We start from the raw sequence: 60,968 nt of genomic DNA, 5'->3' as shown, positions 1-60,968 counted from the left end.
TGTATATATTGAAGCAAATTCCCTACTGTTCAATATAGACATACATTTTTCTAGTGTGTAGAGACCATTAAGGAAATCCAAGAAAATTTACTTTGGCGTTATTTGTCAATTATCATATACAAAAATCACAAAAAAAAAATATCTGTTAAAAAAGAGATTTCTGAGTGCAGTAGACTCTCGCTCAATCGGTTCTTTTTCAATCGGGTGCAAAGTTTTGTTGACGATTTTCACTTTTGATTTTAAAGCAAATTTGTTCAAATTTGTTTAAATTTGCTGTATTCCCCTTGTTTTATCGTGATTCTTTAAATTTGAGTGCTTTTTGTGGAGTTTATAATGATTTTGATGCTCAAATCTCTCGATAATTTCGATGACATTTTGCCACATGTCATTAATGCTGATTTAACTGACGATATGCCCGATTAAGAGAGCGTTGTAGTAGAATTGCATTGTTTACAGCGAATGTAGATAAAAACATATAAATCTAATTTCTTGACTAATCCAACCGACGAATTAATTTTTTTTATTGAGGAAAATATCTCAAACTGATAATTTTATACATTTTATATGCCACATTAGTCTTTACTTTACATTATTTTTTATTTCAGATTTTTAAAAGTTACATATAAAATAGAGACAAACCAGAAAAACGATTTTGACGGCAGTCCTTTTTGTGTTAAAACTTTTCATAGAATATTTTAAGGCTGATTGAACAGAGTGAGATTACCGAGATTACTCATCCGGATTGCAATAGCTGTGACCGGGTGAAAATTGCAACCCTCTCGTGGGAAAAAGGCTGCTGAAGTCTTTGTTGAAAAGCTTTACAAAATTGTCGGCACTCCGAAAAATTTCGGATTAGTCACTTTTTGTAAAGGAACTCGATGGTGGTGGAATTCAGGTTGGTACGGATTCATTGTGTGCTCGGTTGGATTCGCTTGAATTTGCTGAAATTTCCTGGCCAAAAAATTGGCTAAAATCGCAGTATCGGGAATTGTGAATTGTTCAAAAATTGTCCGGGTGTGACAGAGAAGTGGCAGAGTGTGGAAAATTGATGAAAAATCGTGGGGAAGTGGTGGAAAAGTGCGTGTGAAAAAGTTGGTGAAAGAGCTGCAGTAGGCAGACATATTGGATCATCGGAATATCTTTGTGCCTGTCACTCTTCCCTTGGTCAATCGTTTTGGTGATGTAGTTTAGGGGTTTTTCTCGGGCGGAAAATCAACGTGAGCGCTAGAGAAAGAATCGGATTAGCTGGATATTGTGGTAAGGATGATCAAAATTATCATGATTATGTTTTAGATGGGATTCCTAGTTGAGAATTCACGCACATTATTCTGCTTTCTTGAAGAAGAGACTGTGAGAAAAAATGAACGGAACTCTTTTGGGTTTTGGGATAACTTTCACACAGGGGGCTTTTTGTACCTTTTGCCCATGATGTTGAAGTAGTTTTGGGAATGGAAGTAGTTTTTTTTGTCCCATGTAGAAACAAATGAGGGTCAGAGATTCCCAGATTCTTGATTTGTAGTCCCCTAGATTCGGTTAGAACTCCCATTTTTTGCTAGACCCTGGGGGAAATAGGTTAAAAATGCGTTCTCAGGATTGGGGCGTTTTTTCCATGTGAATCAAACTCCCCTCAGTGGCCTGGACAGGCCTTTTAAATATGACGAAATTCCATGGAAATTTGCCATCTTTAGGTGAATCATGGACGTGGCCACGAAGGATGTGTACAAAAACACAAGCGACTTTATCGGTGGGAAGTACCGTTTGTTGCGAAAGATCGGCAGTGGATCTTTCGGTGACATTTACCTGGGCATCAACATTGTAAATGGGGAAGAGGTGGCCATCAAGATGGAGAGCAAGAGTGCTCGCCATCCACAGCTCCTCTATGAGTACAAACTGTACAAGGTGCTGGCCGGTGGTGTGGGAATTCCCCATATCCGGTACTATGGTGAAGATAGGAATCATGTGGTGCTGGTGATGGATCTCTTGGGGCCATCGCTGGAGGATTTGTTCAATTTCTGCAGTCGTCATTTCACCATAAAGACCGTCCTTATGCTGGTGGACCAGATGATTGGACGTCTGGAGTATCTGCACTGCAAGAGCTTCATTCATCGTGACATAAAACCCGATAACTTCCTCATGGGTATTGGACGTCACTGCAACAAGCTCTTCCTCATTGATTTTGGCCTGGCGAAAAAGTACCGGGATGTTCGTTCACGCACACACATTATGTATCGCGAGGATAAAAATCTTACAGGCACTGCCCGTTATGCCTCCATCAATGCCCATTTGGGCATCGAACAGTCCCGACGTGATGACATGGAATCCCTCGGTTACGTCATGATGTACTTCAATAGAGGCTCATTGCCCTGGCAGGGCCTTAAGGCCACTAACAAAAAACAGAAGTACGAAAAGATCTCCGAGAAGAAGATGTCAACGCCCATTGAGGTGCTCTGCAAGGGATGTCCAGCAGAGTTTTCAATGTATTTAAATTACTGTCGCAGTCTACGCTTCGACGAGGCTCCCGACTACATGTATCTTAGACAACTATTTCGGTGAGTACCCCATTACATTTCCTTCTTTTCCCTAGGGATGCCTCCCTGATAATTACTAAAAGAAAATTTCACAAAAACGGGACTCTCAGTTAAAGGTGCACTGAGAGAAATCCGGAAGTTACAATAACATTTCGGATGTATTAATTTTACTTTACGGTACTGATCCGAACACTAAGAAAAAAACGGGGGTGCGATTAACTTCTTTCCTCATAATTTTAACATTTTTTAGGTGTAAAAAAATATCAACATTTTTTAATGTTAATTTTACACCTTTTTAAGGGTAAAATTAACATGAAGAAGTGTAACTTTAACCCCTAATACACCTAAAAAGTATAATATTTACACCGATTTCGGATCAATACTGCAGGGTTAAATAAACATTTCCGGAATATTATTTTAACTTTTTCGGATTTCTCTCAGTGAAATCGATGTAAATATTACACTTTTTAGGTAATTAGGGGTTAAAGCCACCCCCTTTCGTGTTAATTTTACCCTTAAAAAGTGTTACTGTTATTACAAAAAAGGTTAATCGTACCAGGCTTCGGACACTACAATAATTACAATATTTTCAGACTCCTTACAAAATTAAAAAAAAATAATAGGGTAAGTGTGCCAAATTCCGGCCAGCTTGCAATTTCGGCCACATTTTTGTTCTTCGAATATCCATGATTTTTGCATACTCTGGAGAATATAGGGTAATTGTGCCAAATTCCGGCCAGCTTGCAATTTCGGCCACCTTTTTTGTTCCTCGAATTTCCATGAACTTTTAGATTTTACGTACTCTAGAGATTATACAATGCAAAAGAATAACAAAAAATGTAGCTTTGACAAACGAGATGACGTGAAAATGATATTGGAAAAATTCCCGAAGGGCAAGGAACTATGAGAATGAAGGTGGCCGAAATAGGGCACCAAAGTTATGTCTATATTTTTATTCGTTTTAAAATGTATTAAGAATGATTTTAGAGTAAATAAAGACGGTAAACTCTTTACAAGGTTCCAAGCAACACTCTTTCAGAAGAAAGAATAAAAAAAAATCAATTTGTATTTAAAATATTACATTTCAAACTTAAGACTTTGACGCTTGCATGCAACTATGCCGAAATTTGGCACACTTACCCTACAAAAAAATGGCGCTTCGACGAGCAAGATGATCTGAAAAAGACATTGGAAGAATTCCGGGAGGGCACGGAACTATGAGAATGAAGGTGGCCGAAATAGGGCACCAAAGTTATGTTTATATTTTTATTCCCTTTAAAAATGATTAGGAATGAATTTAGAGAAAATAAAGACGATAAACTGTCTACAAGGTTCCAAGAAACACTTTTTATTAAAAAGTAACAAAAAAAATCAATTTCTATTAAAGATATTACATTTCAAACTTGAGAATTTGGCGGTTGCGTGCAACTATGCCGAAATTTGGCACACTTACCCTAATATCATTTCTTGTTTGAAAGCCGAATCTTTTGACATCTTGAGTAGGGGATGGTGGGGCAGTTTCACACAGCTGAACCTTTTTTTTTAACTCTTTCCGGACCACAACATATCCAGCGAACGAATTTCAGTAAAACTCACTTTATTGTAAGTCTTAGTGGTCAAATATGATACTTTTGTAGAGAAAGAATTTTCTCCGCCTCTGGGAAATTGGAAAACTCATGGGAACTCTCGTCCCCTAAAGAACGCAAAGGATACAAACTTGGACAAACTTCAATTTTCCAAAAGCCAATAATATCAATTTTGTGAATTATTTTTGCATGTCAAATGACTCCTTTGCAATGTTGATCACTAAAACAAGAAGAATTATTGACCAGTATCTTGTGGGATGTCCAGGAAGTGCTAAAAAGGACACCTAGCTCCTGCTTGCCAACAGATTCCTCAAAATATTTCACACAATAACACTTTAACACACATTTCTCTCAACACGATGTTATTGTAGACACATTAAGCTTTCTCAAAAGCATAAAAGACACTTTCTGGACAATCAGAATTCACCAAAATCAGGAAGAATAGGAAAAACTTCCCTGAAAACAATCTCCTGCGCTGCCAAATGTCAAAATTATCGACCATATTGGCAAAAATATCGCTCCCGCTTGGAATTTTCTTACAAGGTTGGTGTCAAAAAGCAAATGGCGGGCATTGGCGGGATAACCTTACATTTGACCTCTAGATTTTTGCGGATGAGAGTACCCATAAAGTTTGAACAAGTTTTTTGAAAATTTAAGAAAAAATTATTTTTCGAATTTATGCAATCTGTAATTGTTAGTTATCATACTTATTGGCCCCGAGAGGTTTTTCCTTATTCTGGTCTAGAAATATCAAAAAAGTCACAATATCTGCAAGGAAGCAGAAAATCGAAAATTCACGATTTTTGATCAAAAATATCTTAGCTCAGGAGTTAATTGGGATCCTGCAAAAAATATCCTAGATTTGGACATCCTTATAGTTTGTACTTATCCAGAAGAATCGGATTTTTATCGATTCTAGATAGTCTAAAAAAATTGTTGTTTCCAGGGGTACCCAGTGTCCCAAAGGAGACGAAAGAGTTAAAGGGTAAAGACAGGGAAAAAGTTCAAAAAGGGAACTTAATTCAAAAGTGCTTCAATTTTCCCTAATGGAACTCTCGCCTCAAAACAGATACTTACAGCTATGGGGGGTTCGAGGGCGCAAGAGGTGGGTGTGTCCCTTGCTATTTAAGAGGCAAATTCGCCACAATAGGGCAAGAACTCATAATTTTAGACAGTTTCTAAATTCAGACGCTTTGATGGTAAAATTGGACACTAAAATTAAATTGATTAAAGTTATTGAATTTTCTTCGAATATTTGATGTATAATGATTCTATCTAAATATTTGTTCTTTTTGGAAGATTTTAATACTAAATACGTTGAATTTTGAATATGATTTGAGTTGAAATTGCTTTGTTGAAAATTCAGTGTGAGCAATTGCTTACGAGAAATATGACAGAAATTCGTGTTTACTTCAGTCTTATTTAGCTGTGATGAAGTACTAACAATGTTTCTTCGCTCTTTTTTGAGTGATATTAATCAATATTCTTTAAAAATTGTCTTGATTCATGTTAATAGTGATTTGCTTATTTGAACTGAAGTGAGATTTGTCTCGTGAAATACGTTTTTCGTGTAAAAGATAGGCTATTTTCCAAGAGATTCACAAGTGGGGTGATACTTGTTACTTTAGATAGGTGTGTTGCTTCTGTAATTTTGTAAAGTTTTAGCTTTTGTGAGGTTGTATAAATGCCTATACAAACAAACACTGAGAGAAATCCGAAAGAGTTAAAATAACATTCCGAAAATGTTAATTTTACCCTGCAGTATTGATCCGAAATCGGTGTTAATATTATGCTATTTAGGTGTATTGAGGGTTAAAGTTACACTTTTAATGATAATTTTACCCTTAAAATGGTGAAAAAAATCGCACTCCAGTTTTTTTCTCAGTGAAGGTGCATCATTTCTAAGAACGAGATGTAGAGAGAAAAGTTTTAAAAAGCTCCCAAAAAGGGCAGGAAATGGGCGAATCCGCGTGTACTTGGTGTATCGAAGTCAACTCACTTTCATGAATGGTATAGAAAGTTTCCAGGCTTCTTGTGACATTCTTACAAAAAAAACAGGTTCCCTTACAAAAAACGAACAGGACTGGATAAGAATGGTTCTTGAAATAGAGAACAATAAGCATCCTTATTGAGTTGGATTAGCTGTCCGAAATTGCAATCAAAGTGTCCAAATTTACAACCAAGTTGTTCAAAATTTGATTCAAATTCACCTCTGCATATCAATTCATTTTTAAACGTATTAAGACTAATTTTAGTAAAAACAAAGACAATAAACAGCTTGCCAAGTTTCTAAACAACCCTTCTGAAAAGAGAGTAACAAAAAAAAAACAATTATTATAAAATTATTACACTTCAAACTTAGAAAAATGATGTTTATAAGCACTCTGTCCAAAATTATCAGCCTTTCCCCTATATGCAATTTTTTAGTCAAGCCAGATATTTTGTAGAGTGAAAGAAAGAGATATAACATCATTGTTATTATCTATCTATTCATTTGAATCATTTATGTCCTAATTTTTAACTAGAGCGGTTTGAAATCGCAGTCAGGTTTTATATAATTGAATAGCCTTCCGTAAACTTTGATGAAATAAACTTGATAGTGATACCAAATTTTTCGCTATCGACTATAAGTTTTGACCAATTTTTTGGAACAGTTTTTACAGAGAATTCGTTGATCTGTAAGGCCCGTCCTCTTATTTGATTTTTTTTTCTAAAGCAAATACCGCGTTTCACACAATTTTTCTGTCGATTATTTTCAATTCTAAAACCATTTTGAAACATTTTAATCCTCATTCCGGATAAAAATTGCAGCAACATCAGACCCTGAATGTGTATGCATAAAAAAATCTATTTTTAGCTCACACTTTCCCACTATTATGCTTTTATTTTCATGTTTGTATTAACTGCAAAGAAATATTCTTGTCACTTTGTGAAACTATGGAAATTTCTGTCTAAAAAAACATCCAAACATTTTGCAAATAATATCAATAGTCACACATTGTACACCTCTATAATGTATATTAAAATTCCACAGTGAAATTATGCAATTTTGTTACGCGCAAAATAACAGATAACAAAAATATCGCAGCGAATTTTCCGCATAAAAATAGAAAAAAAAATAAATAAAAATTTCGATGCAAAAATAAATCGTAATCCGATGTGACCTTTAGCCACCACAAAGCTCTTACGTATTTTTTTTTTGTTAATAACACCATCGCAAGCAAATTCAACCACGAATGCGGTAAATTGAATTAAAATTGTGTTAATTCTTGCAGCAAGAGTTGTCTAAAATTTTTCTTGCATTGCCTTTTTGCAATTTTTATTTTGGCTGAAGCAATAATAACTTTATGCTTCACTCTTTCTTTTCAAATCTCTTTATTTTCTTAATTGCTCTTTACCTTTTTTTTCAACATAAGACAAATATATATTATAAAATAAAATGTTTCTTATCGTGGGCGCTACATTACAATACCTCTAACCATTAAACAATGTAATATAATATTTCTCTTTCTCAATATTCTTTTTATTTTCGAGAAATAAAAATTTGATGGCAATGGCAAGAAAGAGAAGGAGAAAATAAAAAAGAGATCTGTGATCGAGAGAAACACTTTCGCCCATCGAAATCCTCCATCAATTGAGGCTTCTGGTGAATAAAGAAACTCTTTTTTTCTTCTTCTTCTTTTGCTTTTCTCTCTCACACAAAACTCCCTCTCTTTCATTTAAATATTTCAACTCGTTTTGCTGGGAAAGTGGATTGTTCGTCTTTTGCAAAGTCAAAATTTGCTAATACCCCAACAAGTAACTTTTAGTTCAAAATCAACGCATTTTCACTTGAGCATTAAATGAGTCTCTTCTCCCTTTTTTTCTCTCATCGTAAGCTTTTCTTTATGTTTCTTGTTGAAAAGTTTTGAGCTCTTTTTACTCAGTGATTTGCAAATGTGAACCCTTTACAACACACTTGAAATACTAATGTAAAGGAAGCATAAAACGATAATACTGAGAGAAATTGTAAAAGATCTTCGAATTCTAAGGCTCTTCCACTGTATTCTTTTTTTTACATTAGGGGAGGGTAGGGTCACACTGCTGATTTTTTTTCAAAACTCATTTGCTAAACGAGTGTGAATCATATTCAAACTGACTATCTGAAAACACGAAGAAAATTTGCAAAATAATTATTTTCGTCTTAAAAATATTTATTTTCGAAAGTAATTCATGCGCGAATCTACCCCACCCTTCCCTAATGAAAAATAACACTGTAGAATGGTGGGGGAGTTAGAGAATATTCTAATAACCAAAAAACGAATAAAACATTATCCTCATTTTCAGATAAATATTTAAGCGATAAATCTCTAAATTAGGGTAAAGTGGTACAAGTCGGACAGGGCTTTTTTCTTGATAAAGTACTTCATTTTTATTTGTATATTTTTAATGCTTTAGTTTTATAATTTGTTTCCTTGTGCTTAAAAAAATTAAGTACTGTATTTATCAAGAAAAAATCCCTGTCCAACTTGTATCACTTTACCCTACAGCTCTGACACACCTTTTAGATCATAAAGTCTCCGGAATATCTTTTAGATCAGGAAAATTTCATGAAATTGAAATTCGAATCCCTGTTTCACACCCTTTGTAAATGTCTATCTCATTCTTTCGTACTCTTCTTCTTCTTTTAAATGTCACAACAAATTCAATTTAGCTCAATCGAAATTTACACCTCCTTCTTTGTCAAATGTTTTTCATTCTATCCCACTCTTTCGGACTCTTCTTCTTCTTTAAATAAAAACTACCCGTCAAATCATTGCTCTACCTGCCGATTTTACTCGGATTTTATTTTGAATTTTAACGGTATATTCTAGTACATTCAGAGAAATTCTGTAGATGTGTAGATTTTCAGCAGAATTTCTGCGTAGAAAATCTACAGATTCTCGGCAGAATTTCTCCCTAGAAAATCTGCATAACCTCCATTACTTCACAAAAATATTGTTGATTTATGAAGAAACTGTAGAAGTTATAAAGAAAATGGTATGCTCTGCTTAACAAGCATTACCGAGTACACATTTTATAGATAAGTAAAAAGTTGCGAGCAAAAATAATAATTTCTTAAAAATCGCCAATTGAATGATACAAAAACACGAAATTTAGGTTGACACTCTGCTTGAAGTTTTCACTTCACTACTCCACTTATAACACGGCGTCGCAGAATTCTTTATTTTATATAAACACTGTGATATCACTAAGAATAACTCTATTGAATTTTGCAAACTTCAGTGAAAAATATTCCATCTTTTCTGACACATCTGTCTGGAAAGTCTGGAATGTAGAAAAATCTACAGAAAATCGGCAAAATATCTACAAGAATTCGTCAGAGTATGCACCAGGATTCGTCAGAAAATCTGCAAAAATTTCTGACGAATTTTGTCCCAAGCCCAAATAAAATTCGTAGGAATATCTACAGATTTCTCGGCAGATTTTCGGCAGAGGTGTAGATATTTTCTGCAGAAAACTTAAAGATATCTGACGAAATTATTTGACGGGTAGTTTTAGGACTATTTAGAGGATAAAATAACTTTCAATAGCCAAAAAATTTGTTTTTGTTTTGTGGGACACCGGTGTCCCACTCGTCCTTAAAGGATTAGACCAAATTAAATGGGTTTCAATGCAATTTTCAGTGCAAAAAAATGAGATAAACATATGCAAAACGCGTGAGAAAGAAAGGGATATTAATTTTAATTTCATTTTTTCTTGATCTAAATGTGTTCTAGACGCATTAGGTTTTAAAAATGGATTTACATTCTCCAATAAAGATTTTTAAATTTAAATAATCAAATGTCCTTAGGTTTTTAACCTATTAGTGAAAATGGTAGACATAGGGTTAAGTTTGGAAAGTCGTCCACTTCAAAAACGTTAAAATTTAAATACATCTCAGAGTTGAAAAATAAGTATTTCGTAAAATTGTTCGTAAATGTTTGTAAGTTCCTACTGGGGACTTATGAAATACTTGTAGGTCGTCTAACCCACGAAAAAGTTTGAAAATTTAGTAATTTTTTTCATAAACATTTGTCATCTGTTCGTGGAGTTTTTCCAAACAAACAAAAATGTGCAAATAAATGTTTGTAAAAGAACAAAAAAATGCTCGTCAACTGATCATGCTGCAAACAATTTTTATGTAAAAAGTACAAACATACGGTGCGTTTTGAGCAAATTTTCATCAATTTGCTTTGTTTTCAAGTGGAATTTTCCACATTTTATTTTAAATTTGGTCAATTGCAGTATCAGTGATATTCAAAAGATATTATGTAAGACAAATTGAAGGCGTTAGAGAAAATTCGAGGATTACAATACATGTGATTAGTGCTTTCTGATTTGTGCAGTAATGAAACTAGACTGCTTATGGTATATGTGATTCTTTAATTGCCATTTCGATGTATTTTGAGTAGTTCTCATTTAATATTCCTTGTTTTAAAGTGAAATTCCCCCCTTTCAATTTAAATTGATGGCTGGTCATTTTCGAAATCAGTTATGTCTAAAATATGGTCTGTAACTGTAAGACCATTTGGAAATGTTAGAGAAAATCCGAGGATTACAATAGGTCTAATTATGAGAGAATCACGCCTAACAAAGCACTTTATTGACTGTCAGAATGCAGTGCAAAAATGGTTTTCCAAGTGTCACAAAAACATGTGTTAGAAAAATTGCGTAAAATTGATTTTTTAACGCATGATGCCTCCTACAAATAGTGAAAGCAAGTAGATGAAAGTCCCATCTAAGCAGTTATGCCCTAATTTTTGTGTCGGGTATAATGTTTCCGGGGAAAATGAGGCCTACAGAGGTGGGAAAAAATGGTACGAAGCTGACCAATTCAGGACAGCTTCATTAAAAGTGCCACTACATTTTTATTTTCCTATAGAGGAAAATCGGGAAAATCCAAGCATTTCCAAGAATTTTGTGAGGCAGAATTATGAATCTTAAGTAAGAGATTTTTTGACATATTTGTATAATTGATTCGGTTTGTGTCGTATCCAGTAAAAAAATCTTAAATCTTGGACACTTTTTTCAGTACGAAGCTTCAAAACGTTCCCCTACTTGTGCAAAATGTCTGGAACACGAAATTTCCATAGTGTCTAAAAAAAAACTGAATAACGAAAACAAATATTCCAAACTCAAAGACAAATTGGGAAAAATAAGAGTGTTGTAAAAACAAAATAGGAAAAACGAAGATTTCTGATCCCGATAGAATCCCTCCTCATTCAAGCTTTCGGAGCTTCTGGCGGGTTGTTGAAGAAATGTGCAGCCTGGTGTTGTCTTGATGAAACACAACACTCTTCCTATTGACCAATTCGATGGTTATTGATATATAGGGGAAGGCTTTCAGGCTTCGCATATATTCTGGCTTCGAATACTTCATATTTTTCCCATATTCCTGTAATAAATCTAACTCATTTTTTTTAGGTAATATGTGACTTAAGACTATCTATTATAATATATAATCATAGATTAAAGCTTGAAAACCTTCCCCTACTCTTGCCTTCATTAAAAAAATACTGTTGATACCTTTCTTCTACGATATTTCTTCATCTTTAACATGATTTACTTATTTGTATTAGTTTTATTTTGCTTTTAAATAAATCAATATTAATTTTCTTTGTTTATATCTTGGAAGAGATTTTTGCAAACTTCAATTTATAGAACAATATCTATTCTAATTTTATGAGAATAGTTTCTGATTTATAAGACACAACTTTCAATTGGATTTGTGCGGAAAAGCAATTTATCAAAAATCTTCTTTATCTGGTAGAATCAATATTTTGCAGAAGAAGTATTTATGGTATGCTCTATACTGGAATGATAATAATGTTATCTGATTTTTTTTTAATTGTCTCGTATGTTCTTACGTAAAGAAGTGTCAATTGCATTATATTTACGTAAATAATTAATTCTGAATTTCTATAAAAAATTTATGATTGAGTCGTAATTGTCGAATAATCTTAACTTTCATTGGTCAAGTCAATAAACATTCTCTATGAGATTTCCTTCCAACATTGCAAAATATTATGCATTTTATTGTTTCAAATCTATAGAGAGAGAAAGTAATAAAAGTAATCTCTCTATTTAGAGTTTTATAGATATTTTGATGATACTAGAAGTCAAACGGTTAGAGATAGTAAGTCAGGGGTTTCGGGAAACTTTCAATTATGTCGAACTTAATTTTCTTTTATCCTTTAAGATCTTTAAAAACGATTTTCTGGATATTATGTTAATAATTTTTCTCGTTCAAATTTTCGTCTATTTTTTTTCAAATTTAAATGCTAAAAGAGTTACAGAGAGCCCATTTCTTAACCGATTGGGACAAATTTTGGTTCATTTGAAAGGTCTTTGAATTGCGAACTATTTTTAATTGGTTTTAATCGGTTTCACGTCATGGCCTGATATTAATAAAAAATGGTTTTTTTTCTCCCGGAAGTGGATAGGTATAAAATCTGTTTTATGAATCTCAATGAATTGCTCATGAACACATAAAGATTAGAATGAAAGAGGAAGTTAAAATGACTTTGCTAAATGCTATAACATCTGAGACCGCTGATTTGCTCCATTACTTCACTGAGAAAAAAAGAGGGTGCGATTAACTTTTTTTCCTCATAACTTTAACACTTTTTAGGTGTAAAAATATATCAACATTTTTTAATGTTAATTTTACACTTTTTGAGGGTAAAATCAACATGAAAAAAGGGTAACTAACCCCCAATCCAATACACCTAAAAAGGGTAATATTTACACCGATTTCGGATCAATACTGCAGGGTAAAATTAACATTTCCGGAATGTTATTTTAACTTCTTCGGATTTCTCTCAGTGTTTGACTGATAAACAACTCTACATTGAGAGAAATCCGAAAAAGTTAAAATAACATTCCGGAAATGTTAATTTTACACTGCAGTATTGATCCAAAATCGGTGTAAATATTACCCTTTTTAGGTGTATATGGGGTTAAAGTTACACTTTTTCATGTTATTTTTACCCTTAAAAGGTGTAAAAGTAACATTAAAAAAATGTTGATATATTTTTACACCTAAAAAGTGTCACAGTTATGAGGAAAAAAAGTTAATCGCACCCCGTTTTTTTTCAGTGTAGTCATCCAAATAAATAAAAATAAGACCAATTTTTTGAGCTAAGCATCAAATTGATAAGTTCGAGCATTTCGCGAATGGCCATGGCCACTCCTTTTCTTCTTTGAAGTCATTTGACAATTTTAAGAAACCTATTAAAAGCAGCTATAAAAATTTTGAGAACTGAAAGTAACAGTTTTCGAAGATGTTTATCATATTTCCAAATGAATGATTTTTGATTACTTCCTTTCGTAGCCTTTCCTGTTTCATTTTTCTTGGATACTCTTTGTCACAAAGTATTAGTAATATTTTTCAAATTATCCATTTAGCTGAAATAAATGATCCAAAAAAAAAAGAGAGCACCCCTAAAAAAGCCTTATTTCATGTCCATTGACACAAACCTAATAAAAAAGTATGTCAAAAGCACACGCAAAAGGAGTTAAAATGATTCTTTATTTTTTTGGACTTTCCTCTCCGCCTCTTTCTATCCATACACAAGTGAGAGATGACCCACAAAAATTCTACACTATATACCTTTTCACTGTTTATGTAATCTATATATTCGAAAAAAGTCACAAAGTGTTGTTATTTCACACACAAAAAAAAGCTCTCTGAGCAAGTTTTTGTATAAGGAAGTGTATCAAGTGGCAAAAGAGCAGCAGATTTTTTTTCTAAATTTTTTGAGAACTTTGAACTTCTGATCCACCTACAGAGTATTCTAATTTTGTCCTCTATGAAATATGAATAATTTATGTTAATTCTACAATCTCACTCTTTTTTTTGTTTGTCTGCTTTTGGATGTGGCAGAAAAAAAACCAACTTGGTTTACTCGTGTGATGCTTTTTAGTTTTCTTCAATAAAAAAAGAGCTACCCACATTTCGCACAGTTTCAATAGAGGGAGCATAACTTGTTTAAAAGAAATTATAAAGTTATAAAGCGCATTGGCGCTATCAATATCAACTTGCACTCGTATGGAGTTTTATTCTTTCTCGTTAGTTTTCGATTTTTTCTGCATTACAAGAATTATCCTTTCTGATTAATTGTCCATGAGCGCCATCTGTTAATGGATATCTTTACTTCGTTCCCTATTTAGTGAGTTTTCGAATGTGAGAATCGAAACCAGAACCTCTGCACATCGAAGTTAGAGCTTCATAGAAGCCCATTTAATAAAAATACATTTTAGAAATCCTATAATTAGACGGATGTTGTTCTACTACTTGTCATAATGGAGATTTCATGGTGCAATGGGTAAGAGCGTCGGCCCTTTGGCAGTGAGATCCCTGACTCAGTTTACCCGGTTCAAAAAACTGAGTTGAACTGAACTGATACATATTTATATGTAATAAAACGTATTTGGTGATCTCAATACGATTAATAATAATAATAAAACACATTTTTAAATTGTGCCACTCTGTCTGCAAAAACTAGGACCAAGCAAATGTATTAACGCACTTCCCGGTTTGAACAACTCTTCCTGCTAAAGCAAAGCTTCAGAATCGCTTTAAATTAGAATGAAATTGTTGGAAATCTTAGGAAAAATAATTTAAATTTTCAATACAAAATGGTAGCGGAGTAGTGCGCGGAGTGAGGGTTGACTTTTTTTTGAGGGGATCCGCGGCGAGCAGTAGAACTGGAATAATTTTCATCCGATTGACTTAAAATTTTCAGGGTAGCTGTTTCTACAAAAGTACATAGGATTTTTAATATTGATAAACAATTATATTTATTATAAATAATTATATTCAATTTATTAAACTAAAAGACATTTTTTTCAATTTGCTGCCAAAATTGCAAAAATCAATATTTCCCAATGATTCCCAACTAGAGAATTTATCTAAACAGCTACCTCAGATAGTTAGGTCAGATTCATTAAAGGATTATGAGAAAACATAAAATATTCGAAGCCAGAATGAATGCGAAGCTTAAAAGCCTTCCTCTGCTACCCTAAAGAACATTGATAAACATTGTTTCTACTTCATTCAGCAGTTAAATAACTAATTTTCATGAAAAATTATCTCCAATTGTGTTGATTTTTTTTCAAAAATTCTATCAAAAATGATTTTGATGTATTTTGTTGCAATGTGTAGCTGTTCATTTTTGAAGCAAATTTTTTGCAAAAATAAAAATATCTCGAAGAAGTTTCCTACGCACTATAGACAAATTTTCTTCAAATATATATCTTTTCGTCAAAAATTCCTACACTGAGAATAAAAAGGGGGTGCGATTAACTTTTTTCCTTGTAACTTCAACACTTTTCAGGTGTAAAAAATATCAACATTTTTTAACGTTAATTTTACACCTTTTTAAGTGTAAAATTTACATGAAAAAGGTAACTTTAACCCATAATACACCTAAAAAGCATACTTACACCGATTTCGGATCAATAATGCAGGGTAAAATTAACATGTCCGTAATGTTATTTTAACTTTTTCGAATTTCTCTCAGTGTACCAACGTGTAGACAATCTTTTTGAAAAAGGCTTTGAGGCCTATTTCTGACAGAATTTTCTCATAATGTGTAGTCAGTTTAGGGTAATCTTCATGAATTTTGGCAAATCAGAATCATTCCTCAGAGCTGTGTTCTTTTTTTTATGAAATCATTGACAAGATTTATATTTGCAGTGAGAAATTTTTGTGAAAATGGACCATTTTGAAGTAAGTCTTATCAAAATGCTCCATTTTTATGAATTTTTCTTATGGTCAATGTGTTAAAGTTATTATGGATTCTACACTGAGAAAAAAGAGGGTTTAACACTTTTTAGGTGTAAAAATATATCAACATTTTTTAATGTTAATTTTACACCTTGTTAATAGTAAAATTAACATGAAAAAGGGTACCTGTAACCCCCAATATACCTAAAAAGGGTAATATTTACACCGATTTCCGATCAATAATGCAGGGTAAAATTAACATTTCGGGAATGTTATTTTAACTTTTTCGGATTTCTCTCAGTGTGTACATTGCATTTATTTATGTAACGGTTTAAGGCCTCTGCACACACGGAGCAATTTTCATCAAAAACTTAATTTTTACAGAATTTTGACGTTTTTTACCTACAGTGACTACTGACAGTTTCCTTCAAAAGAGCAATTTTTGACAGAATTTTGAAGTTTTATCTACAACAGTTTTATCAATTTTCTTCACAAAGAGAAATTTTTGATGAAAATTGCTCCCAATGTTATAAAGAGCTTTAAGTAAAACTGTCAAAAGTTCTTCAATATGTCAAATATTGACAGAAATTTTCCATAATGTAGGTACGTTACTGTGAATTTTTCCACAAGAAAAGCACACTTCTGAGGCATATTGACTTTCCTTTTGGCGCAATATAGAAAGAGTGTCTTAAGGCTTCTTTGGACATACACTGGTAAAAATAAAAGGGTCAAATTGACCTTTTCCAAAGGATGGATCATATTTGACTCTTTGAAAGGGTCACCAGGTACCCTTCGAAAGGGTCACGGTTTTGACATCTATTTAATTCCGGAATAAACGAATAAAAAAACAATGAAAAAGTGATCTTTGGTGTTCGCTCAGATGAGAGAAATATGATATCAGTAATAAGTTTACAATAAAACATGATTATTCGTGATAAATGTGCATACTAAATTTCAAGAGATACAAAAGTGAACCTTTCAAAGGGTCAAATACGATCCATCCTTTTCAAAAGGGTCAATTTGACCCTTTTATTTTTACCAGTGTATATTTATAAGTTTCTATTTTATTAAAATGGAGCATTTTAAAGTAATGGGCTCTACACACTAGAGAAATTTATCTCCATATTGAAGAGTTTTTCCTACAGTAACGTAAGAAATTTCCTTCAATATGGACATAAATATCTCTAGTATGTAGAGGCTATAAGTATCTTGCTTCTATATACGTCAATTGTTTCAAAATGCATAAAATTGCTCCGTTTTGATGAACATTTCTCACATGAGTGCGAGACATTTTTATAATTCGTTTTTGCAACTCTGAATTTGCGCCTCTAATCGTCGACCTTTTGCACAAACTTGTATGGTCTCTACAAATGGGAAGCAATTTTAGGCAAAAGTTTCTTTTTTTTTTTAAATTTGCCATTTTCGCTTCAGAAATAGTGGAAATTTCCTTTGAAAAAGTATTTTTACAAAAATTGTTCCCAATGTGTAGAAGATTTTAGGAACCGTACTGCATTTAAACGAATTCTCCAAGGGAAACTGTTAAAAAGGAAAAAAAAAATACTGAGAGAGACAAAGGCTATTGGGCAATGAGGAATGATTGCAGAAAAATCACAGTTCGCTAAAAATAATTGATGCCCCTGCTATTGAAACCGTGCGATTTTCTCCATGATTTTCGTCATCATTTTGGACACGAGGCACATTGCGAATAATGTGCGTAATTGCGTCATTGAGTCTCCCCTTCGCTCGTTCTCATTGTACACTGGTACAAAATATTTACGCACTGCTGGCAAAGACATCGGCTCTAAAAATAGGTCAATGTCAGACGGGAAAGTATATTCGTGTGACGTCACTCTTATGGGTTTTGACCCACTTCATGTCGTTCCTTTCGCTCCATTTTCCAGTCCTTAATTTAAAAGGACACTCAATATTTCTTTTTTTCTGCAAAAAAGTGAAAGAAAAATAGAAGTACAATCACCAAATATAGTGGTTTTTTTTATTGCAAATGAATAAAAGATCAAGTGATTTGTTGAATAAAAACGGGCAATTGAGATAAAATAAATCGCTTCATTGCTTATTTTCTCTCTCAAAAACTTGCCTCCGTGTCTCTCTCGGTGATTCTTCTTTTTTATTCACCACAACTCTCGTGAACAAGACAATTATTACGGTTTTTTTTTATCTCATCTACCATTTATGTTGGTATATAGATGCACAAGAAAAAATACACTTAAGTGTTGTATGATACAAAAAGCGAATGATAAACCTAGCTGAGCTTGTAAAAGGTGAGATTCTTAATTTGAGTTTTAATTAGTCGGGGATTTATTTAAAAATTTTAATTACTTTTCTTCAAACAATCAGATTGACACGCAAGCATTGCTTAAGATGAAGGCATTAGCTTGCAATATCTATTTTTTTTTAGATTCTTAGGAAATTTATTTTCAATAACTTCAGTTGGTTTCTGTTGAGTATCGGGTATTTAAAAATATACAGTAAATATTACATATATGTCCAAAACTGCCCCAGGCTTGCCTGCATTTCGTAAACCTGTAGATAATTTCAAGACCTTTCCAAAATAGTAAAATTTCACTAAATCGGATAATTAGTTTGCTCAGAATGGCAAATTTACTAGAAAAAAATGAAAAATTTTGTTTCAGAAATTAAATCCTGAATTTTTTTTTTTAAATAATTCTTTTTGGGAAATTAGTCATATAACTTGTTATTCTTACAATTTATTTAACTAATATTGGGAGATTTTCAGGCTTCGCACATACTCTGGCTTCGAGAACTTCATATTTTTCCCATATTCTTTTAATGAATCTGACCGATCTGACCTATGGCTATATATTTTAATAGCTAGTCTTAAGTCACACATTTCCTGAAAAAATAGATTAGATTCATTAAAGGAATATGGAAAAAAACGAAATGTACGAAGTCAGAGTGCGTGCAAAGCCGAAAGCCTTCTCCTATATTTAGATATTATTAATACAAAACAAATAATAACTTCACTGAGAAAAAAAAGAAGGTGCGTTTAACTTTTTTTCCTCGTAACTTTAACACTTTTTAGGTGTGAAAATATAGCAACATTTTTTAATGTTAATTTTACACCTTTTTCAGTGTAAAATTAACATGAAAAAGGGTAATTTTAACCCCTAATGCACCTAAAAAGGGTTATATTTACACCGATTTCGGATCAATAATGCAGGGTAAAATTAACATTTCCGGAATGTTATTTTAACTTTTTCGGATTTCTCTCAGTGTTCTATTTTGTTAACATGTATTTAACATTCCAATTTGAGTTAGTAAGGCCATTTACACCGCCGCATTAGATTAAGATTGAATTGTCCCAAAGAATTTGATTGTTGGCGGGATTTTCTAAGGTTCGAAACCATTGCTCAAGACTTGTGGTTAGGATTATTAATTATATTTTTGCAGAATAATTAGTTTCAATTATTAACTCTTTATTATTAACGATTGACTCTTATATCGTTAAAGAAAACTGAAAAAGATTACAAACATTATGTTGCTTTGCCACAAAAAAAACATTAAATGAGGTTAGATTGAACGTCAAGTGCTACACCGAATTTTTCCGATTAAATTTAATACAATACCATACAAGCAGTCGTATTAAATTTACTGCTTACATCGAGATTACATTGTACCTTCTCGGGATTTTGGTTTTTAAGATTTGAACTGGAATCCTTTCGTACGATAATTATTCAAGTACAGATCGAATACTTTCTGTACATAACCTCACATTTTATGTTTTTAATTCTACAATCCGGAAATTTTTAGGAGTACAGGGAGTTCTGCTTTCAAAGAATTTTTTGGGACCGGAAAAAGCCCGTGAATTCACTCCACTGATACAGAAAAATTGCATACCCACAGGGGAAGTCTTTGGAAGAAGTTACAGAAATGCCGTGATGTGTGTAAAATATTTTAGCGCCAATTTTTCGGACTGTTTTCAGCGATAACGGTTCATAAGAAATACATTTGAAATTTACCGCGTGAAAAAATTTGCTTACATTCAGGGGAAATTCAAAAATTATTTTATAAATGAGCTCCCCAATAGTAGGCAATTCATATCAAATTCTTTCAATCCGTTTTCACTTAAGCCGGAACTCACTGTAATAAGTTTGAAAAACTACATTGAGGGCAAGCAGTATGTTAAATTACTTCTTTTTCAGATTTAAATAATGGTAAAATGGTGGTTTTTCTTTCCCATTAAATATCCGGGGTAGATCCGAACGCTTCTTGGGGTAGATTTGCACACCTCTTTTTCAATCCTTTAAAGTAATTTTGAACATTTTTCAATGTTTTAAATATTTTGGGAAGTATTAAAGTGTTTTAATTTCTGAAAAAAAAAGATTTCAATGTTAACAATGAATAAATAATTAAATAAATGCAAATCAAACGCATTTTATGATTGATTTTACATTAATTTTGAAAACTTTTGATTTCTTTTCATATTCAGCGTCCAAAAACGCGTCCTGCGATTTTTTTTTCATTTTTAGATATGATATATAGGGATTACCCAGGTGGACAATTAACCATATGTTAAAAAGTAGGTGAGATTATTAAGAATCTCACCTAATGCCGTTGAATTATTCCTATTAACGGTTTTTCAAGGTCGAAGGTTAAAAAAGGCTCCTGAGAGCGCATTTATGAGGCGAATGAGGTCATGTTTGGCCTCGTTGGTAAGGTCTTGGAATTTCCGACAAAACTGAACCGGTTCCAATCGGTTTTGAGCGGGTAATGAACCGTTTCATAACCGATAACTTAGTTTTACTCGAAATTAAATTATATTATCCTAAGTTATTTTGAGCAATGTTTTGAGTGATTTATAAATCCGTTCCAATCGGTTGTAAACCGGTAATGAATCGGTTATGAAACGAGAAGTAATTTTTGTCTGAAAATCAATTTTATTACTCTTAAAATTATTTTATGGGATGTTTCGAGTGATTTACAAATCGGTTTAAATCGGTTGAGAACCGGTAAACGGTAGATGATACGAAAGTACTTTTGAGTATCCAAGTCATGAGTTTGAGCACTTCGCAAAGACTGGGACGCTTTGCCAGCCTTTTTTTCGAGTCATAAAAAATACTCAACTTATTTTTGTGAGAAAACTGCATGTTCGATAGTGCCCCCAAGCCCTCTATTCTAATTAAAATATTCAGGGAAGTCATATTCATTAGGTTTTTAATTCAAAATTTTATTGTCCACTCAATTAAAAGAAGAATTCTTTGCAAATAACTCTCAAGTGGTGTTACTTCAATATTTTACGAATTGCTGTTCCGTCATATTTTATTGTTGTCTAAATATATAAAAGGTGGTCAGATTCAGTAAAGTGAGCCACTGTGTTTTTTCTTTGTTCACCTTAATCCAACCCAAGAAAAAAAACTTCCAGTAGGTAAAAAAAAACAATTCCGTATACAATTTAATTTGAGAGAAGAAAAAGAAACAGAATTCACTTGAATTTTCAATTCGTATTAATGCAGAACTTGAGTTACTTGCGCAATTTTATTTTCAGTCTTTTACATAATGTACCACACATTGGATGAATTCATGTCCTTCTACCCAATTTACATGGAAATTTGCTGAATTTCTTGCAAATTGAAACATTAGTTGATTTTTTCCCTGTTGTTCCTTTGATATCTTGATGATGAAAAATTATTATTTGCAAAATTAATTTATTAGGTGAATGGAGTGAGCATAAAAATTATGCCACTATTTTCATACGAATTTTCACAATGAAAAAATTATTTGTGGTATATAATAACACCTCCAATGCTGACTTTCCATCGATTTATGTGGATCATGCACATTATGTTCTTGAGATTATTCGCTTTCCATGGTGTTATTGAATTTTCGCAAATATAAGATTGCAAAAAGGCTTGTTTGGTGCACCAAGTTAATATTTTGTAAACATTCTACGCGAGAGGAAAATAAAAATTAGGAATGGTTTAAAATAGCTTGAATTATTGCTTTAACAACACAGAGTGTTCTGGATATTCTGCTACAAATAATTAAACTTAGACTTTGCCTCTCAAAAAAAGCAAGAAACAGTTGCTTGCTATCAGCCTTTTCATTTTAATGGAATTCTCACGTTACGGATGAGTCTGGAAAAGAACTTGTCTCACTCTAAACAAAAATATGGGACGATTATAAACAAATTCTAAAATGACCATAACTTCCGTTCTAATTGCCGGAATTGGATCATCGACTGCACATATTAAAAGTTTTATAAAACGTTAACCCTTAAGTAACATCTGGTATATCGCAATTTCTTGCGACTATAACTCTAAGGACTTTTAAAATTGAAAAATTCGTTTTAGTGTAAATGTCCTAATTCAAAACCATTTCCAGACGCTTTAACTTTGACAGAAGATTCAACACATTAAGTTCATATTTTTTCTGAAGAGAATTACATAAATTTGCCCCTTGACACTTCTAGAATGTTACTGTTTAGTGAAAATTCTTTAAATATAATTTGAAAACTTCTTAAATACAAGAAAAATACGCGAGCGTAAAATGCTTCTATTGAAAAAAAATTGATTCAAATGGAGACAAGGGAAATTTTCTAATTGGAGACAAACAGTGTAAGTGAAACCGCAACGAAAGGCTTCCAAAACCTTGTTGAGTTGCTCTTGAGTGCAGGACTTGTTCTTATTCCTGGTTTTTGCTCCTTTCTCATCTAAAAAAAAATTTAAAAAAAATCTCTCCGAAAAAAAATCATATTTCCGGGGTTTCCTATTGAAGCATTTGCAGACACTTCAGAAAAACCCTTTTTTTTACGAAATAGGTAATTATTTCATTTGAAAACTTCACGTACCGTTAGCGATAAAGATTAGCACTTAATTTAACTAAAATTAGCCAAAAATATGACATAAATGTTAAACAAAATGAATAAACAATAATCACCTCATTGTGTTTTTTATTGGAAAACATGGCAAATCGATAAAAAATTCGATGGTGAAAAGGTACACTTTTAATTTTTCTGACTGAGAAATTAACAAATTAAAATTTGTGAATATGAATGGATTTTCGCTTTATTTGGAGCAAAATTAACTAAATAATGAAACTGAGGTATAGAAAATATATAAATATAGCAATTTAGTACTGTATTTATCATGAAAACAGTGACGTTTCCATTTGAACTAGCGAAAAATTTCCATTTGGAGCTGATTTTGAATTAGCTTAATTTATCCTATTTCGGCCATCTCGATTCTCATAGTTTCATGTCCTTCCAGAATTTTTCCAAAGTCTTTTCCACATCATCTTGTTCGTTGAATCAACATTTTTTGCATTGTATGATCTCTAGAGTATGGAAAAACTAAAAATTCATGGAAATTTGAGGAATAAAACGAGTGGCCGAAATTGTAAGCTGGCCGGAATTTGGTACACTTACTCAATCTTTGGTTCTAATTGTCAGAATTTGAAAAACTTTGCTGTTTTGGAAAGTTTTCGTGCAGTTCTACAACTATTCTAACACCCTACCTTTAATCCAATTTAATCGAAGACACGATTAATTGAAAAATCGATTTTCGAAATTTCGATGTCGAATAGTTTGAAAACCAGACGACGGTTTTTCATTATTGTGGTGTTTATGAACCAATTGCTATGAAAATTTAGTGTATTGTTTTTTTGATCGAAATCTTTCTAACGATGGGTCCCATCTGTTTCTACACCAACACACTATCTCGCCCCTTACTTAGAAATCGACGCCAGCCGAATTTTAGCCGCTCTATAACTATATTTTTAGTTTGTTAAATTATTATTTATAGTGTAAAAACAAAAGGATCATATGAGGATGATTTTTGAAGAATTGAAAGGTTCAGCAGTATCTCTTGAAATTTTCTATGCATATTTATCACGATAAAATATATATTATCGCATACACTTATTACCCACAAAAGATTTATCTCATCTGAGCGAAGTCCACAAATGGCTTTTTCATTGCTATTCATTTATTATGTAGTAATACACGTCACAAATTGATATTTTGAAAGGATCCTGTATTATCCTTTAATTTTTGCCCTAGTTTAAGGGCCTTACTATATTCAAATGGACCGGACTCTATCTCTAATGTTTATTAACCGATTTCAATGAACTTATTTTCTCTTGTTGGCCTTCCCTACTCAGACTATTAAATATAGAAAATGACCAGTGATAAGCCTAGATAAGCTTATGGCAGCTAAGATTCTTTACAAGTCACTTGAAATGTGTGCAACTCCGAATGTGTAAAAATTCGATTGTGAGTTGAATTTTGGGGATAAAGAATCGCGTCGAGGCAATTTTATCCATTTCGATCAACAAGAACAGTGCGCTCGGCGCGATTCTTTATCCTCAAAATTCAACTCACAATAGAATTTTTACACCTTTAAAGAATCTCAACTAGGCGAGACCGGGGAGGTTTGGGACAGGGGTAGTGTAGGACAAGGCGATTTTTTCATTATTTTTTTTTTAATAAAGGGGATTTAAGCACTGCTCAATCGTAAGAAATATTAAGATGTATCTTGACTAAAAGAATGGATATCCTCAGTTTTATTGTTTTAATTCTATGAACACTTGTTTAAAAATTGATAAAAATCGTATTTTTTGACGTCTCAGTTTTCCTTTTTTGTATTTTATATCAGCGATATATAATCAAAACTTTTTTATCTCATTAGGTAGCAGTATAATCTGGGAACATATTTTTATAAAAGTTTTAGAGATTATACGCTCTTGTTTTTTCCTTAAAGGTTTTAAATACCAAAACTACACACGGGGATGTTTGGGACACCTGAAAGGGGATGAATGGGACGTTGATTTTCGACGCGATTGTAGGTGGTGTGCAATTGTTTATTGTCAAAAAGAAGAGTAATGTCCAGTTTCTACTGAAAATCTCCCTTTTGTGCAAACTTTACCAGTGGAGCAGATTTCTCTAACAAAGTACGAGGACAATTAAACCATCAAAGTCATGGGAATTAATAATTTCTTCTCAAAGGATATACGATCTTTGCCCAATCTCGTTAAAAACTATTTTCTCGAAAATTTCTCAAACAATATCCTCTACAATTTTCACAAGTTTCTCCAGGCGAGAGCTAATTCAGAGAAATAATGAAAAAACAGGTACCATGCAGTTGTTGTAAAATCAAACAGGAATCCGTCAATGAGTTCAAAACTAAAAGTGTTAAGAGAAACAACTAGCATGACGAATTCGATGATCATGATTGCAATATTAAGAATAAAAAAAGCAAAGAAAGGTAGACGGAAAATAAGAAGAAAATAATTTAAATAATTGATTGACAATAAATGAATCTACAATAGGGGAAATGCTCATAATTTTGTCCAGATTCATATTTTGGACACTTTGAGGATAACATTGGACACTAAAAATAAATTGATTAAAATGATGGATTTTTATTCCAATATTTGATGAATAATGAATTCTATCTAAATATTTGTTCTTTTTGGAAGATTTTAACACTAAATACGTTAAAATTTGAATATGATTTGAGTTGAAATTGCTTTGTTGAAAATTCAGTGTGAGCAATTGCTTACGAGAAATATGACAGAACTTCGTGGCTTACTTCAGTCTTATTTAGTTTTGGTGAAGTACTAACAAAGTTTGTTCGCTGTTTTTGAGTGATATTATTGAATATTCATTGAATATTGTGTTGATTCACGTTACTGATGATTTGTACATTTGACCTGAAGTGAGATTTGCCTTGTGAATTATATTTTTCGTGTGAAAAATGGGAAATTTTTTAAGACATTCACCAGTGAGGTGATGATTCTTATTTTGGACAGGTGTTTTTCTCACGAAATTTCGTGAAGTTTTAGCTTTTGTGATGACTAGGTTGGACAAATGCCTGGAGAAACAAAGGAGCATCATCTCTACGAAAGAGATGTAGCGAGAAATGCCTTGAAAGGCTCCCGGAAAGGTCAGGGAATGAGCGAATCCGCACGTACTTGGAGTATCGAAGTCAACTCACTTTAATTAATGATATGGAAAGTTTCCGGGCTTCTGTGACATTCTACGTTTCCCTTACATGAACAGGAAGAGGACTTGGTAAGATTGGTTCATCAAATGAAGAACAATGGGCATCCTATTGAGGCGGATTAGCTGTCCAAATTTACAGACAAGTTGGACAAATTAATAAACAAGTTGTCCAAAATAAGAGCCAAAGTCACCTCTACATATCAATTCATTTTTAAACGTATTAAAACTAATTATAATAAAAATAAGACGATAAATAGCTTGCTAAGTTTCTAAACAACCCTTCTGAAAAGAGAGTAACAAGAAATGTCAATTAGTATTGAAAATATCGCACTTCAAACTTGGAACTTCGATGCTTATAAGCAGACTGACCAAAATTATGAGCACTTCCCCAACAAATAAAATTGATATTAATTTCTAAGTATGAAATAAAAGATGAAACATTTTTATTTCTATCAGAAATATTGTTAATCTAGTATTTAATTAACGTGCTCCAGTAATGCAAATTATGAGAGAAAAAATGCGTCCCATACTGTCCCATATCGAGGAGGTTTGGGACAAAGCGTCAAGTTAAATGTTTTATTTTCTCCAAGAAAACTCAGCTGTTTTCCAAGTTCTATCGAGTACTTTTTATAAAGTCAATACCCATAAGAATCCTATAGACCGCATAAAATTGTAATAAACTATCGTGATTTTTTGCAATAGTGTCTCGAAGTAAATACATGAAAAGTGTCCCAAACCTCCCCGGTCTTCTCTACCATAACCTTATCTGGGTTTATCACAGATTTTTTGGGTCTAGGTCGAAATTTGGAATAGCTATAATTTCGAAAAGCGAAAACCCCGAATGATAGCAAGAATCCCAAATCCTTAAGAATCCCAAGAATCCCAAATCCTGTCCCAGTTACAGTAAACTCTCGCTAATTCGGTTCTTTTAAGATCAGGCTGCTTTTTAATTCGTGCGGCATTAAAATAAAACAAAATAATTTTTATCTTAATTATGTCGTGATTTTTCATTATTGAGACTTTTTCACAGTTAGACGTCCGATTTTTTTTGTTAATTCGAGTGACATTCCAGTCCGAAATGCCCGAATTTAAGAGAGTCTACTGTACTTCAACGATTCAATACATTCAATATGAGTTTGCTATAAGACAAAGGGGAATTTTCCGTGTTCTCGGAAATAATTTCGCACCTTTCAGGATCGTGGTTTGTTACAGGCAACGTTAGCTGACATCGAAAGTTTACGAAATTTCGATGTCGAATATTTCGAAATCCTTAGAGGAAATTTTTAGTAATCGGCTGGCCATCCATATTCCATGTCGTCTGAAAAGAGTTAAAAATAGGCTCATATTTCTAAATTACGTTTTGAGCTTGAGCTAAATTAATTGACACAATCAGGAATTGTTAGTCCAATATTCTGCGGAATTGCAAGTGATGAGATAACGTGACCCGTTTTTTTTGTGGATTTTTCTTTGAAATTTATCAATTGTGTATTTTTTTTTTGTGAAGTGTGGAAATTGATGAATCACTTTGAGTAATTTGCGCTTGACTTTCTCTCTGCAGAATTTTGTTCCGCACGCTGAATCATCAGTACGATTACACCTTCGACTGGACAATGCTGAAACAGAGGGGACTGGGTCAGCCGGGCAATGCAATAGCGCACGGAAACCTGGAAAATCGGGCTGATGGCCGGGAAAAGGAGAAACAACAAGCGACGGATCTCAAATAAAAAAAAATAAAAACCGGGGACTGTGGAGAAAAAAATCAGCGAGGAATAATTTAAACAACAAAAAAATGATAAATTTAATGAATTGAAGCCAGGCTATCTTTATTTCTTATATAAAGAAATTTTACAGACAAAAAAAATATAATGAATAAATAGGGTGTGAAAAGAATTAAGAAAAAAAATAATTTCCTACTAAAGTGAAGGAGAGTTTTAAGAAAATGAAAAAAAAATTAAAAGAATGATGAAAACAATAGTAAACTATTTAAGGGGAATTAATAAAGGAGAAAAAATATTTAGTTCATTTAGAAGTTGACGTAATAAAACATTCGCAATTTTGTCAAGATAAAGGAGATTTTTTTTTTGAAAACAAAAACAAAAGAAATAGTTCAGCGAAAAGAGAAAATAGAATATTTGTGTAAATTTAGGAAATAGAGATGAAAAAAAAAACAAATTATGTAATTTTAATAGAATTCATGTTAGTTTCTTTGCTCTTTTGTAATTTTTTTTTTTGGAAGGACATTAGGACTCTTTGTTTCTAAAAAAGAACATGCTAAAGGAAATATATATTTAAATAAAAAAAATGGAATAAAACAGTTTAAATATTTAAGAGAAAAATGAGTTTATTTTAATACTTATAATTATTACAATTAAATAGAAAAAAAAAGAAAATGTATTGAGAAGTAGAAAGTATAACTTCCATTAATCCATCAGCTCACAAAATCGTAAGAGGAATTAGATTTGAGAATTTTGAAGAAAAAAAAAAACAATAGAATAAATAAAACATTAAAATGAGTGAAATATTGAAAAAACAAAAATTAGAAAATTCATTTTGCTGAGAAATTATTTAAAAAATCATTTTCATTGAATTTTTTTTCCTAAATAAAAAGAAAATGGTAATTTTTTGTGGCTAATTCTAGATTGTAATTGGAAGAATTACAAAATTTATTGAGTTAGTAAAAATCATTTTTATTCTAAAAAAAATATATATTGTCATTTTAATGTTTATTTTTTTTATAACATAAAATAATATTTGAATAATTCATACACACGAACATAAACACATTTACACAAAAAAAACCTGCACCTTCTCGATGTAAAATGCTTTTATAAAGAGTGGAAAAACAATGGTGAAAATCAACAAGAATTAAATAAATAAAAATAATAATTTGGTAAACACATTTTGTTTTATTTTATTTGACTTGAAAAACACTTGACACAAAAGAAAATTGAGTGAAAAGAAATATTTAAAAAAAGAACAATATGTAAATAATTCACAAATAAAATGATTTAACAAAAAAAAAGTTTGATGAGAAATGTAAAATTAGTGGAGAAAAATTTGAAAAAAAAGGAAAAATAGAGGATTTTGAGGGTGAAAATCACTTGGCATTTTTTCCATCGCTCCCCCTCTGATGAACACAACACAACAAAAACTTGATAAAGAAAAAAGTATATTAAGAAATTATATAATAATCATATGAAATATGTAGTTATATATTATATACGACTAAAAATGAAATATTATATAAAAAAGAAGAAAAAGTATATGATGATACAAAGAAGAAAAAAAAAAACAAATTTACAATATGTGAGAAGATTTATTCAACAAGAAAAAAATATAATATGAACGAAAAATGTTTATTTTTTAATTTTTAAGACATCTTTTTTTTTCTTAAAAAAAGAACAACCTTTCCATTGAACACCTAATTTTTTTGTAATGAGGACCCCCTTTGAAAACTCCTGCTTCATTGATTTTTTTTGTTGATAAATAATTTTTCTATTTTGCTTTTTCTTCCAATTTATTTTCAAAACGACAAAATGCTTGAAAAAGAAAAAAAGCAGGAAAAATGACAAGAAGAGCAACTATAAGAATTTAGTCAATTAATTAATGGGAGAGCGTTTGCATAGCAAAAAAAAAACCTTTTTAAAATACTGTCGATGGACATGCATGAATTTCTTAAGAAAAAAACAAACAAAAAAAAAGATGAATTTTTTGAAGAAAGAACTGAAGGAGTTATATCAAGTAGAATCCAATTTTATCACCTTTTCGTTTCTCTGCGTTATTTAGGCACTCATATTCAATATCATTTATTTCCCTTTTGTAATTTTAGTTTCAGATTATTCAGTTATTTGTATTATCTCGATTAAAGAAATATAATATCTGAATACGAGATTGTTCCATTGTCTTTTCTTTCTTCTGGGAATGATGAATCCGAGGACGAATGTACTGTTTTAACGGTTTTTTTTTTCAAAGTAGAAGCATCAACCCAGTGGGCAATGTGAAGGTCGAAATGGAATTAATTTGTATACCATACGTATGCATTGGAAGGTAAGTGATTACACCAGTCCGCTCAAAAAGCATTTTCTTCAATTCAATTTCAATTTACAGTAGACTCTCTCAAATTCGGGCATATAGGACCGAAATGTCAGCCGAATTAGACAGAAATTCGGGCGACAAACTTTTTGAAATGCATCGATTTTTTATTCATGTGCATATTAATATTGAGTTTACACACTCATATATAACGTACAGTGCTGTCTCGCTATATGCACAGTTTGGGTACTTTTTTTGACAGTTCTCTCTCTCTGAATATGCACAACTTTTTTTTGAAATTCCCAACGGTTTTTCTCCTTTTAATAAATTATTATTTTTTATTGTTCTAGAATTTCCCGTGTTATTTTAACTATAATATGAGCCAGAAAAAATAAAATTAAGATAATTAAAAACGAGAAAAATTAGTTACCAAGAAAATAATTTTCTTTATTACTTTGTCAAAATGTAAACAAATTGATTTTGAATGCAACCGACACAAAAGCTGTGCATATAGAGAGACAGAACTGTAAATTGCATGAAAATCCCTCAATAATGCAAAATTACATCAAAATTAAGACAAACCATGCCAAATTTGAGCATATTTGATTCATTTGATAATCATAATCAAACTTGAAAAATGACAACAAACTTTCAAAAGTAGCCCGATCTTAAAAGCGCCGAATTTGCGAGAGTCTACTGTATTTAAAAACCATTAGGACAAACTGTCCTCTATACAGAAAATGGCCCTACACATAAAGTTAGGACGAGGCGTTAATGGAGGTCACATGACTCAGGATAAGCCCCCTCTTTCGCTCCCTGGACAGAGCATTCCAGAGATTCCAGAGAATAATACCCTCCACAAAAATGGAGTTGCGAAAATTACGACTCCTTGAACCAGGCACACGGAGACACGAACACCTGGAAGATGATCCAGCCACCATAAGCTCTGCGAGGTACCGCGGCCTACCAGTTGAAAGAATCCTGGAGATGAAATCCATCACATGGATATCGAGATAACCGGGCAGTGGAAGACCGAGTATGGAGTCAACATATCGTCAGTTAAATCAGCATTTGTCGTAAGGGCAGAATCACATTGACAGTAAAATGCTCACCGTCACCGTCAAAGCTCTCACGTCTCACCGTATTTCGTTAATTTACGCATTTTCATTATAATTCTTACGCAAATTCTCAATTACCGTGTTACATTATCTCATACTCGGTGACACTAGGTGAAAATAATATAAGAAAACTGAGGAAATAAAACGAAAATGCGATAAACGGTGAGCAAAAGAAAAACTGTACGAAAAACTGTAGTAAAAAAATCCTACAGTTTTTTTTGCTCACCGTTTATCGCATTTTTGTTTTATTTATTCAATTTTCTTAAACTATTTTCACCTAGTGCCATCGAGTATGAGATAATGCAATACGGTAATTGAGAATTTGCGTAAGAATTGTAATGAAAATGCGTAAATCAACGAAATACGGTGAGGGCTTTGACGGTGACGGTGAGCATTTTACTGTCAATGTGATTCTGCCCTAACTTCATGTTTGCGATTTTGGGATATACATATTTAGAATTGGCGTAATTTTGTTTATTAAACGCACTTGAGAAAAAGAAATTTTTATAAGCCCATCAAAAATTATCGTAAGTGCCCTTAATTAATAAAAAATTATCAGAATTTGTCGTAACTTCCATTTTTGGGAAAGTTACGACAAAATTTTCATACAAAATTTTCAGTAATCAGCATTTGCCGTAACTTCTTTTGCTCGTTTTCGTGGCTTGTAATTTTCAGCAAAAATGTAATATTTCTCAACAAAACGTTCACAAACTCTTCCAAATATTCAAAGACAGTGCGAATAATGTAACAAAAAATCCAAAGAATTCAATACCTCTAGAAGGGAGATCGGTGTTGGAGTTATTTAAAAGCATTCGTTCAAGATCGATTGCAAACCCCCTGGTGGTGAGAAAAAGAAATTCCAGCCACTGTCTACATCTAGTGGCAAGTTTGGAAAATATTCAGACTTGGCACGTCTTGCTTGCAGTAATTCATTTTTTTGTTTTTTGTTTTGCTTCAAAACAATTTTTTTTTTTTAATAAATTGTTTTAACAATTAGAAAAATGTTTCAATTTGCTGAAAGAATTTGTGTATTGACGGGGAAAAATCTTTTTTTATCGTTTAAATGAGAAAATTCTAGATATAGAATTCTGTGGCTTAAGCAGCTGTAGGAGGAGATAGAAAAAAACGATTCTGAGATAGAGTTTTTTTTCTTTCTCACAAATCACACCAAAGAGCGTTTTTCAGCCTTTCAGTGGCTGAATTTCATGTGTGCTTTATTTTCCATTTTCATGTTGGACACAGATAACTAAAAAAAGAAGAAACGAGTAAGATTTGAATCATGAGTGCATAAATGAAAACCAAAAGAAACACTCTACTCTAGATTCTAGACGTGACCCTAAACCCATTGTAGCATGGCACACCTATCGGAACATAAAGTTAAAGTCATACATTTCTTTTTTTATCAAAAATAGACGAATTTCAAATTCTGATAAATGAAAATAAAAACAGGAAGAAATGTGGAGAAATTGAAAAATAATCAGAAGGTCAATTTATTAAGAGAAGAAACATTTTGTACCTTCTCAGTGCTACAAAATGTCTTCTCATTCATGCGCGTGTAGATATAAGAAGCAAATAACCATCTCTTAATTTAATAAATATATTTCTTATTGATTCCTGCGAAAAATACAATACAGCACAGTGTTTTTTTTTATAATTTTTTTTTAAATAATTATTTTATGAACATAAATAAAAACTCATCTCTCTAAATTATTATTTGAAATCATTCGAGTATATACTGCTTGAAATTCGTGGTTTGTTTTTTTTAACACTTTACCCTAAAAAAGTGGATTTAAATATTCATAAATATTATTATTTTTTAATTTAGAGAGTTATGTTTTAAGAATTAGGATTATAATATTTAGTGTTTTCTCTTGATTTGATATTTTCCTCTGAATAGACAGAAACAGGGACGGGAATTATATTTTAACCCTCTAACGGTGTTTTAATATGTACATAAAACCTTTATTGTCGCTGTAAATGTGATTTTTGTGAAGACCGCCTGGAGGCGGTCTTACCCGTTAGAGGGTTAAATCCATTGATTTTTTTAGCAGTAAAATAACTATTTTTGTGCAAAATGTGACGACCAATAAAAAAAATAAAAATTTGTATGCAAATTTATGAACGACTTAATTTAGTCGGCAGAGAAATAAAGTTTACAATTACAATGTTAAAAAAATCTTAAAAATTAAAAGAATTTAAATTTTTTTCTTATTTTACAATTATTTTTAGTATTTCCATTGTTTCTTAATTTTCATTTATCATCACTCAGCTCAGTTTTTATATCTTCTTTTGGGTTTTAATTCTGTGCAAAAATAAAAATTATTCTATCCACCCGGCTGTAAAATCCAAACACAATTTCAGTACTCCTAAGGTATTCAAAAGGAGTTATGCAGTTTCAGTCGCATTAGCATGGTTTACCGGGATAAACAGCAACATTTGGCATTTGATACGAAAAAAAGTAACTTTTTGTTGCGACTCCTTTTCTCTGTTTTATTGAATTAAAAGATAAGAAAAACTGTGAAATTTGAATTTGCGGCATCAAGATGCCTTTCTATGGAGTTTACATATCGTCCAACACAGACGAGGATGATCGTGAAGGTAAGAAAATGCTCCAGACGCCCCAACATAACCTCAGTTTGAACCGTTTTTGGAGGTTTTTATCAAATTTCTTTGTGTTGTATGATTTTCCAGTTAAAAGACATGTGTACACGGACAAGTTGCAGGCTCTGAAGATGCTAAAGTCCCATCCAAATGCCAGGATGAAGATGTTCGATAGCAGTGAAGATGCTGAGCATTGGAGTTTACATGGATTCACTTCAACTGCTCAAGTGGACACCTCACTGATCAAATCTCCAGACGTTCCGACTCCGGTAGCATCACCAGCGGCCCCGAAGAAGCTGTACAAGGAGCCAAAGATTGAGGACATGGTGGAGTTCAGGAAGTACATTGAACGCGGCGATCTCGAGACAGTTAGCAGAAAAATCATGGAAAATCCACATTTTTTGGTCGGTTCAGGGGATACTCCGTCAATTCTCAAGCAGGGCTACCGCTACAATCCCCTCCATGTGGCTGCTCTGGCCAAGAATGCGCCCATTTGTGAATTCATTCTCACGACAATCTCCAAGGCCAGCTACATCGAAATGCTGCATGGCAGCAATGATGAGCAGATGTGCCAGGAAGTCAGCAATATCTTGGTGGATTTGTACCTGAACACTCCAGAGACCGGTCGCAATGAGACTCCGATCCATCTGGCTGTGAAATATGGGGCTGTGGATGTGGTCAAGGTCCTGACGTCTTATCCTCAGTGCAAGATGGTACCAAATCGCGAGGGACACTATCCCCAGGATATCATCTGCTTCCGCATGTCCAAACCCTCGGAGGAGATTGTCAAGGAGATCAGTGGATTGCTGCAGGAGCGTTACTATGTCCCAGTCATTCGATCTGTGGACAATTCCCTGCCGCCACTCATTGGGGAACCGTTCTCGCCCAAAAAGATGCCTGATCTGCATCCGGATCCTCTCAGTCCTGAATTGACAATTCACGCCTACGCCGGACCAATGAACATCGATCAGGCTCAAGAATTCCGGAAGCGCTGGAAGACACCGCCACGGATCAATGTACACAGGACAAGTCCTTCCCCGAGCTCTTCCAGTCTTCACTCCCGTTCCCTGACCAATTCCGTGCACGTGTCCACGCCAATTCCCAACAGAAGGGGCGACAATAACAACCACGAGCCCGATGATGAGAATTCCAACGTCTGCATCAAGCCAATTCCTGCCATTTTTGGACTCACGAGATCCCTCAGTGCCAACACTCCCATCTCCAAGAGGCTCTTCGGGACGTACCGTGATACCGGGGACGAGGATGAATCTCCCAATGTTTCAGGTAAGTCATCCTAATATCATTTATTTCTCCATTTATATACGGGAAAGTGGGGCACTTTTGAAAGTGGGGCACCTTTGAAATTGAGATTTTTCTCCTAGCTTCTCAATCTTTTTGTGCAGCTAAATTATATCACGATAAGGCTCAATTTTATTTAAAAATAGGTGAAAAATCCCAATTTCAAAGGTGCCCCACTTTCAAAGGTGCCCTACTTCCCCCTAAATTTAAATCAGGATAGAAGAAGCACAAGTTTAAAAATATTCCAGAACATTTTTTTTTAACTTGAACAACTCTTAAAAGTAAATTAATTCTGAACTTGAATCCTCTGAACCAGAGGAGTGCAAGAACCGTTGAAACCGAATAAACGTCAAATGAAACATGTACGTCAATGGTCAAAACGCTACTTGAGCAAACTTATTTTGACGTTAATTCGGTTTCAACGGTTTTTTGCACACCTCTGATCTGAACCAATATCATTTATCTACATAATTAAAAAGTTAGTTCTTTAGCGGTACAATTCATGGGCAAATCGAAGTTTTCCGGTTCATAACCGATCAATAAAACTCATAAAATATCGTCTAAAGGTAGCTTAAAATTGATAAATTTGACTTAGAATAAAATTAATTATTTGTCTTTAATCGGTTTATTACCGAATGGAATCGGTTTTGACTTGACAAGGTTTCCAAAGCCGCAATAACAAAGCCAAAAACCCAAGCTAAAGGGTAATAAAGTTTTTAACGCTTTTTAAACTTTGACTGAAAATTCTTTATAAGAATGATTTAAGGCTGTTTTTGAATATGGATGAAAAACATTTAAGTCACACGTATTTGAAGTATCCAAAAACTGGTCGCGATTAAAACCTTAAAAGGCAAAATCTTTAGAGGTAGTATTCCTAAAGGGACAAAATCCAGAACGGACCAAAATCTCGAAAGCCAAATTTCTGAATGACGGAAACTTAAATATCCGAAATGTCGAAAGCTAAAATCTCGAATGGGTCAAGATCCCGGCAGCCAAAATTTTAAATAGGTTGAAATCCCGAAAGCCAAAATTCTTAATGGGTAAAAATCCCAAATAACCAAAATGACGAATGCGGAAAAATTATGAAAACCAAAATCCGAATTGACTAAAATCTCGAAAACGAAAATCTTGAATGGGTTTGAAATCCTGAAAAACCTAAATGCCGTATGTGCTAATATCTCGATAAGTCGGAATCCTAAATGGGTTGAAATACCGGGTCCCGGTCAAAATCCCGAAAGCCAAAATCCCGAAAGCCAAAATCCCGAACGCCAAAATCTCGAATTCTTAAAAGTGTCTCAGCTACTCCCACGATTGTATCCACGCTTGCTGGAGGCAAAGGGAAATCTTCTGAGCCTTAGGAAATTATTCTAAACATTTTCCTCCATATAATTTCATCAATTTCAGGATTTTTAAAATTCGGGATTTTGTCTTTCGGGATTTTGGCCTTTTCGGGATTTTGGCGTTCGGGATTTTGGCTTTCGGGATTTTGGCTTTCGGGATTTTGGCTGCCACCGTGAAATACCGAATGGGCCAAGATCCAAAAAGTCAAAATGCCGAATGGGCTTAAATTCGGGAAGCGGAAATCATGAATGGACTAAAATCCCGAATAGACCAAAATCCGGAATGGGTCGAAATCCCAAAAGCCAAAATCCAGAAAACCAAAATCCGCAACGCCAAAGTCCTGAATTGGCTTAAATCTAGAAAGCCGAAATTATAAATAGGTCGAATTTCCTAAAAGCTTGAAGTCCCGAATGGTGAAAAATCCGAGTGGTCAAAATTCCTAATGGGCTAGAATCCTGAGAGCTAAAATTCCAAATTGGTAAAAATTCCAAAAGCCATAATCCCGAAATTGGTCGAAATCTCGAATAGACCAAAATCCTGAATGTGTTAAAATCCCGAGACCCAAGATTATTAATAAAGCCAAAATCCCGAAAACCAAAATCTCTCCAACGCCAAAATTCCGTATTGACTTAAATCCAGAAAGCCGAAATCTTAAATGGGTGGAAATCTTGGAAAGCCCTAAATACCGAATGGTCAAAATTCCGAATTGTGTATATTCGCGGAAGACAAAATCTCAATTTGCTTAAAATCCCAAACCCTAAAATCCTAAATTGGATAAAATCCCAAAAGCCAAAATCCCGAATAAGTCGAAACCACGGAAAGCCCAAAATCCCGAATAGTCAAAATTCAAAAGAGCCACATTTTTACAGAAGCATATCAATATCAATCAATCAAATAATATAATTGCAACTTAGACTTGAGAGTCGTACACCCTAGCAGTTTAAAATTATTGGTTTCCCTTGGCCGAGCAAAGCGAAAACTTTTCGAAAACAAAGTTACTTTCTGTTTTTTGGGAAATTTGAGCACAGGAACTTTTGTGAGTTCCTGTTAATACTAAATACGGGAATTTGCCTGCAACAGGGTGAGGTTCATTGCTTCAACTGGAGACTTCTACGCCATAAATTCGGTGGTCTATCCACTAATCCACTGTGGTTTTCTGAGATCAAAGTTAAGCACCGCTGTTTTATTGTTTCTTGCTTCTGTAAAGGATGATGACCATTCCCCACTTACTTATATATTATTCGATTACACTATGCAACAATTTTAAACTTTTGTTGTCCCTGGGTTCTCATGTTATTTTTCTATTCCTATGGTCAAAAGATTTGCGAAAATACTTATCATTTTGACTTTATTTTGTTTTTGCGCCTGGAATCTAGGCAAAACTGTTTTTACCGTTTTTTGATACTTGGGTGCCTATATCTTCGATTCTGCTGAACCAATTTATTTCTTAATATGGGAACTTTTGTTCTCCTTTAGATGCTCAATAATACTCTGGACAGATGGAGTTCGTACAACTGACACCAGGGGCGCTGTAGTCTCAAATATGTCAGAAAACATGGGAAAATCGAACTTTTTAGCAACTTTGATCAAAAATATCTCGAAAACTAGGATTGTCCCTAATAATCTGTTTTGTGGGTTTGATAGAGAATTTAATCAGCTACATTTTCGTCCATGTACAACTTTTCGCTCAGATTATTTTTTAACCTCGAAATTGAGGTTCAAATGAAAATCGAGCAATTAGCCAACTAGGAAAACCTTCACAATTTCGAGTGGTTATATTTTTTTCCTACCGATTAGGCAACACAAGCCCTTTATTATAATATGTAATGCTTGAATATCGATAATATGGTGATTTTTGTATGCTACATATTATTTTATTACTTGGAAATTTGCATAAAGCTTTAACTTATGTGATATACAAAGTAACACTTACAAGTTCAAAAAATAGTAGTTCTGTGTTTATTTTAGTTTTATTTAGAACTAGTTTTAGATTTATTTCGACGAAAATTACGTAATCATGAGGTTAAAGCCGATAACTGTAGGAAAAACTTCCAAAGAATAAAAAAATTTGAATTTTGAAAAGGGCTTTAATGCAGACTTTTCCATAAATAACTGGTATGTAAAAGGTAAAATAGATGCTTTTTGATTAGAAAACATAAATTTAATAAGAAATATTTAAATTCATGAAATTAATATGCCTTTTTTGTAATAAAATTTTTAAGATTGAAGTAAGACTGAATTCTATAGTTACTAAGGATATTATTTGAGTTATTAACTTGTATTATATCTAAACACACTTTATAAAACAGTAAAAATAATTAAACTTCTACAGTTGTCAAAAACAAGTTAAAGAAATACTTTGAGTTTTCTAAATTTTAAAAGAAAAATTTAAAATGAGTGAAATAGTTAAGATTTTCTCTAGTTGGCTGAATGCTCGATTTTCATTTGAACCTCAATTTCGAGGTTAAAAAACAATCTGAGAGAAAAGTTGTACATGGACGAAAATGTAGCTGATTAAATTCTCTATCAAACCCACAAAACAGATTGTTAGGGACAGTCCTAGTTTTCGAGATATTTTTGATCAAAGTTGCTAAAAAGTTCGATTTTTCCATGTTTTCTGACATTTATGGGACTACAGCGCCCCTGGTGTCAGTTGTACGAACTTCATGTGTTCAGAGGATTTATTGGATATGTAAAGGAGACCAAATTATTCCATAGTGAGAAATAAATCGGTTCATCAGAATCGGAGATATAGGCACCCAAGTATCAGAAAACGGCAAAAACGGTTTTGCCTAGATTCCAGGCGCAAAATCCAAATGAAATCAAAATGATAAGTATTTTCATAAATTATTTGACCCTAGCAATAGAAAAAATAGCATGAAAACGCAGGGACAAAATCACTGTTGCACAGTGTTATTATTATTAATATATAAAAATTTAATTTAATAAGCGATAATACATTCGGACTTTGACTCAATATGAGATCATACGAGTCAGTTAAAAAGCTTGCATGAAATGAATTGTGTAATCCCTTGCCTTCCAGCGATCTCTTTTGCGGACGAAACGCCTGATGTTCATGCGATAGAGCGTCATGTAAAGTTGACGGATACGGAAAAGGGACTGGAAGTTGTTGGTCGGAGTCTGGCTCATGACCAACAAGTGGGTTGGAATGAGTATTGGAGCTTCCTGGATGATTTTGTGGATCTCAGTTCGCCGCGTGGTTTGAATTTGCTGGAGAACCATCTGAAGGCATCAGAATCCTTCACTGTAACTGATTTGTGCTCAGCTCTCAATAAGATCACAATTAATCGCAATGATGGGCCTCTCCGGAGGGGTGATGCATCTCCCAGGCATTCCCAGACAGAACATCCACATTTTGTCTATGATTGCCTGGAGAAATCGTGGCAGGTGTTTGCACGACGTGTGACCAAGACCATCATTCGCAGCAGTGACAATGTCGTGGCGATCCATGATGTTCTCAGTGCGGAAATGAAGAGGCTTCAGTCACTGGTGCACAGCTACAAGGATGATCCGCGCTTCAATCGCATCAATTATGCTGTAGTACATTCGCGTTTTGCTAGTCTCATTGTTCACTATGTCCTGGTGGATTGTACTGATGCTGAGGACAAGGTGAATCTCCTGGGGACGTGCCTGGAGCTGATACTGAAACAAAGGGCACGGACAACTTTCGATGAAGCGGATTTTCAAGATGTGGAAAATACGAATTTAGTCACTTCCAGTCAATTAAAGTGCCTCATCACGTTCATTCTGTATTGGTTGGAGCATCGGGAGGATATCGTGACGCCGGACATGTTGACAACGTCCAAGGATTGTGAAGAAGTCTGGTGTACAGATTTCCATTGCGACTGCATGTCATTTCCTGCAATCAACAGCAACAGTCGCCATGGAAAAGTTCGCAACAAACGCGTGGATATTGGCAATTTGACTAAAAGGCTCTTTGATTCCTGCTCTTCCTTGAATTCTTCATCCGATGGTAAGTGTTTTTTGTTCTTATCACTCTAAAAAATTATTTTCGCTTTATTATTAAAATTATATTGTAATTTTTCAAAATAACAAACTTTTGACAAGATTTTATATTTTATTTTATTTTATTTTATATTTTATACATACAAAAGCTATATGGGGCCAACATTGTCTAAAAACGTCCGTAACATTGATTAAAATTGTCAGGACTTGGCAATCGTGTGAAAAACGAGAAATCTACACAAATGTGACTTCCTCGAACATTAGTGTTTTATAAAACCACCGCTAGGGGCGCTAGCATGGATGGGTTTGCTCACGTTAAGAATCTCACCTACAATGAGCTGATCTAGGCTTATTAATAATTTTTATAAACTTCATAGTGTTTTCTTTTTGTTTCTTTTAAACATTAACTTGCCTTATATATTTCAAGGAATTTCGTGTATTTCTTAATGTTGTTTATTAATCTAATTACTCTGACGTAATTAGCTATTTGGAGGAATCACTTGTAAAAGTTTGTTTACTCAACAAACGAAGTGTTTACTGAAACAGAAGAAAGCGTGAAATGCTTAAGTATTATTGTTTCAATTCAACATCTTTTATCTCTTATTATATTTTGTTTTATAGTTTCCCTTAAATTTCCCTTAACTCTTTCCGGACCACAACATATCCAGCGAACGAATTTCAGTAAAACTCACTTTATTGTAACTCTTAGTGGTCAAATATGATACTTTTACAAAGAAAGAATTTTTTCCTTCTCTGGGAAATTGGAAAACTTATGGGTACTCTCGTCCCCAAAAGAACGAAAAGGAGACAAACTTCAATTTTCCAAAAGCCAATAATATCAATTTTGTGAATAATTTTTGCGTGTCAAATGACGCCTTTGCAATGTTGATGACTAAAACAAGAAGAATTATTGACCAGTATCTTGTGGGATGTCCAGGAAGTGCTAAAAAAGACACCCAGCTCCTGCTTGCCAACAGATTCCTCAAAATATTTTACACATAACACTTTAACCCTTTAACGACGAGACACTTTTTACGGACTGAAAATCAACAATAAAAATTAAACTGAGAAACATAATCACTGATAAGTCTTAGATCTAACCTTGGAAAGTCCAACAGAGTCTGATTCGGTGTATTTTGTGCTTCTATAACCGATAGGGACAAAAATAGCCCAAAAATTTAAGTAATTTTTCTGACAATATCAATGAATAATATTTTTTGCTTTAATGAAAAATATTACGTATGAGTATTGTAGTTTTTATTGCCAAAAGGGTTTTGCTTAAAAAATATTAGACGTAGGGGAGACCGGGGAGGTATGGGACAGGGGTAGTGTGGGACAAGGCGATTTTTTCAATTAATTTTTGAAATAAATGGGATTTAACCATTACTGTATCGTAGGCAATATTAAGATGTATCTTGACTAAAAGAATGGATATCCTCAGTTTCATTGTTTAAATTCTATGAACATTTTTTTTTAAAAAATTGATAAAAATCGTATATTTAGACGTCTCAGTTTTCCTCTTTGTATTTTATATTAGCGATATATAATCAAAACTTTTTTATCTCATTAGGTAGCAGTGTAATCTGGGAACATATTTTTATAAAAGTTTCAGAGATTATACTTTCTTGTTTTATACATAAAGGCTTTAAATACCAAAACTACACGCGGGGATGTTTGGGACACCTGAAAGGGGATGAATGGGACGTTGGTTTTCTATAAGATAGTAGGTGGTATGCAATTATTTATTGTCAAAATGAAGAGTAATGCCCAGTTTCTACTGGAAATCTCTTTCTTGTGCAAACTTTACCAGTGGAGCAGATTTCTCTAACTACAGGGACAATTAAACCATAATTGTCTTGGGAATCAATAATTCCTTCTCAGAGGATATTCGATCTTTGCCCAATCTAGTTAAAAACTATTTTTTTTCAAAAATTTCTCGAACAAGTTCTCCAGAAAAGGCAAGCCGAGAGCTAATTCAGAGAAATAATGAGAAAACAGGTACAATGCAGTTGTCGTAAAATCAAACAGGAATCCATCAATGAGTTCAAAACTAAGAGTTGCAAGAAAATCTACTCGCCTAAGGAATTTGATAATCATGATTGCAATATTTAGAATAAAAAAAAAAGGAAAGAAAGGTCGATGGAAAGTAATAAGAAATTACTTTAAATAATTGATTGACAATAAATGACTGTACTGTACCAACAAAATTGATATTAATTTTTAAGTATAAAATAAAAGATGAAACATTTTTATTTCTATCAGAAATATTTTTAATCTGGTATTTAAAATTAATTAACGTGTTCCAGTAATACAAATCATACGAGAAAAAACGCGTCCCAAACATCACCTTTTGCGTCCCATACTACCCCACATTGGGGAGGTTTGGGACAAAGCGTCAAATAAAATGTTTTATCTTCTCCAAGAAAACTCAGCTGTTTTCCAAGTTTTATCGAGTACTTTTTATAAAGTCAATACCCATAAATATCCTATAGACCGAATAAAATTGTAATACACTATCGTGGTTTTTTGGAATAGTGTCTCAAAGTCAAAACATGAAAAGTATCCCAAAAACTCCCCGGTCTCCCCTATAAAAAATAAATAAAATCAATTATGAATTTGAGAATTTAAAAAATCGCCATTTTTGAGCTTAAATATTTACTACATAGTAAATAGCTAGAGACTTGCAAGAAATATTCTAGATTCCTTCAACCTTCTACTTTACAATTATGTACAGACATAAGAAAAAAATAACTTTAGGTAGTCAGGAAAAATTATTTTCTTTATGGGACACCGGTGTTCTAATCGTCCTTAAAGGGTTGAAACACATTTCTTTCAACACGATTTTATTGTAGGCACATTAAGCTTTCTCAAAAGCATAAAATACACTTCCTGGACAATCAGAATTCACCAAATCAGGAAGAATAGGAAAAACTTCCTTGAAAGCAATCTCCCTCGCTTCCAAATGTCAAAATTATCGGCCATATTGGCAAAAATGTCGCTCCCGCTTGGAATTTTCTTACAAGGTTGGTGTCAAAAAGCAAATGGCGGGCATTGGAGGGATAACCTTACATTTGACCTCTAGATTTTTGGGGACGAGAGTACCCATAAAGTTTGAACAAGTTTTTTGAAAATATAAGAAAAAATTGTTTTTCGAATTTATGTAATCTGTAATTGTTAGTTATCATACTTATTGGCCCCGAGAGGTTTTTCCTTATTCGGGTCTAGAAATATCAAAAAAGTCACAATATCTGCAAGGGAGCAGAAAATCGAAAATTCACGATTTTTGACCAAAAATATCTAAGCTCAGGAGTTAATTGGGATCCTGCAAAAAATATCCTAGATTTGGACATCCTTATAGTTTGTACTTATCCAGAATAATCAGATTTTTATCGATTTTAGATAGTCTAAAAAAATTGTTGTTTCCATGGGTACCTAGTGTCCCAAAGGAGACGAAAGAGTTAAAGAGGATAATTTTTTATCTTTTGCAGATACATCTACAAAAGCAATAAATAGTTCATTGCGCAATTCGTCTGTGATTGTCATTGATGATGATGAGTTAAGGGAGTGTGAGGATATCAATGATAATGTAAAAGAGGTGGAAAATGATGATGAGAAGAGAGGAGATGTATTTTGGTCGGGACATGCATCGTCTGATGACGAAGATGACAGTGATGAGGAATTTTTCACACCGCCACAGAGTCCTCTTCCGGTGGACGAAGAAGAGGATTTGCACAATTATTCCAACTACATCCTCGGCGATGAACCAACAAAGACGGATGTGGATGCCTTCAATGCAATTGTCGATGTACAAATCAACAAGGAGACTCATCCTCATGTCTTCAAGTGGAAAAATGCAATCATGAAACATTCGCCGGACGAGAGAAAAAGGTAAGACATTTTTTAGTGGCTGTTTTTTTTTTTTGAACCAATCCCCTTGACTGAAGTCTTATGTCTGTTTTTTTTTTGTTTTTACTTAAAGTTTCCCATCACCGTCTGTGGTGGTGAAGAAAAGCGTGAAGCTTTACGATACAACTCCCGTGAGTAGTCGCAGGTTGTTCTCATCGCCAAAAAAGACACATTAATATTGAAAGACTGTTGTGCATTGGTAATTTTCTACTGGCCCAATCTCACAAACACATTATTCTCCTAATTTGTCCCAATCAATGTTATTAATATTATTTGAAAATTTATTTACTTACAATTTACGAAACTAATTTAACAAAGAATAATCTTCAGTTTAAATTTCATCTGATGAAGATGTGCATTTGAATTCGGTGTCCATTCAATTTAAGTCATCAGAGAATCAATATAAAAAACGATCATTCTTCTTAAAAAAGTCGAAGCATATCGATGCAAAGTCAATTAAAAAGATTCCCCAGTTTAAGAATAAATTTTTGTTTTTGAAGAGTATTAGGCTGAGAATAATCCAAAAAAAAGATATATTATTTTGATTTTTTTTGTAATGGCACCAAATATTGCACTTCTCTTTTTTTTTAGTTCAATTAAATTGATTGATATTGAGTGAAGTCCATTTTGAAAGGAAGAAAAGAAAAGAAAATCACTTCGTTGTTCGAGCACGCATTTAATATTTTTTTTGTGAATGACTGACAAATACAATAGATTAAATCTAATTAAATTAATGACATTGAATTTTTTTATAAGAGTGTTTTTGTACATAATTTGGAATAATAAAAGATACTCATAGGAAAAAAATCGTTATAATTACAGTTTTTGAATTATTGATGCAAATAGGTCAGCGTTCTGACGAAAAGTAAAGTTGGGATTAGCATTTTGCGATTGAAAATATTGTTATTTGTTTGGCTTATGACACTCCGTGCAATTCTGAGATAAATATTTGAAATCTTAATCAAAATCTTCTTGATTTAAAACATCGCAAAATTGATTTAAGTGTGTGAATTACTTTTAAACACTAAATGATAGATGGCATTATCGCAGTCTGTTTTCATCGGGCAATACTTCTGTCAAAAACTAGGAGAAGGCTTTCAGACTTCGCACACACTGGTTTTGCACACTTCACATTTTTCTCATATTCCCAAGGGGGTAATAACTGGTGAATACAGACCAATTATCTTGGTGAATACTGAGTATTCTTCCCTTTTTGGTGAATATGCGAGTATTTTCACCATTTCCCAAGAACTTTGAATTTTAGTACAGTAGCAAACACGCTTTCAAACAGCGAAATGTCATCCGCATTGTTGATGAATTCGCTGTCTTTGCTGGGCTGTCTGTGTGATGTCAAAAGACGTTCGGCATTTGTAAAAAAAACGGACGGAATTCCCACGAAAAAGACGGAATTTCCAGGAAAAATTCCGCGTGCAAGTGCAGTAAATTTGCTATACTAGCGCCCTCTGCAAAAGTGCAAGAATGCGTTTAAATATTTTGAATTTCAAATTATGGTTTTCCGTTGAAGGGTGAAGAGTTCAATTTTGTAAAATGGTTTTACATGTTTAAGCCACTGAGAATCACTCAATCACTCATCAAGGATGTTTTTTACAGAACATAATATGTTCTGTAAAAAAACGTCCATGTATGTCCTGGGTACTGTACTTTGTGATAATAATACTTTGTGATAAGCAAAATTGTCAGAAATGCGATTTCTAATGAAAATATCTCGTCAAAAAGAACCAACATCCAAAATTATAGCCCAGAAGCCGTAGGGGAAGTGCTCATAATTTTGGACAGTCTGCATATAAGCATCGATATCCCAAGTTTGAAGTGCGATATTTTCAATACTAATTGACTTTTTTTGTTACTCTCTTTTTAGAAGGATTGTTTAGAAACTTGGCAAGCTATTTATCATCTCATTTTTACTAAAATTAGTTTTAATACGTTTAAAAATGAATTGATATGTAGAGGTGAATTTGACTCTTATTTTGGACAACTTGGTTATAAATTTTTACAACTTGTCTGTAAATTTGGACAGATAATCCGCCTCAACAGGATGCCCATTGTTCTTCATTTTATGAACCAATCTTACCAAGTCCTCTTCCTGTTCATGTAAGGGAAACGTAGAATGTCACAGAAGCCCGGAAACTTTCCATATCATTCATTAAAGTGAGTTGACTTCGATACTCCAAGTACGTGCAGATTCGCTCATTCCCTGACCTTTCCGGGAGCCTTTCAAGGCATTTCTCGCTACATCTCGTTCGTAGAGATGATGCTCCTTTGTTTCTCCAGGCATTTGTCCAACCTAGTCATCACAAAAGCTAAAACTTCACGAAATTTCGTGAGAAAAACACCTGTCCAAAATAAGAATCATCACCTCACTGGTGAATGTCTTAAAAAAATTCCCATTTTTCACACGAAAAATATAATTCACAAGGCAAATCTCACTTCAGGTCAAATGTACAAATCACTACTAACGTGAATCAACACAATATTCAATGAATATTCAATAATATCACTCAAAAACAGCGAACAAACTTTGTTAGTACTTCACCAAAACTAAATAAGACTGAAGTAAGCCACGAAGTTCTGTCATATTTCTCGTAAGCAATTGCTCACACTGAATTTTCAACAAAGTAATTTCAACTCAAATCATATTCAAAATTTAACGTATTTAGTGTCAAAATCTTCCAAAAAGAACAAATATTTAGATAGAATTCATTTTTCATCAAATATTGGAATAAAAATCCATCATTTTAATCAATTTATTTTTAGTGTCCAATTTTACCCTCAAAGTGTCCAAATTTAGAAACTGTCCAAAATTATGAGCACTTACCCTAATTGAGACTAAAATCACAATTATTTTATATAAGAAATCAGAAGATAAGCTGACTTATATTTTTTCTACTTCCTATATCAATCTCTACGTTTATATTTATAAAAATAAGATTCCTTCGTAAGTATTGCGAAATTCTACTAAAAAAAATGATTTTATGCGCTCCAGGGACTTATTTTGACGTATTCTTCCAAAATGTAATTAATATTGTCATAAAATATTGTATATCTAATGAAAATAATTTAAAAAAAGTATCATTTTGTATTGCAATTTGATTAAGTTTATTGTCCCATAGCAAAATTCCACGGAAATTCCAGTGGAATACTAGCGTCCAAATTGCAATAATCCGCGGAATTTGACGCTAAAATTCCAGAAAAATTTCCATGGAATGCGGAGTCAGAAATTCCATTGGAATCATAGCTCATAGTACGGAAATCACTGGAATCATAGTGCTGGAATCATAGTACGATCCACTGGAATTCCAGCGTTAAATTTCGCGGAACTCCACGAAACATTTATATGGAAAATGAAACGTGAATCGTCCGCGGGATGAGCTGGAGAAATTCTATGGAAAATTCCACAATCTTTCCATAGGGTTTTCCATGGTTTTTCCACTATTTTTCTCGAATGTCAAACAAATATAATGGTGTTATGGCAACATGGATAATTTGTTTCCAAACCTTCCGCAAACATTTTTATTGATTTTATTGATTAAAAGCACGAGGTGCATGTCACAGATTCATTTTTTCTCCATTTTATTTAGGTGGAAAAATCCACATAAAATCCATAAACATTTCCATGGAAGTATTTCACAGAAAAAATCTTCTATAAATCCAAAGGAAATTTCCTTGGAATCTATTATGAAAAATTCCTATGGAATTTTTCAAAGAAAAATGCTGGAAAATTCCGAGGAATTTTTCGCATGTTATTCTCATTCCGTTTTCTTTTGCTATGGGGATAGATTTCGACAGAACAGAATCCTCACTTTGCATGTTTTACCGATATTAACTATCAAACAACAAAACACTTCATGAATTAAATAATTATATATTGTTCTTTTTATGTGTACCCACAGTTCTAAAAGTGACGAAACAGTTTAAAAAAAATGTAAGAAACTGCAATTTTAGTAGATGTACAACACCCTGTGTAGTGAAATAATGTGAATATATATATTCACTTTTAGGTGAATATATATTCAGTTCTAGGTAAATGTGTGAGTAATGAGTATTTTAATGTTTCTCCATACAAAAAAGTAAATATGTGAATACAGACCAATTTTTTTAGCTCAGTTTTTACCCCCTTGCATATTCCTTTAATGAATCTAACCTATCTAATGGCAATATACTTCAAAAGCTAAGAACATGGGAGAAATATGAAGATATCGAAACTAGAGTGTGTGAGAAGGCGAAGCCAGAAAACCTTCGTCTACTATTTTACCGACACGTAGACATAGTGTTCTGTACTTTTCCTGAATGAAAAAAAAATTGTATTTCTTGTCATAAATACAAAAATTGCAAAAGCAGGTCGCTTACTTCAGAAACCCTTCCCTTAAAACTGGTAGAAACACTTTATAAATAAATATTTCGATACTGTGGACTGAAAGACCAAAAATACAATAAAAGGGCGCCGATCTGCAAGCGCGATGGTTGAAATCGCACGAAAAACTGTTAATATTCTTCAATGCAAGATAACAATTAAAAAAATTTAATTCACGCATGTCTTGGGAAAGCGGCCAGAATGGGTTAAGAACAGTTAAAATTTATTCAAACTTCCAATAAGTATTATTTATAAAACAAAAAGGGATAGCAAAGCGTTCCAAGCTTTGCGAAGTGCTCGAACTCGTGACTTAAATGCTATACCTCAAAAGTACTTTCACTTTCACATCATCTACGGTTTACCGGTTCTTAACCGCTTTAAACCGATTCGTAAATCACTGAAAAGATCGCATAAAATAGTTTTGAAAGTTACAAAATTGATTTTCGGACGAAAATTACTTATCGGTTCATAATCGGTTTATTACCGGTTCATAACCGATTTGAACTAATTTATAAATCACTCAAAACATTGCCCAATATTCTCTTCAGGAGTAATACTATTGAATTTTGCATAAAAGTTAGTTAGTTATCGGTTATGAACCTTTTCATTATCGATTCAGAATCGATTAAAAGTGGTTTAGTTTTAACGGAAATTCCAAAACCTTTCCAACGAGCTCTAGCGTGATACCATTCGGATGAGAAAAACGTTCTCTAGAGCCCTTTTAACCTTTGACCATGAAAAACCATTATTTTAGAATGATTCAACGATATTTTCGTAAAAACATAAACATATCCAAAAATGAAAAAAAATCGAACGACGCGTTTTCGAGCAATCCAAAAAACATAGTTTTGGAGAAAGGGATGGGTGGGGGGAAAATGAGACGCATTTTGATGATCCTTGGGTGAACTTATGGGGGGTCCCTCGGAAGTCTCAAGTCGCTATCTCTATCTGTTAGAGTTGGAGACAGCCGAACGAACAGACGGACAAATAGCGTGACGACATTTTTAGAAATCTTCGGAAACGCGAGGATTTGTTGAGAAAATTGGTCTTCGGAGAGTGGAAGTTGGAAATTTTTGGGCGGTCAAAAAATCGAGGGATTGGGTGTGTTCAGTAATAATCTTTCGAAGAGACAAATCCACTCCAAAGCCAAGCTAAACTTATTGGAAAATCTACCGGAAGCCTAAAGTGCAGTTCACGTATTTGCCGCCTCAGCGCTGATAGTTCTGCCATTTCGAATTTCGGTATTCTTGACACTTCAATCGTCAACAGTGTCAACAATAATGTGTAAAAATTTGCTGCAAAAAGTGATTTTTTGTGTAGTTTTGTAGAATTTCAGGATGGCAGAACGTGTTAATTGCAATTTCAATAAAATAAATGTCCTTTTCGTGAACTTTCTCACTTTTGTGCGGGTTTTTAGGTAAGTTCTCTCGGTTCTCTCTGACAAATACCTTCGAATCGATACAGAAAAAACCTCAATTGGTGAGAACTCTCAAGTCGGGAAGGTTATTACGGGTACATTACCGATCCACTACCGATTGAGCCCACTTTTGCTGTGTTAGGAATTTCAATACCTTTTAAGTAAAAATGAATATATCGGTTGCGTAATAAAACCATCTAGAGTAGTCCAAACTTTGACAATAAAAAAAATCAAAACTGCGAATTTTTCGATAATAGGGTTAAGGAAATATCGTTCTGGAATAACTTCGAAAAAGAAAGAATCTTCACAACTACTGTGTCGAATTGAATGATTAGTCTAGTTTTTTTTTTTAAATAGTTTCTAATTTCAAAAATGGGTCGCAAGATACTAAATCTTCTCTATTTAAGAATTGAGTAACCTTTCGTAAGCCTTCCAAGTTAACGAGAAATTGCCGTGCATTAGGTAAGTGGTTAAGTAATATAAGTGTCGAAATGATGTAAAATATGTGACGCTAAAACATGCTTCACGTCTCTAACTACGCTTTTTTTAAACAGTAGATTATTTAACTTACCAAGATAAATGCAATTTTTCTCTGAGAAAATATCTGTGCAATTTATGCTAACTTTGAAGTGTTAAACCGTTAAAATTCGAAAATTTCAATTTTAGTTGGTCGCAACTGTCGTAACCCAGCGAGCACCAAATGCTAAGCTTTTTCAAATCAGCTGAAAACATATATTTTTTCAGCTGAGCTCTGCTGACCTCGAAGTTACACTAGCGATCGCAGTGGCAATTAGTCAAAGTTATTGTTTTTCCCCAATCGAGTGAGAGACTTTAATGCACTTGGTTTTTGTCTTTGCTGAGTTGAGTAGAAGCTAAGGTTAACCTTTTCCATTATTACAATTTTATGATTCTTACAATAACCACATTTGACATTAAAAAATAAAGCAAAAAATTTAAGATTCACAAAAATTTTAAAAAATCATATTTATAATATATTTTGAATAATATGTATTCTTAAACCTTTTCCGACCAATAAATTTAATTTTTTTTGTCTAATTTTATCAAAATATATTGTGAATTCATTTATAAAAAAATATACTACACCTAAATTAAAATTGCATTGCCAAGAATTCTTGTCCGCTGTGATTTTAGAAAATTAATAACCCAAGAAATTCTTGGGAATTCTCAAGATATTTTGATATTTAATGAATTCTAAATTCGAGAAATATTGAAAAAACTTCGGAACCTCATGGAAATACCAAGAAGATCAAGAACATATAGAATTTAGAGCCTCTATCATTTTTATTTAATGGTATACATAGTCTACTCAAAATTATTTGAAATGATTTCCAACAAATTAGCATATTTTCCTGACTTTAAAGGTATTTAAAAACTCTCTTCTAAAAAATATAAATGCATATCATTTTAATTTAAAAAATGTAATGATAATTGTTGGTTTGTTATTTTACCACGATAATAAAAGTAGTTTTTTGCGTAAAAATGCGCTTTAGAAAATTTATAATCGAAAATTTATAAATAGAAAAGTGCAGCATATACATTATGCATATGCATCGTGCACGGATCATACATTTATATCACTTGTAAAATATAAAACATTTTATAACATAAAAAAAATATATTTTCCGCATTTGCCGCAACAAACAAAAACGCTTTTATATAAATTTTTCAACTTAAATTGTGATAAAATAATTATATTTTATTTTGTAGTATCCATAGAAATTTTTTGTAGTATTTTCAAAGGCATTATTGAACTCATTAACTCTTTTCGGACCGCAGCATATACTGTAAGCCAATTTCACTTTTTTTTTAAATCAAAAATATTTTTGCTCAGAAATTAATTGAGGTCCTACAAAAAAATATTTTACATTTAGACATCCTTATAGTTTGTAATCATTCACAAGAATAGGATTTTTATCAGTTCTGAATAATTAAAAAAAAAACATTGTTTTCCACAAAGTATTCATATATGCTGCTTTGAGTACTCAGAGTACCAAAAGAGGCGAAAGAGTTAAGTGGGGGAGTCACAACTTTTAAATGGATTTTTTTTAAATGCATCTGCAACTTTATTTACCATAAAAAAGTTAAAAAAGTAGAAAAATCCTGTTTCAAGATCAATTACAATAGTTGTGACCGACTGTGAGCATAATACATCAATGGCTGTTCCAGGAAAGATGCCAATATTTAATTGCGAAAATTGAGGAAAATATGCTTTTTGCAAAAGAAAAAACATATTTTTCATAAATAATGAATAATTTTATAACCCCCGACTGAATATTTGCTCAGAAAAAATTTTTTTTTTTCTCGGGAAAGTAATGACGCAATTCACTAAAAAATGCAACATTTTTGGTCGGGAGTATGTTTAATACTTTTATTTGACCATTTTCTATAGGCAGCATACCGCAGCATAATTCCTATAACAATATAAGTAATAAAAATCGTGATTATAATATCCCCCAAGTTGATAAATAATTTCAGGGGAAATTCCAAGTCCATTTTGGCATTTTGAGAGAAAAAGAAAAAAAATGAAAGAGAAAATTTGCTGCTAAATGCTTCCTGGCGCCGTCTACCGGCAGTATTTAGTTCTGCCATCATCCACTGCGAGCGCTAAACAGTTCCATTTTCATGTATTTGCTTAGCACTTTTTGTTCGAGAGCTGCTGATTGGCCAGCAGACCGATTCAGCAAAAAAATGCTGAAAATCCTATTTTATTCTGCTAACTGTGCTCGCTGGGAACTGTTAAAGGAGTGTGTCTTAAACGTAACTGCAAAAGGGGTGTGGTTTATTTTGCAAGCTTATTACTAACTGTCATTTATTGAAGAACAAAATTAATGGAGTAGTAATATTATGCTAGATTTTCTATTGTCATGTTTATTAAGTAATTAATGCTTTTTTTTTGTTGTTTATTGATTCGTCTAAAATATCTAATGCACGAATTTATGTCACAGGTGATGTTTTGAAGTTGTACAAACCTTGTGCTGTTTACGTTTTGTTTTTTTTTTATTGGAGCTTGGTTTAGTCTGTATCTAAAAAAAACTCATTAGTAAAAATCAGCTTGAAGTTTACGAATTCATTTTTCATTTCAAGTTTTTTTTTTAAATTTACTTTTGCGGATTTGTGACTATTGTATGTTGTGTTTTTTTTTGTATAGTATGATCGAAGACTTAACCCAAAAACTCGTACTTTGAAAATTAAATATGCTTTTTCTAATCTAAAATCAGGCGAGAAGATTCTTTTGTTAGTTGAGTTGACTAGTGAGAACTCTTGAAAGACTTCAAGTTGCTATCTCTCACCGTTTGGCCGCTAAAACTGATAAACAACGAACGACTGGACGCAATGTTTGCTTAAGAAATTTAAAAATTAGGCAGTACTTTTCGTTTTTGAAAGTCTACAAAGGAAAGTAGTGGAGGTGGTAGTCTTTCTTGCTTGACGTTTTGTCTTCATTGTAATTTGTGTTTGTTGGGAAATTTTTTTTTGCAGGTCATACTTGAAGCCCAAGAATATGATCGACAGTGAATATACATCGATTAATACAGATTCACCGCATTCCCAGACTTTTTACTGGTAAGTTTTTACAATAAAATTCATTAGGAGTTCCTTTTAAAAGATTAAGAAACATTATGGGTAGGTCATGCTCTGACACTAGCTCAAGTCAGTCACCAGATTCAGCTTCAAAGTCTGGAGAGATACTTCACCAAATAAAGCGTAAGCGCAAAGGGGAAACTTTTATTTTGGGAAGGAAGAAGAAGAGAAATAGTTCAGAAGAGGAGGAATAATTTTCTGAATTTTCTCATTTATGAATTAAATGTTACACGATAATTAAAATCCTAATATTGAAATCAAGGATCAATGTAAAACTGTTTTGTGAAGAAAGAGAGGGTTGTCATGCTATTGAAGTACGTTTCAGGAAGAAGTATGCTTATAAACATTGAATAAAAAAATCACTGTCCAATGTTAAATTTTGTATGATTCACAAATCCATTTGCATTAAAAAATTTCAAATTTTCTAACGAGGTAAGGTGATTTCGCAATAGATTGTGAAAGATATTATTGCTACATCGATGATAAAATATCTACGATGTATTTGCGAAAAATCAACAGATCGACAGATTCAAAGTGATCAGTGTGATGCTTGCAATGCTCAGCAGGATTGAATAGTTTTTGTGCACATAGATTGACAATCCTTGAGACTGTCAAAAATGTTTCTCACGATATTGATATCTGCTGATCGGCACAATCTGTGTTAAAAATCGACAGATTTATAGATCGACATGATCCTGCGGTCAAATTAGAAGATCGATAACTGTTCTGCAAGGATCGATCTCTGTAAATTATCGGCATGATTTTTTACAAAGATCGATAGTTCTATAGGATTTTTGTGTAAGATCTATAAATCAGCAGATACACAAATCATCAGGTTTTTTAAATAAATCGAGAAGATCGACACGTTCTTTGCAAAAATCGATAGATCGGCACGATTTAGTGAGAAATAAATAGATCGGATAATTTTTGTAAAGAATCAACATGATCGGCTTAACCCTTATAAAGTTTGATAGTTATGTAGGATTTTTACAAAAGATCGATAAATCGACAGGTCCATAGATCATCACAATTTTTAGATAAATTGAGAATATCGATTTCATACTAAAGATCGATAGAACTGCACGATTTTCCGAAAAATCGATGGATTCGATAGATTGGAATGATCTTTGTGAAAGATCGTCATGATCTTTATAAAGTTCGATAATTATGTATGTTCTTTATAAAAGATCGATAGAATGGCACAATCTTCGGGAACTGTGAATTCACAAATTAGTATAATCCATGCAAACATTATAACATATTGAAACGATTTTTGAGAAAGTTCAACAAGTCGTGGTGATTTTAATAAAAAATCAACAGACTTACATATACACCGATCAACACGATCGTCACGAATCTTGACAAAGATTGATAGATCAGCAAGGTTTTGGTGGAATTCGATAGAAAGACATGATTTGTGTAAGCGATCAATAATTTAAAAAATCAGTACAATCATTGCATATATCGCCATGTTGGTAAGTTCTTTTTAAAGTTCGATAGTTGTTTGTACGACATTTGTACAGGATCGACAGATCTGCACGATCTTTGTGTAAAATTGATAGATTCACAGTTATGGCCTCTACACATTGGGAGCAATTTTTGTCAAAAATTGCTTTTTGAAGGAAATTCCCTGCAGCGTTGTAGGGGAAAACGTCAAATTTCTGTCAAAAACGCAATTTTTGACGAAAATTGCTCCCAATGTGTAGACGCCTTTAAGATGTTCTTTGCAAGTATTAACATATTGAAGCGATTTTTTTTTAAATTGAAAAAAATTGTGATGACTTTTACGAAAGATCAATAGATAGGCAAACTAGCAGATCAACAGATCTTCGGGTATATCGAGAAGATCGGCAGAAATCGAGAAAATTCTTGTTAAAGGTGGATATAAACAAAAATCAGTACTGTTATTGCATTAATCGACACATTTAGATGATTTTTCCCAAATTCGATAGTTGTACGATGTTTGTAAAAGATCGACAGATCTGCTTTTTATTTGTGAACAATCGATAGACTCACTGGTCAGCATGATCTTTGTAAATATTAACATATTGAAGCGATCTTTGTCAAAGTCGAAGAGGTAGTGATAATTTTTAACATTTCGTAGAACCCTAACTAAAAGTGTCACGGAAGGACCAAGTGGCAGCCGCTGCCATTTATCGGATTTTTCAAAATATTTTGATATTTTTACTTATATTTTGATATTCGAAGCTTTAGTCAGTTCTTTTATGGTGTCTGAATCAGAAATTTCACCTCCTTGGGTACTGTATATAAAGATTTTTAACCATTCGATGTTTTCATATTTACCAGAAACATGGAGTAAGGGAAAGTAGTCTGCCTTTGAATGCGGCAGCCTTTGAATGTTTCAATTTTTCTCTTATTTTTCAAAGCAAAAATTCTACTTTATGAACAATAGTTAATACTATTAACTATTTTCTATCAACTTCGCTTAACAAAATGGATTTTTAGCTTTGGGAAGTAAGAGAAAAATTGAATAATTCCCAAAATTATTCATATTTCCCAGTTCAATATTTCCCATAATTCTTCTCAATAATTTGCAAAAACACTTTCAATTTGTTCTTTTAAGGCTTTTATACACTAACAATCAATAAAATTACATCTGCAGAACGTCAAACTCCCATATAAAATGCATATGGCAGCAACTGCCACTTGGTCCTTCCGAGTGCAGTTTTTTGTTTTTGCAATATATTTTACATTAATATTTAATTTTTATTAAAAATTTTATAACGAAAAAATAGCCAGATAAATTCTGCACGCATTCGATCAGGCCTCCAGGTGAAATGATATATTCTTCACTATAAAAAATTAAATTGAAAACTAAATTGGCAGCGGCTGCCACTAGGGTCCTTCCAAGTGTTAAGAAAGACTGACAGATTGATAAACCCGAAGATCAATGCGATCTTTGAATATGTCGAAGAGATCGGCACGTATTTCGACGAGATCGATTTTAATGAAATTCAATATACATAGTGGAATGGTGTTTGGGAAATATCCGTAAATCCCGAAGTCAGAACGATTTTTGCATAGATTGACACATCTGCAAGATCTTTTCGACAGTACGACAGTTTTGTGTACGACATTTGTGAAAGATCGACAAATCTGTACGATCTTTTTGAAAAACCTATTCAAAAATCTGTATCATCTTTTCAAACTTTGCAAAGGAAACATGATTGATCGTCGTAAGAGATCTACAGTTGAACACCATCTTTGCGAAAGATCGAGAGAAAAGTTCGATATTTGCGAAGTTAGGGCCTTGACGGCCTTGACAGACCTGAGGATTAGCCGAGAGACGGCTTAGCGTAATTATATTAGAAATAAAGGTCAAACTACATATCCATAATTTTCCACTAAGTCGTCTCTCGGCTTAAGTCGTAGGTGTGTCTAGGTCTGGGGCATTATTAGACAATTAGCCATGATCTTTGTGAAAAATGTACCCTTTTTCTACTAAAACATCTGCTATTAAATAGTCGATGCAACTTAATGATTATTTGAGTGCTTCTACTTCTTCGTGCGTACGAAGGAATGTTTATTTTGGGAAAAAATGGTAATATGGAATTGTTGAAATAACAAGGGGCAAATCCTCAATATAACCAAACAATAACACAAATCTTCCCACACTCGCAATAATTTATGGGAGATACCGAAAATTGAGTGATTTCTCATTCGTTGTTGTTTCATTTAAATGTATGACTGAGATATGAGATTGCTTAAAGGGGGTGGTTTTGAGTGGTATCTCATGTTTCCTCTGCCTTCGAGTATTTGCTGGTGCACTTTTGATTTCTCGTGGCTTCACTGGTTCACAATTGCTCTTGCCAATTCGGAGACTCAAGTTGACTCTTTCTGGTGGTCGATTTATTTTCTCGAGTTCAACTTCCTCCAGTACGGGACGATCCTTCCAGATCATGCAACATGCTCTGAGGGAAAAATAGTACAGGATCTCTACGCCTGAGAGTAAACTGAATCCCAGAAAGAGTCCAGCAATTCCACCGAAAGACACCAAAAGGTCAACCCAGCCGAAAAGGACTTCTCGTTTGTAGCGAATGATTGGCCATGTCAAGTACTCAACATTGATGTACATATTTCCTTCTTGGGTGGTCTCAGAATCTGAGACTTTGGTTAATTTATCCACATCATAGACAGTGTGAAGGCAACTCAATTCACACTGACGACAGTCCATGACTTGGGTGATATTGCTGGCGTAGTGAGATAGGCAGGGTAGATCTTTAACTTTGCAATATGGTGTTGAAGATCCAGGCAGAGAATGGTAGAAGGGTGGCAAGCAGTGGCATAGTTTGATACTCTTTTGAATTCTACAGTCCATCATGCATCCCGTGAAGGTATAATCTTCGTCGAATGGGAAGCTTTTGATACGAACCTAAAGCCAAAGATAAGCCAAAATTAGATAGTGTTAATATCAAAAATTAGAAATAGGCTGTACCCTAAAATGTTACAGGTCACGCCTTCTTAATGAATGAAACTTTTATAAATTGAGTCTTGTTAGGAATGCAAAAAGTTACATGTACAAAAAATAAAGCAAATCCCTATAAGACTTGCGTGAGCAATGAAGATTTCATAACCTCTGTTAAATGATTCCTAAAGTGTTAGAATTGGGCGTGGTCTTCATGGGGTGTGGCTTCAGAGATAAAATTGTTTTAATTTCAAGTACTCGCGTCTTACGGCCATTTTTTTTTAGCAAAGCACCTGGTTAACAATTCTGTACAATTTTTCTATCAATACTAATTTTATGGAGGATATCATTTAATTCATACGCTACTCAATTTTGTGGTAGTTTATCGATTCTCAAATTTAAAATTATGTTTCTTCTTTAAAGTTTGCAATTCACAATCAGTCTTAATTTTCTAATTCCTATTTTTGAAGGAATACTTAGAGAATATGAGCTTTTAATTTATACAAAATTATTTAGGATACATTGCTTGATATGGACGGTTTGTGGATATTAAGGGGAATTTTTGGTCTTTTTTATTGTGTGAACACCCTGGAACTCTTCCGTCACGATTGTAAGATTCCCTACCTAAAGAAACCCATTGATATTTGACGTCCCTCGATAACTGAGGAACACACGGAATGTATCGAAACCTTTGGAGAAGAGTTGACTTTTTGAGCTCTTTCTATTAGGTTTAAGGCTTCACAACTTGTATTGCTGCGTTCAGACGTAGCTTACCTTTGAAAATTCCATTGCAGGTGAATGGCATTCCTCGCGATATTTAGGGGCTTTAGGGGGTTTCCTGAACTATAGAACATTTTTGATTGTAACTCAGGTCAGGGAATATCGAGGGAGGATTGCGACACATTGTTGGAAAGGTCTCCACATTAGCTACAACATATTAAAATTCAATCAAAAAGCATAGTGTAGTTTTCGAAATATTCGACATCGAATTTTCGATTAATCGGACCTTTAATTAATTTGTACAAGTCGAATGTATAAGTCTTGGATTAAATTGTATAAGTCGATCCCTGGGACCATTAACACTTCGAAGAACCCTAACTAAAAGTGTCACGGAAGGACCAAGTGGCAGCCGCTGCCACTTATCGGATTTTACATAATATTTTAATATTTTTACATATATTTTAACATTCGGAGCCTCAGTCAGTTCTTTTCTGGTGTCTGAATCAGAAATTTCACCTCCTTGGGTACTGTATCTAAAGATTTTTAACCATTCGATGTTTTCATTTTTATCAGAATCATGGCGTCAGGGAAAGTGGTCTGCCTTTGAATGCGGCAGCCTTTGAATATTTCAATTTTTCTCTTATTTTTCAAAGCAAAAATTCTACATATGAACAATAGTTAATACTATTAACTATTTTCTATTAACTTCGCTTAACAAAATGGATTTTGAGCTTTGGTAAATAAGAGAAAAATTGAATAATTCCCATAATTATTCATATTTCATACATATTTCCCAATTCAATATTTCCCATAATTCTTCTCAATAATTTGCAAAAACACTTTCAATTTGTTCTTTTAAGGCTTTTATACACTAACAATCAAGAAAATTACATCTGCAGAACGTCAAACTGCCATATAAAATGCATATGGCAGCTACTGCCACTTGGTCCTTCCGAGTGCAGTTTTTTGTTTTTGCAATATTTTTACATTAATATTTAATTTTTATTAAAAATTTTATAACGAAAAAATAGCCAGATAAATTCTGCACGCATTCAATCGGGTCTCCAGGCGAAATAATATATTCTTCACTATAAAGAATAAAATTGAAAATTAAATTGGCAGCGGCTGCCACTAGGGTCCTTCCAAGTGTTAAGATGTCTCTTATTTTCTCCCCATCACTGCCGTTCCTCCATAAAACCATGTTTTTTTTTTGGATTGCTCAAAAACGCAACGCGTTTTTTCGGTTATGTTTTACTTGGAGATTACCTAGTCCCCGGCGAGTGGCCTTCAAAGTTTTTTTTTTTTTAAGTCTCCTTTATTTGTTTTTCTGTGTGCTACACATTTAAACATTTCCGGAATTTCCCCTCAAACAAAAAAATTACACATAATACATTTGAGAGATGACATGCAGAGCCAAAAATCCAGTGATTTCACTCCATTAACAATAACAAAAAAAAATATATATATATAGAAATAAGAACACTAATTGTACAGGTCACACGGCCACTTCCTTTTGAGTCTTCTACTCGTTGTGTCCCTTTCCAGAATATCCCGCTGAACAGATGGATTTGGGTGAGAACTCAGCCTCTCTTTGTATTTTTCACTGAAGTTTGTGATTGTGTCCTTTACTGAGGAAACTCCTAGATCCTGCCGAAGCAATTCATTGTGTACATACCAGGGTGCGTTCGTCATGATCCTTAATGTTTTGTTTTGGAATGGAATCGTTCTAATATTTCGATGTTTGAGGACGACGCTGATCCCCAGAGTTGCACTCCATAAGCCCATATTGGCTTAATGATAGCCTTATACAGCAATACCTTATTGAATAAGGATAATTTTGACCGCCGCCCCATGAACCAATACATATCACGCATTTTGAGACTAAGCTGCTTTCTCTTGGCCCATATATGTTTCCTCCAAGTCATTCTTCTGTCCATGTGTAGACCAAGATATTTTACTTCATCCGACTGAGGAATCGTGTGATTATTTAATGTAACTGCCGGACAAGTACCTCTCCTTAAAGTGAAGGTGACGTGCACAGACTTCAACTCATTGGCTTTAATCCTCCACCTTTTCAGCCATCCTTCGATATCTTTCAAATGACATTGCAGCTTGTTTGTGGCGATCTCAGGATTCTCATGCGTAGCAACAATTGCCGTGTCGTCTGCGAATGTGTGGATCACCGTGTCCTCTGTAGTCGGCAAATCATGTGTGAAGATCAGATATAAAATTGGACCTAACACGCTCCCCTGTGGAACTCCCGAGCTTACTTTATGCAAATCCGTGGTATGACTGCCAAATCGG

General features: G+C 33.3%; 3 protein-coding genes across 4 annotated transcripts in view; 2 read left to right on the top strand and 1 right to left on the bottom strand.

Annotated features, from left to right (window-relative positions):
- Positions 1–859: 859 nt before the first annotated feature.
- Positions 860–29,734, top strand: LOC129808179 (casein kinase I-like). Of its 2 annotated transcripts, XR_008752350.1 has the most exons (4): positions 870–1,257; positions 1,689–2,778; positions 2,829–3,152; positions 3,244–3,390. XR_008752350.1 is itself a non-coding variant. In XM_055857947.1 (3 exons), the coding sequence occupies exons 2-3, from the start codon at positions 1,696–1,698 to the stop codon at positions 27,567–27,569; spliced, it is 1,020 nt and encodes a 339-aa protein (XP_055713922.1). In that variant the 5' UTR covers positions 860–1,257; positions 1,689–1,695; the 3' UTR covers positions 27,570–29,734. The 2 variants fall into 2 exon arrangements, 1 of the variants encoding a protein (XP_055713922.1); XM_055857947.1 differs by lacking the exons at positions 2,829–3,152; positions 3,244–3,390 and adding an exon at positions 27,404–29,734 and having other exon boundaries at positions 860–1,257; positions 1,689–2,549.
- Positions 29,735–33,397: 3,663 nt separating this feature from the next.
- Positions 33,398–44,936, top strand: LOC129808171 (ankyrin repeat and LEM domain-containing protein 2 homolog). Its single transcript, XM_055857935.1, has 5 exons — positions 33,398–33,593; positions 33,687–34,880; positions 39,280–40,230; positions 43,712–44,111; positions 44,203–44,936. The coding sequence occupies exons 1-5, from the start codon at positions 33,539–33,541 to the stop codon at positions 44,303–44,305; spliced, it is 2,703 nt and encodes a 900-aa protein (XP_055713910.1). The 5' UTR covers positions 33,398–33,538; the 3' UTR covers positions 44,306–44,936.
- Positions 44,937–57,164: 12,228 nt separating this feature from the next.
- LOC129806755 (pickpocket protein 28) overlaps positions 57,165–60,968 on the bottom strand; it is a 7,610-nt gene continuing 3,806 nt past the window's right edge. Inside the window, exon 3 of the mRNA XM_055855526.1 lies at positions 57,165–57,911. Within this exon, the coding sequence (XP_055711501.1) occupies positions 57,165–57,911 (747 nt within the window). The remainder of the gene's footprint in view (positions 57,912–60,968) is intronic.

This window comes from Phlebotomus papatasi, chromosome 3 (assembly GCF_024763615.1).
Source record: "Phlebotomus papatasi isolate M1 chromosome 3, Ppap_2.1, whole genome shotgun sequence".
Classification (NCBI taxonomy): Eukaryota; Metazoa; Arthropoda; class Insecta; order Diptera; family Psychodidae; genus Phlebotomus; species Phlebotomus papatasi.
The sequence above is the reverse complement of the archived record's forward strand: the minus strand, read 5'-3'. Positions and strand labels throughout refer to the sequence as shown.

What these genes read in the sequence shown, in the direction of transcription:
- LOC129808171 (XM_055857935.1), top strand. Translation starts at nt 33,539, where the DNA reads ATGCCTTTCTATGGAGTTTACATATCGTCCAACACAGACGAGGATGAT. An exon ending in AGACGAGGATGATCGTGAAG is followed by an intron (nt 33,594 to 33,686) that starts GTAAGAAAATGC and finishes ATGATTTTCCAG; the next exon opens with TTAAAAGACATGTGTACACG. An exon ending in TCGCCGGACGAGAGAAAAAG is followed by an intron (nt 44,112 to 44,202) that starts GTAAGACATTTT and finishes TTTTACTTAAAG; the next exon opens with TTTCCCATCACCGTCTGTGG.
- LOC129808179 (XM_055857947.1), top strand. Translation starts at nt 1,696, where the DNA reads ATGGACGTGGCCACGAAGGATGTGTACAAAAACACAAGCGACTTTATC. An exon ending in TATCTTAGACAACTATTTCG is followed by an intron (nt 2,550 to 27,403) that starts GTGAGTACCCCA and finishes TTCTCTCTGCAG; the next exon opens with AATTTTGTTCCGCACGCTGA.